General features: G+C 40.0%; 1 protein-coding gene across 1 annotated transcript; it reads left to right on the top strand.

Moving 5' to 3' along the window:
• The first annotated feature begins 15,583 nt into the window (after window positions 1–15,583).
• On the top strand, window positions 15,584–38,498 carry LOC133538963 (keratin, type I cytoskeletal 20-like). The gene is made up of 9 exons (XM_061880924.1): window positions 15,584–15,944; window positions 22,239–22,364; window positions 30,213–30,295; window positions 30,358–30,514; window positions 30,589–30,750; window positions 36,403–36,528; window positions 36,602–36,831; window positions 36,910–36,944; window positions 38,161–38,498. The coding sequence occupies exons 1-9, from the start codon at window positions 15,648–15,650 to the stop codon at window positions 38,256–38,258; spliced, it is 1,314 nt and encodes a 437-aa protein (XP_061736908.1). The 5' UTR covers window positions 15,584–15,647; the 3' UTR covers window positions 38,259–38,498.
• Window positions 38,499–72,089: the final 33,591 nt, after the last annotated feature.

Here is a 72,089-nt window from a genome sequence, read left to right on the forward strand (position 1 = left end):
AACAAAAAGTGCTATTCGGACCGAAAAAAAGACAATTAACCCATTAATTTGAGCGAGGATAAAAGATTTATGTTTGAGGATATTGATAGCGAAGGACTAGAAAAAAGAACAAAAAACAAAAAAACGCGATTGCATTGGGACAGATTCCGATGTTTTTAGACACATTTACTACGTTAATTCTGGGAAATCCCTTATCTTTCTATTGTGTTGCTAGTGCTTTAGTGAGTTAAATAGTACCTGATAGTTGGAAGGGTGTCTCCACGGGTGTCTTGACGCACAGTGTCTCAGGGGAGTCGACGGCAGCTATAGACGGCACAAGCTCAGCTTTTCTGCGGTAAGAACTGACTTTTTAACCACAATTTTCGCACCGAAACCTGCTGGTTGACATGTGGTAGGGATCCATGTTTGCTTAACCGCGCTCTGATCCATAGTAAAGTTTCACCTCCAGGAATTTTAAACAAGGAATCACCGTGTGTTTGTGTGGCTAAAGACTAAAGCTTTCCAACTCCATCTTTCTACTGTGACTTCTCCAACATTAATTGAACAAATAGCAAAAGATGTCTAAAAAACTGTATAATTATGCCGTTAAAGCAGACGACATTTAGCTGGGTGTGTGCAGCGCTCATACTTCGTAAAAACCCTTGACGTCTTGCGTACACGTCATCATTACACGACGTTTCGAAGACGAAACTCCTGGGAAATTTAAAATTGTAATTTAGTAAACTAAAAAGGCCGTATTGGCATGTGTTGCAATGTTAATATTTCATCACTGATATATAAACTATCAGACTGCGTGGTGGGTAGTAGTGGCTTTCAGTAGGCCTTTATTTTTTTAGAATGGCCTTCCCAAAGTCTTGACTTAAACGTGTGGACAATGCTGAAGAAACAAGTCCATGTCAGAAAACCAACACATTTAACTGAACTGCACCAATTTTGTCAAGAGGAGTGGTCAACAATTTATCCAGAAGCTTGTGGATGGCTACCAAAAGCACCTTATTGCAGTGAAACTTGCCAAGGGACATGTAACCAAATATTAACATTGCTGTATGTATACTTTTGACCCAGCAGATTTGCTCACATTTTCAGTAGACCCATAATAAATTCATAAAAGAACCAAACTTCATGAATGTTTTTTGTGACCAACAAGTATGTGCTCCAATCACTCTATCACAAAAAAATAAGAGTTTTAGAAATGATTGGAAACTCAAGACAGCCATGACATTATGTTCTTTACAAGTGTATGTAAACTTATGACCATGACTGTACGTGTGCAAAAGGTAGCTAAAAGGGTGGGACATGCGGTATGGACATTACAATATTCTCTATGCAGCAGCATGGTGATTAAGGGCTATATAAGTAAACTTTGAGGGATTGATTGATTGATTGATCAACTATGAAGTCAACTAACGTGCGAAAATGTAAAAATAGATATGTATTTTTGGTTAACAAGACATTTTTCAGCCTGCATGCAGAAAGGAGCAGGGTTAATCGCTGTGTGCAAAATGTATTTAAAGAGTGCAAAAATGGAGTATTGATATATTAATGTTTGCAGCATCAACTGTGACTGCAATTGCCATGAGCAAAAATGGAAAAAAGAGCTCATTTATTTTTGACAAACAAGATAAATGTATTATTTATTAATTTAGTATAGTACAAAAATTATTTTGAAGTGTTTGTGTAAGTGTTCCAAAAATTGCTTCATGTTGTTGTAGTTTGCATATAAGCTTCTGCTGTTGAAATAAATGACAGTTTGTAGTTGGAGTTATGGTTGCACACTATCCGTAATGGAATTTTAATTTGTATCTTCTCCAATTTTACACTTTCATCTTCTATGTTGCAAAAGGTTTTCAGTTCCACATTTTCCTGTTCAGCAATCTTGTCTGTTGCTTCAATAATGTCCGTAAGTGTAGATCAGGGGTCACCAACGCGGTGCGGTGCCCGTGCACTGCAAAAAGTCAGTGTTCAAAAACAAGAAAAAAAATACAAAAATGAAGGTTATTTTATTTGAATTAAGCCAAATTATCTTCCAATAGAACAAGAACATTTCGCTTGTCAAGACTTTCCAAAACAAGTAAAATTAGCTAACCTCACTGAACCCAAAAATAAGTATATTCTCACTAATAACAACTGTACTACTATATGAGTACGTATTTTCTATTGTTCCATTGAAAATAAAACAGCAAAGTCCATTTGGCTGTCATCTGTTTTAATATGAGACACAATTGTGTCAAAGTCGTTGTTTTTTTTTCATGCTTGAAATAAGAAATTATTACTTTAAAAAAGTAGTTTTATACTTGTGAGTGTTGATGACACAGCTTTGCAACAGTTGATATTCTAGTTTTAAGCATGTTTTACTCATTATAGGTCATCAAATCTCAGCAACAAGCTGTGATATCTTACTGAGATCATTTAGGACCAAAACACTTAAAACAAGTAAAACACTCCAACATAAAATCGGCTTAGTGAGACGAATGATCTTATCAGACTGATAATGAGCAAATATCACCCTTATTTGAGATATTTATTCTTACTTAGATTTCAGTTTTTGCAGTGTGGGCACCAGGTAGCCCATAAGGACCAGATGAGTAGCCCGCTGACCTGTTCTAGAAATAGCTCAAATAGCAGCACTTACCAGTGAGTTGCCTTTATTTTTTTTATTTTTTTTATTTACTAGCAAGCTGGTCTCGCTTTGCTCGACATTTTTAATTCTAAGAGAGACAAAACTCAAATAGAATTGGAAAATCCAAGAAAATCTTTTGAAGGTCTTCACTTGTTTAAATAAATTCATTTATTTTTTTTACTTTGCTTCTTATAACTTTCAGAAAGACAATTTTAGAGGAAAAATACAACCTTAAAAATGATTTTAGGATTTTTAAACACATTTACCTTTTTACCTTTTAAATTCCTTCCTCTTTTTTCCTGACAATTTAAATAAATGTTCAAGTAAATTAAATTTTTTTATTGTGAAGAATAATAAATACTTTTTTTATTTAATTCTTCATTTTAGCTTCTGTTTTTTCAATGAAGAATGTTTGTGAAATATTTCTTCAAACTTATTATGATTAAAATAAAATAAAAATATTCTGGCAAATCTAGAAAATCTGTAGAATCAAATTTAAATCTTATTTCAAAGTCTTTTGAATTTATTAAAAAATTTTTTTTTCTGGAGAATCTAGAAGAAATAACGATTTGCCTTTGTTAGAAATATAGCTTGGTCTAATTTGTTATATATTCTAACAAAGTGCAGATTGGATTTTAACCTATTTAAAATGTCAAAATTCTAAAATTAATCTTAATCAGGAAAAACTACTAATGATGTTCCATACATTTTTTTTTTTTTTTTCCAAAAAGATTCAAATTAGCTAGTTTTTCTCTTCTTTTTTTCGGTTGAATTTGGAATTTTAAAGAGTTGAAATTGAAGATAAACTATGTTTCAAAATTTACATTTTTATATTTTTGGTGTTTTCTCCTCTTTTAAACCATTAAATTAAGAGTTGTTTTCATCATTTATTTTCTACAAAAAAACTTCCTCAAAAGGAAAAAAAATGTACGACAGAATGACGGACAGAAATACCCATTTTTTTTATATATATAGATTTATTTATTAAAGGTAAATTGAGCAAATTGGCTATTTCTGGCAATTTATTTAAGTGTGTATCAAACTGGTACCCCTTCTCATTTTGATTGATTGATTGATTGATACTTTTATTAGTAGTTTGCACAGTACAGTACATATTCCGTACAATTGACCACTAAATGGTAACACCCGAATAAGTTTTTCAACTTGTTTAAGTCGGGGTCCACGTTAATCAATTCATGGTAAAATCATTAATCAGTACCCAAGAAGTAGCTCTTGGTTTCAAAAAGGTTGGTGACCCCTGGTGTAGATGAATGTGCTCCGATATCCAGGTATTCTTCTTCAGTAATCCCTCGAAATGTTGTAGTGTTGATGTTGAATATAGACAATGGTTTTCCGGCAAGACTCCGTTATTGTTGTTCTGCCAACATAACACAATATTTCCAATTGCCAAAACACTGTTTTCCTTGGCGAGACTAAGTGGAGTTCTGTTGGCTGATGCCTTTAAGAAAAAGTAATGAGGTATAATAATAATGATAATAATATGTGATTCGATTGAATTTAATTATTATGTGATTTATAACTCTGTATGATGATACAAGATACTTACACAATGAGAGAAATAACAGTTTTTTTCCTTTATCCTAAGAACAATATGAAGTGTTTCTTTTTCTTGTGGTATTTCATCAGCTGGCACTTGGTATTTCGGCAGGGAATTCTTATGGGATACACATTTAAATACACAACCCCGTGTGTGTGTACTCATTAATAAAACTTTGTTTTCCAGTACCTAGTCAGAAAATGATTGCTATACCAACTTAAATACATACCTACAGGTAATATGACATTACAAAGGAGTATTCCCAAGATACATTACTTCTACAAAGGACACATTTTCTCAACCAAAAAATATTGAGCTATATTGTATTCACCAGAAACAATGTTTAATTCAAAAAACAGTTACTTATTTATTTTCTGAAACTCAATACATATGTATATAATATATATATAAAATACAGTTTTGACATATTTTATGGGGCGTCGACAGGGAATTCAATTAAAAAGTGCAAAAATGGCAAGGTACAAGTTTTTGAATCACATATTTTATGTAGTGTGCATGTGGACTGCAGCAAGGGCCATAATTGGGTACAAAAGGTAGCCAAAACATAAACAATTCAGTATTTAGTGTCAACTGTTACTTAGTTTAGGTTAGTTTATTATTTTTCTTTGATCAGTGGTCAACAAAATAAACAAACAGTTTTACATAAACAGTTGTACATTCATAAATTAAAAATGTTGCAGACCGAAAGGGTTTAGGCTGAAGTTCATCAATCAATGTTTATTTGATTGATTTATTTGGCAAGATGGCGGCGCCCGGACGGGCTGCGACACTGCGGTGCTCTTGCTAAAGATGGAACATTTGGCGGAAATGCCGGACAGTTCTGCAGACTTCATGGCTGGCTCGCATCGTGGTCACTCCGTGATCACGTACGACCGCCAGACACTTCTGGATATGGACATATCGGGCCGTTTTGGACTGATAGACGCGGGCGTGCTAAACATGCTAACTAGCATGGGGATACGTCGGCGGCTACATCCAGCGGCCTGTGAAGCAGCGGAGTCTAGTAGCAGCGGGGGCCGTCTACGGAGCAGACGCCAGCGGTGTGATCGGAAACGCGGATGTCGAGCGGGGCTAAAAACAAAGCAAAAGGCTAATCCCCACAGAACACCACTTCCCTCCATCCTGAAGACGGATTTAAATAAAGGATGCGAGACTACTGGTCTGGGTAAGGAGTCAGTTAAATTAGAACAAGTTTTTTCTGCTTTGAGTGTTTCAGAGTTGGACATGTGTTTTACTGAGGTGGCTAACTATGATGCGTGCAGTTTATCAAAGCAACAAACAAACAATCGGAAAATCCCCGTTACTGAGGTGGCTAACCATGATGCGTGCAGTTTATCAAAGCAACAATCAAACAATCGGAACATTCCCGTCGTATCAATTCCTAGATATGGTCGTAATTATACTGAATGCACTGGGCATAATAAACACAACATTATTAATATTGCTACTACGGATAATTTGATCAAAAATTCCCTAAAACAGCCCACTACCTATAATATAGGTTTTTTAAACATAAGATCATTGTCTCCCAAAACGTTGTTAGTTAATGATATCATCAGAGACAACAATCTTAACGTCATCGGTCTCAGTGAAACCTGGCTTAAACCAAACGACTTTTTTGCGCTAAATGAGGCATGTCCTCCTAACTTTACACATGCGCATATTGCCCGTCCGCTTAAAAGGGGTGGGGGGGTCGCACTAATATACAACGAAAACTTTAACCTTAGTCCTAACATAAATAATAAATATAAATCGTTTGAGGTGCTTACTATGAGGTCTGTCACACCGCTGCCTCTACACCTGGCTGTTATCTACCGCCCCCCAGGGCCCTGTTCGGACTTTATCAATGAATTCTCAGAGTTCGTTGCTGATCTAGTGACACACGCCGATAATATAATCATAATGGGGGACTTTAATATCCATATGAATACCCCATCGGACCCACCGTGCGTAGCGCTCCAGACTATAATTGATAGCTGTGGTCTCACACAAATAATAAATGAACCCACGCATCGAAACGGTAATACGATAGACCTAGTGCTTGTCAGGGGTATCACCGCTTCCAAAGTTACGATACTCCCGTATACTAAAGTATTGTCCGATCATTACCTTATAAAATTCGAGGTTCAGACGCATGTTCGTCAAACTAATAATAATAATAACTGCTATAGCAGCCGCAACATTAATACGGCCACAACGACAACTCTTGCTGACCTACTGCCCTCGGTAATGGCACCATTCCCAAAGTATGTGGGCTCTATTGATAACCTCACTAACAACTTTAACGACGCCCTGCGCGAAACCATTGATAACATAGCACCGCTAAAGTTAAAAAAGGCTCCAAAAAAGCGCACCCCGTGGTTTACAGAAGAAACTAGAGCTCAGAAATTATTATGCAGAAAGCTGGAACGCAAATGGCGCACGACTAAACTTGAGGTGCACCATCAAGCATTTAGTGATGGTTTAATAACTTATAAACGCATGCTTACCTTAGCTAAAGCTAAATATTACTCAAATCTCATCCACCGTAATAAAAACAATCCTAAATTTTTGTTTAGTACGGTAGCATCACTAACCCAACAAGGGACTCCTTCCAGTAGCTCCACCCACTCAGCTGATGACTTTATGCAATTCTTTAGTAAGAAAATTGAAGTCATTAGAAAGGAGATTAAAGACAATGCGTCCCAGCTACAACGGGGTTCTATTAACACTGACACGATTGTATATACGGCGGATACTGCCCTCCAAAATAGTTTCTCTCGTTTTGAGGAAATAACATTAGAGGAATTGTTACAACGTGTAAATGGAATAAAACAAACAACATGTTTACTTGACCCTCTTCCTGGGAAACTGATCAAGGAGCTCTTTGTATTATTAGGTCCATCAGTGCTAAATATTATAAACTTATCACTTTCCTCGGGCACTGTTCCCCTAGCATTCAAAAAAGCGGTTATTCATCCTCTTCTTAAAAGACCTAACCTCGATCCTGACCTCATGGTAAACTACCGACCGGTGTCTCACCTTCCCTTTATTTCAAAAATCCTCGAAAAAATTGTTGCGGAGCAGTTAAATGAACACTTAGCGTCTAACAATCTATGTGAAACCTTTCAATCCGGTTTCAGGGCAAATCACTCGACGGAGACAGCCCTCGCAAAAATGACTAATGATCTATTGCTAACGATGGATTCTGATGCGTCATCTATGTTGCTGCTCCTCGATCTTAGCGCTGCTTTCGATACCGTCGATCATAATATTTTATTAGAACGTATCAAAACACGAATTGGTATGTCAGACTTAGCCCTGTCTTGGTTTAACTCTTATCTTACTGATAGGATGCAGTGTGTCTCCCATAACAATGTGACCTCGGACTACGTTAAGGTAACGTGTGGAGTTCCCCAGGGTTCGGTCCTTGGCCCTGCACTCTTCAGCATCTACATGCTGCCGCTAGGTGACATCATACGCAAATACGGTATTAGCTTTCACTGTTATGCTGATGACACCCAACTCTACATGCCCCTAAAGCTGACCAACACGCCGGATTGTAGTCAGCTGGAGGCGTGTCTCAATGAAATTAAACAATGGATGTCCGCTAACTTTTTGCAACTCAACGCCAAAAAAACGGAAATGCTGATTATTGGTCCTGCTAGACACCGACCTCTATTTAATAATACAACTCTAACATTTGACAACCAAACAATTAAACAAGGCGACACGGTAAAGAATCTGGGTATTATCTTCGACTCAACTCTCTCCTTTGAGGCACACATTAAAAGCGTTAATAAAACGGCCTTCTTTCATCTCCGTAATATCGCTAAAATTCGCTCCATTCTGTCCACTAAAGACGCTGAGATCATTATCCATGCGTTTGTTACGTCTCGCCTCGACTACTGTAACGTATTATTTTCGGGTCTCCCCATGTCTAGCATTAAAAGATTACAGTTGGTACAGAATGCGGCTGCTAGACTTTTGACAAGAACAAGAAAGTTTGATCACATTACGCCTGTACTGGCTCACCTGCACTGGCTTCCTGTGCACTTAAGATGTGACTTTAAGGTTTTACTACTTACGTATAAAATACTACACGGTCTAGCTCCATCCTATCTTGCCGATTGTATTGTACCATATGTCCCGGCAAGAAATCTGCGTTCAAAGGACTCCGGCTTGTTAGTGATTCCCAAAGCCCAAAAAAAGTCTGCGGGCTATAGAGCGTTTTCCGTTCGGGCTCCAGTACTCTGGAATGCCCTCCCGGTAACAGTTCGAGATGCCACCTCAGTAGAAGCATTTAAGTCTCACCTTAAAACTCATTTGTATACTGTAGCCTTTAAATAGACTCCCTTTTTAGACCAGTTGATCTGCTGTTTCTTTTCTTTTTCTTCTATGTCCCACTCTCCCCTGTGGAGGGGGTCCGGTCCGATCCGGTGGCCATGTACTGCTTGCCTGTGTATCGGCTGGGGACATCTCTGCGCTGCTGATTCGCCTCGACATCTCTGCGCTGCTGAGCCGCCTCCGCTTGGGATGGTTTCCTGCTGGCTCCGCTGTGAACGGGACTCTCGCTGCTGTGTTGGATCCGCTTTGGACTGGACTCTCGCGACTGTGTTGGATCCATTGTGGATTGAACTTTCACAGTATCATGTTAGACCCGCTCGACATCCATTGCTTTCCTCCTCTCTAAGGTTCTCATAATCAGTATTGTCACCGACGTCCCACTGGATCATTGTCACCGATGTCCCACTGGGTGTGAGTTTTCCTTGCCCTTATGTGGGCCTACCGAGGATGTCGTGGTGGTTTGTGCAGCCCTTTGAGACACTAGTGATTTAGGGCTATATAAGTAAACATTGATTGATTGATTGATTTATGTAGCCCTAAATCACAAGTGTCTCAAAGGGCTGCACAAGTCACGACATCCGCGGTACAGAGCCCACATAAGCGCAAGGAAAAACTCAACCCAGTGGGACGTTGATATGAATGACTATGAGAAACTTTGGAGAGGACCCCATATGTGGGCAACCTCCCCCCTCTAGGGGAGACCAAAAGCAATGGACGTCGAGTGGGTCTAACATAATATTGTGAAAGTCCAGTCCATAGTGGATCTAACATAATAGTGTGACTCCAGTCCATAGTGGAGCTAGCAGGAGACCATCCCGAGCGGAGACGGGTCAGCAGCGCAGAGATGTCCACAACTGATGAACAGATGAGCGGTCCACCCCGGGTCCCGACTCTGGACAGCCAGCACTTCATCCATGGCCACCAGACCTGTGTCTCCCCCCGCCCCCGCTCCACAAAGGACAGGGGAGCAGAGGAGAAAAGAAAAGAAACGGCAGATCAACTGGTTTAAAAAGGGGGTCTATTTAAAGGCTAGAGTATACAAATGAGTTTTAAGATGGGACTTAAATGCTTCTATTGAGGTAGCATCTCTAACTATTACCGGGAGGGCATTCCAGAGTACTGGAGCCCCAAAAGAAAACGCTCTATAGCCTGCAGAGATTTTTTGGGCTATGGTAATCACTAATAAGCCAGAGTTCTTTGAACGCAGATTTCTTGCCGGGACATATGGTACAATACAATCGGCAAGATATGATGGAGCTAAACTGTGAAGTATTTTGTACATAAGTAGTAAAAACTTAAGTCAAAAGTTAAAGTTGAACACTTATTGCGCCTAACCCTATAAACAATGTCAAATACAAGGTGAGCTTCCAGAATTTATGAAATTGTCAGAGTTATTTGTTGTTGAACCCCAAGATGCAGAGACGGAGGCAGGCATAGAATATGAAAACATGATTTAAGTAAAACTAGACAAGAACAAACAAAAAGCACGCACGTGGGCGGAATAACAAACTAAGGGAGCTAGCACTGGAAGCTAGAAACAAAAAGGAACTTTAGCATGGAAGCTAGTGGATAGCAAACAGAAAAACTGGAAATAACTTATGGCTAACAAGAACAGCTTACCGCTACGACGACCAGGACAAAATGTAGCACGACAGGTAATAGCTGGAAAGAATCACATCGACACGACAAGAGCAACATATGGCAACGACAAGTCCAAATGACAATACAATGATCCAGCAACTGACACAAGACAAAGCAGGTACAAATAGGAGCGGGCTGATTGGCGAAAGGTGTGGCCAGGTGCCAATCAGCCGCAGCTGAGGAGGAACACAGCACTCAGGGAACAAGACAGGAAGCTGACAAAATAAGAGCACTAGACAGGAACTAAAGACAGGAGATACTAAACACAGAGGAAACAGACAAATGCAGAGGAAAAAACTAAAACATAGACAAACTGTCAGGGGAAAGCCTGACAGAAATTTCCTTTGCACAGCATATTATAAATACACCTTGTCCACAACATAAACACTGTTCAATTATAGAAACAGTAAAGACATGTGAAATATCTTTGTACACATTTTAGTTAAACATTTGTACCAATTATATACTATATACAAAGAATTATACTTCCATTATTATTTATATCCTACATTCAGTTAGTAATTAACATCGATCATAGTATTAACTACTGTGTTGATTCAAGATTGATATATTTTTCCAAGACATTGGTCTTAAAGTATTTTTTTAGATGTGTGAATGGAACTGGAACATTTTAAGGAATATTCCAAGCTGTTCCACAGATGAACCCCCCTGACAGAAACACATTTACTTTTTAAGCTCGTTCTTATGTTTGCTTTCTGAAAGACAGCTGAACCTCTGAGGTCATAGGGACTCTCCCTAGGTTTGAACCTCTCCTGTAGACACTTAGGCAGCATGTGGTCATGAGCTCTACATGTCACAATAGCAGTGTTGAGGTCAAGAAGATCGTGCAGTTTGTCATTTCATAAACAGTATCTTTCTGTCTTACCTCTGGTGAGGGCACTTGCATTTTTCTCCGCTCCCTCCTTTCCCAGCTTGCTCTCTTTGTTTTTGTCTTGTCTGAACTATTTTTAAAGCAATTGACTATGTCTTTTTGACGAGGAAAAGAGATTCGGGGGAGCCTGACTGCCCTTATGGTAGCATTGCTGCGGGGTACGTGAGAGACTCCTGGGATGATTGGAGAATCATGTGCCTCTCAGTCCTTTCCATCGAGGACGTGGAAGACATCTACCTATTTGGAACCGTGATCGCGGTGCACCTGCTGATTGGGCTGGGCATTGCTCTGGTGTATCGTAAAATTCGTCATAGACGATAGCAGCCACTCAATGAGCCCAAAGGCTGTTCGTCACAATGGAAGGTTGGGGCAGGGCTGTGGGAACACAGACTGTGGCGATTTCTGAACTAAATCGCAAGATGGATCACATCATGGAGAAGTTTGCTGAAAAGGAAGATTGAATTGAATTTGAGAGAGCCGGCATGGACTAAGAACAGACAAGCCATTGTTTTGTTTGTTCGCGAAGAACAAACATCCTAAACAACGATTTGAAGTGAAGTGAAGTGAATTATATTTATATAGCGCTTTTCTCTGGTGACTCAAAGCGCTTTACATAGTGAAACCCAATACCTAAGTTACATTTAAACCAGTGTGGATGGAACTGGGAGCAGGTGGGTAAAGTGTCTTGCCCAAGGACACAACGGCAGTGACTAGGATGGCGGAAGCGGGAATCGAACCTACAACCCTCAAGTTGCTGGCACGGCCACTCTACCAACCGAGCTATACCGCCCCGATTTGACTCCCTCGAATGGCCTTGACGCCAGGCTGCTCTGAAAAACACCCCCGAGGACACCTCAATGATGGACGCTTTTGACCTCCCTCCCTTCTCAACGACACATGGAGTCAAACTTTTTCTGATCGGCCTCAGTCGACAAAAACATTACACCATCACACCCAAGACAATTGGGCACACACGCACACACCTCCCCTACCCCACCCCACGCCTTCACCACCGCCTGTTTTACCCCTCGGGGCCTTCCAAGACTCCAACCCCCCCTCCCCCCCTCCCTTCTGTGCGAGCTGTTGTGATTAAATATAATGTGTTTATGTGTGCATTGCAAATTAGGTTTTTTTCACTTAGACTCAGCCTTTGACTGATATTTTTTTACTCTTCCCCCCCCCATTTCCCAATATCACCTTTTTCCCACCTTTTTTAAGGAGCGCCGTAAAAATGGCTGATCTGTTGGCGGTCCCATCTTGTCTTCCTGTAACATATGTCTGCTCTTAGTGGGACTGTGCCGAAAATGTACTTTTCAGTTCTTATGTGTCATGTGCATGTTAAGAATTGACAATAAATCATTTCCATTTCCATTGGTATGGTCATGATAAACCGCATAATTTACAATTCTAATAGCTTTCTTTTGAAGTAAGAACATAGAGTTGATGTTTGATTTGTAATTGTTACCCCAGATTTTAACACAATAATTAAGATATGGACTTTTACTGCAAATGCAAAAAAGGAAATTAAGGATCATGTATTTTTGACTGACGGGATAATTTTTCAGATACTGCAGTATCGACATGTTAATCAATGCCTCGACAACTGTGACTCCAACTTACAAATGCTTGCTTGTTGACGTCGCATAAGTGGTTTAAATTAAAATGTTACAACTGCTTGTTCACACCTTTTTAGATGCCTTTTGCACACAGCGGTCTGCATGCACGCTGAAAATTGTACTTGTGAGTTCATAATTGTGTGCAAAGGCTTGCTAAAAAGGCACATGGCAGACGGATTAGTGCATGTACCTCACAATACGAAGATCCTGGGTTCAATCCTTTCTGTGTGGAGTTTGCATGTTCTCACCCTGACTGCGTGGGTTCCCTGCAGGTACTCTGGCTTCCTCCCACTTCCAAAGACATGCACCTGGTTGATTGGCAACACTAAATTGGCCCTAGTGTGTGAATGTGAGTGTGAATGTTGTCTGTCTATCTGTGTCGGCGACTTGTCCAGGGTGTACGCCGCCTTCTGCCCAAATGCAGCTGGGATAGGCTCCCGAAAGGGACATGCGGTAGAAATGGATGGATGTATGGGTTATTAAAAAGGTGTAAAATGTAGCATCAACTGTGATTTCAAGTAACAAGTGCAAAAATGGGGAAATAAAGGCATCTAACATTTTTGACTGGCACTTTTTCAGTGTCTGTGACGAAGTGGTGACTTGTCCAGGGTGTACAGTGCCTTCCGCCCAAATGCAGCTGAGATAGGCTCCAGCACCCCCCACGACTCCAAAAAGGGACAAGTGGTAGAAAATGGATGGATGGATAGACTTCTTCAGTGTGCATGCAGACTGAACTAAACAAGTGCAAAAAAAGCATCATTGACATATTGTGAGCAGCTTCAAGTGTGACCTCAATGTACAAACCCTGTTTCCATATGAGTTGGGAAGTTGTGTTAGATGTAAATATAAACGGAATACAAGGATTTGCAAATCCTTTTCAACCCATATTCAGTTGAATATGCTACAAAGACAACATATTTGATGTTCAAACTGATAAACATTTTTTGTTTGCAAATAATCATTAACTTTAGAATTTGTTGCCAGCAACACGTGACAAAGAAGTTGGGAAAGGTGGCAATAAATACTGATAAAGTTGCAGAATGCTCATCAAACACTTATTTGGAACATCCCACAGGTGTGCAGGGTAATTGGGAACAGGTGGGTGCCATGATTGGGTGTAAAAACAGCTTCCCAAAAAATGCTCAGTCTTTCACAAGAAAGGATGTTGAAATTTAGGGATTTCAACATCTATGGTCTATAATATCATCAAAAGGTTTGGAGAATCTGGAGAAATCACTCCATGTAAGCGGCATGGCCGGAAACCAACATTGAATGACCGTGACCTTTGATCCCATAGACGCATCAAAAACCGACATTAATCTCTAAAGGATATCACCACATGGGCTCAGGAACACTTCAGAAAACCACTGTCACTAAATAGTTTGTCGCTACATTTGTAAGTGCATGTTAAAGCTCTACTATATAAAGCGAAAGCCATGTATCAACAACATTCAGAAACGCCGCCAGCTTCTCTGGGCCCGAGATCATCCAAGATGGACTGACGCAAAGTGTAAAAGTGTTCTGTGGTCTGACGAGTCCACATTTTAAATTGTTTTTGGAAATATTCGACATCGTGTCATCTGGACTAAAGGGGAAGTGAACCATACAGACTGTTATCGACGCAAAGTTCAAAAGCCAGCATCTGTGATGGTATGGGGGTGCATTAGTGCCCAAGGCTTGGGTAACTTACACATCTGTGAATGCACCATTAATGCTGAAAGGTACATACAGGTTTTGGAACAACATACGCTGCGATTTAAGCGCCGACTTTTACATGGACGCCCCTGCTTATTTTCAGCATGACAATGCCAAGCCACATTCAGCACGTGTTACAACAGTGTGGCTTTGTAAAAAAAGAGTGTGGGTACTTTCCTGGCCTGCCTGCAGTCCAGACATGTCTCCCATCGAAAATGTGTGGCGCATTATGAAGCGTAAAATACGACAGCGGAGACCCCGGACTGTTGAACGACTGAAGCTCTACATAAAACAAGAATGGGAAAGAATTCCACTTTCAAAGCTTCAACAATTAGTTTCCTAAGTTCCCAAACGTTTATTGAGTGTTGTTAAAAGAAAATGTGATGTAACACAGTGATGAACATGCCCTTTCCCAACTACTTTGGCATGTGTTGCAGCCATGAAATTCTAACTTAATTATTATTTGCAAAATAAAATAAAGTTTATGAGTTTGAACATCAAATATTTTGTCTGTGTAGTGCATTCAATTGAATATGGGTTGAAAAAGATTTGCAAATCCTTCTATTCCGTTTATATTTACATCTAACACAATTTCCCAACTCATATGGAAACGGGGTTTGTACAAGTGCCATTCATCCATCCATCCATTTTCTACCGCTTGTCCCGTTCAGGGTGGTGAGGGTGCTGGAGTGTGCATGCACACTGTAGCGAGTCCGTGTACAAAATGTAGGTGCAGAAATTTGCATATAATCTCCCTGCAGCACCAACCGTGACTTCAACTTACAAAAGTTGAAGAATAGTTGTCCAACATTTTTTATTTTAAAAGGTGCTTTAACTAGTTGTGTTTTTTTAGGTTATCACAGGTATATAAAGTTAATGACAAAAAAATCAAGAGCAATATTTTAGTTGGTGGTGCTTAGAAAAGAAGCATCTTGATAAGCCAAATCAATTTTGAAAGGAAGTCATGTAAATATTTGTCGTCCAACCAGCCAGACTACACGTTCAACGTGAACTCAAATACACATTAATCTTTTTAAAAAATTCTGGGTTTGGTTATCGGAGGCAGCCATCAGGCCGCTCAACTTGATATTCAACTTTTCAAAGGCCGTGCCATACCGTTGTACACACCTGCTATGTGGGGGGGGGGAAACCCCGATTATAAGCGTGCCAAACATTGCTGTGGTGCCTGGAGGGACACTTGCAGGCTGCTATAAAAATATCCACTTGAGTGAGCCGCAATCACTCCTCGCTGACAATCTTCAGCCTCCACGTCTCATCATGTCTCTCATCCTCGGCCGCCACGGCAGCAGCGCCCGCAGCATGTCCTCCGCCAGCGCTATGAGCATGAGCGGAGGCCTGCAGCTGATCGGGGGCAGCCAGTCTCGTGTGGCCAACGTCTACCAGAGCGGCCGCGCGCCCAGCGTGTACGCCGGCGCCGGGGGAAGTGGAACCCGCATCTCCCAGGCCAGCAACTTCAGCAGCTATGGCGGGGGCCAATACGGTGACTTCATGGCGGTCAGCGAGAAGTCCACCATGCAGAACCTCAACGACCGCTTGGCCACCTACCTGGAAAAAGTAAGAGGATGCAACTGTCATTTTTCTTCTGTCTTTATACCTAATAGCTTCTCACCTTATTTTACTATTTATTGTGGTTATAGACACAAAGGGGCTTGATCAGCATTGTTAAATCAATATTTCCCTGTATTGTGTACCCCGGGGTCCCCAAAATCTGTCCTGCGGGAAGTCCCAAGAAAATGTTTTTTTTGTCTTATTATTTAAAAAAAATCTGTCCTCTTTAATCTTTTTTCTACCGCATGTTGCTCTCAGGGTCTCTTAATTACTCAGGCAAATCCTGCATGCATTTCCCCATCGATAACGAATAATGTACACGCTCTTTCAGTCAATTAGTGTATATATATATATATATATATATATATATATGTATGTATGTATGTATGTATATATATATATAATATATATACATACATATGTATATGTATACATATATATGTATACATTATGTATATGTATACATATGTATATGTATATATATATACATATGTATATATGTATATATGTATATATATACATATGTGTATATATACTGTATATATAAGTTTGTATATGTATATGTGTATATATATATATATATATATATATATATATATATATATATATATATATATCGCTTTGACGCCTTCTACAGCAGGTACGATCTACATGTCAGTCCAGTCACATGTGTTTGGCTTCCGCAGACACACGCACTCGACTGCAAGGAATACTGGGTGACACAGAGTACACTAATGGTTGTGATATAAAAACCTCTAACGCTCTTACTAATATGCACAACACTGCGAACCCACACCAAACAAGAATGACAAACACATTTCAGGAGAACATCCTCACAGTAACACAACATAAACGCAACACAACAAATATCCAAAATCCTTTGCATCCATGACAATTCCTGACTATACACCCCGCTAGCAGCAAAACCCGCCCCCCGGAAGCTGCATACATCATGTTGCTGGACTAACAGTCGTTTTGTACATGTTGTTGAAGGTGTCAAAGGCAATGGCTTTACAGCATGCCCTTATTCTTGTCATCAGTATGAACAACATTGGATATTCGCGATAACGTTAGCGGCTTCCATTGTCTTCTTTACTCTGTGCAACGGGTTTAAATAGCTCTTTGAGTGGTAAAGGTGGCCGACCTCTGATGTATTTCAACGGGCGGGTGGCGGGCAGTTGCGGTTCTGATAAAATTATGGTTCGGGTGTATGGTGGGTGGATGACGACTTTGGTGATGCAGTTGCAGATGATATAATTGCCTATCCGCGCATCTCTAATATATATCTATATATATATATATATATCTACATATATATATAGATAGATATATCTATCTATATATATATGTATGTATATATATCTATATATATATATATCTATCTATATATATATATATATGTCTTGATTGGATTATCCAGAGAATAGTGCTCGATACCGTGGTAGAGCGCAATATGTAGGTGTGGGAAAAAAAATCACAAGACTACTTCATCTCTACAGATCTGTTTCATGAGGGGTTCCCTCAATCATCAGGAGATGACCGCTGATGATTGAGGGAACCCCTCATGAAACAGATCTGTAGAGATGAAGTAGTCTTGTGATTTTTTTCCCACACCTACACATATATATATATATATATATATATATATATGTGGTTATATATATATATATATATATATATATATGTGGTTATATGTATATATATATATAAATATTTTATCTATGTGTACAAACCCCGTTTCCATATGTGTTGGGAAATTGTGTTAGATGTAAATATAAATAGAATACAATGATTTGCAAATCATTTTCAACCCATATTCAGTTGAATATGCTACAAAGACAACATATTTGATGTTCAAACTGATAAACATTTTTTTTTGTGCAAATAATCATTAACTTTAGAATTTGATGCCAGCAACACTTGACAAAGAAGTTGGGAAAGGGGGCAATAAATACTGATAAAGTTTAGGAATGCTCATCAAACACTTATTTGGAACATCCCACAGGTGTGCAGGCTAATTAGGAACAGGTGGGTGCCATAATTGGGTATAAAAGTAGCTTCCATGAAATGCTAAGTAATTCACAAACAAAGATGGGCCGAGGGTCACCAGTTTTTAAGCAAATTGTCGAACAGTTTTAAAACAACCTTTCTCAACGAGCTATTGCAAGGAATTTAGGGATTTTACCATCTAAGGTCCGTAAAATCATCAAAAAGTTCAGAGAATCTGGAGAAATCACTGCACGTAAGCGATATTACAGACTTTTGACCCCTCAGGCGGTACTGCATTAAAACCCGACATCAGTGTGTAAAGGACATCACCACATAGGCTCAGGAACACTTCATAAAAGCACTGTCAGTAACTACAGTTGGTTGCTACATCTGTAAGTGCAAGTTAAAACTCTACTATGCAAAGCAAAACCCATTTATCAACAATATCCTGAAACGCCGCCGGCTTGGCTGGGCCCGAGCTCACCTAAGATGGACTGATGCAAAGTGGAAAGCTGTACTGTGGTCTGACGAGTCCACATTTCAAATTATATTTGGAAACAGACAACGTGGTGTCCTCCGGAACAAAGAGGAAAATAACCATTCGGATTGTTTTAGGCGCAAAGTTCAAAAGCCAGCATCTGTGATGGTATGGGGGTGTATTAGTGCCCAAGGCATGGGTAACTTACACATCTGTGAAGGCACCGTTAATGCTGAAAGTTCCATCAGAGCAACGTTATCATGGACGCCCCTGCTTATTTTAGCAAGACAAGTGTTACAACAGCGTGGCTTCTTAAAAAAAGAGGGCAGGTACTTTCCTGGCCCGCCTGAAGTCCAGACCTGTCTCCCATCGAAAATGTGTGGCGCATTATGAAGCGTAAAATACGACAGCGGAGACCCCGGACTGTTGAACGACTAAAGTTGTACATAAAACAAGAATGGGAAAGAATTCCACTTTCATAGCTTCAACAATTAGTTTCCTCAGTTCCCAAACATTTATTGAGTGTTGTTAAAAGAAAAGGTGATGTAACACAGTGGTGAACATGCCCTTTCCCAACTACTCTGGCACGTGTTGCAGCCATCAAATTCTAAACTTAATGATTATTTGCAAACAATTTTTTTTTTTTCAGTTTGAACATCAAATATGTTGTCTTTGTAGCATATTCAACAGAATATGGGTTGAAAAGGATTTGCAAATCATTGTTTCCCGTTTATATTTACATCCAACACAATTTCCAAACTCATAAAAAACAGGGTTTGTATATATGTATACGTACTGTATGTGTATATATATGTATGTATATATCTGTATATATGCATATATATGTATAGGTATGTGTATATACAGTGGGGCAAAACAGTATTTAGTCAGCCACCAATTGTGCAAGTTTTCCCACTTAAAATGATGACAGAGGTTTGTAATTTTCGTCGTAGGTACACTTTAACTGTGAGAGACAGAATGTGAAAAAAAAAAATCCGGAATTCACATTGTAGGAATTTTAAAGAATTGATTTGTAAGTTATGGTGGAAAATAAGTATTTGGTCATTTCAAACGAGGAAGATCTCTGGCTCTCACAGAACTGTAACTTTTTAAGAAGCTCTTTTGTCCTCCACTCGTTAGCTGTATTGATGGAACCTGTTTGAACTTGTTATCTGTATAAAAGACACCTGTCCACAGCCTCAAACAGTCAGATTCCAAACTCCACTATGGCCAAGACCAAAGAGCTGTCAAAGGACACCAGGAAAAGAATTGTAGACCTGCACCAGACTGGGAAGAGTGAATCTACAATAGGCAAGCAGCTTGGTGTGAAAAAATCAACTGTGGGAGCAATTATCAGAAAATGGAAGACATACAAAACCACTGATAATCTCCCTCAATCTGGGGCTCCACGCAAGATGTCATCCCAGAACCACACGGGGGGACCTGGTGAATGACCTGCAGAGAGCTGGGACCAAAGTAACAAATGTTACCATCAGTAACACACTACGCCGACAGGGAATCAAACCCTGCAGTGCCAGATGTGTCCCCATGCTTAAGCCAGTGCATGTCCAGGCCCGTCTGAAGTTTGCCAGAGAGCACATGGATGATACAGCAGAGGATTGGGAGAATGTCATGTAGTCAGATTAAACCAAAATAGAACTTTTTGCTATAAACTCAATTTGTCGTGTTTGGAGGAAGAAGAATACTGAGTTGCATCCGAAGAACACCAAACCTACTGTGAAGCATGGGGGTGGGAACATCATGCTTTGGAGCTGTTTTTCTGCTAAGGGGACAGGACGATTGATCCGTGTTAAGGAAAGTGAGATCTTTGAAGATGAAACCTGTCTGGGTCTTCCAGCATGACAATGATCCCAAACACATCGCCCGGGCAACGAAGGAGTGGCTCCGTAAGAATCATTTGAAAGTCCTGGAGTGGCCTAGCCAGTCTCCAGACCTCAACCCCATAGAAAATCTGTGGAAGGAGTTAAAAGTCTGTGTTGCTCGGCGACACCCCAAAACATCACTGCTCTAGAGAAGATCTGCATAGAGGAATGGGCCAAAATACCAGCTACTGTGTGTGCAAACCTGGTAAAGACCCATAGTAATCGTTTGACCTCTGTTATTGCCGACAAAGGTTATATTACAAAGTATTGAGTTGAATTTTTGTTATTGACCAAATACTTATTTTCCACCATAATTTACAAATAAATTCTTTAAAATTCCTAAAATGTGAATTCCTGGATTTTTTTTCACATTCTGTCTCTCACAGTTGAAGTGTACCTATGATGAAAATTACAGACTTCTGTCATCATTTTAAGTGGGAGAACTTGCACAATCGGTGGCTGACTAAATACTTTTTTGCCCCACTGTGTGTGTGTATATATAGGCATGTATAGATATATGCATATATATGTGTATATATGTATGTATATATGTATATACACGTATATAAATATATATCTGTGTGTGTATATATATGTATATATGTGTGTATATATGTATACGTATATATGTACATGTGTATATATGTGTGTACATGTGTATATATGTATATGTATATATATATAGTATATATATATATATACATATACAGTATATATATATCCATATATGTATATTTATGTATGTATATATACGTATATACATATATATATATATGTGTGTGTGTATATATGTGTATATATGTATTCGTATATATGTATGTGTGTATATGTGTATATATGTATATGTGTATGTATGTATATACATATACATGTGTGTGTGTGTATATATATATATATATATATACATATACATATATATATATATATATATATATATACATATACATATATATATATATATATATATATATATATATATATACATATACATATATATATATATATATATATATATATATATATATATCTTTGTATACACACACATTTATAGATGGATAGATAGTCCTTTATTGATTCCTTCAGGAGAGTTCCTTCAGGACAATTAAAAATTCCAGCTGCAGTGAACAGAGTTGAGATCAATTAAACAGCAAAAAGTAAATAATGGGGTTTTAATGGAAACAAAATAGAAAAAAAAAAATATATATATATATATATATACATATATATATATACATATATATGTATGTATGTATATGTGTATATATACACATATATATATATATATATATATATATATATATATATATATAATTGTATGTATATACACACATATATATATATGTATGTATATATATACACACACACACACATATATATATATATATATATATATATATATATATATATATATATATGCATCTATTTGTATAGTAAAGGTTTCTGTGGTTTATCCGTTATACAGTGCTTAAAACCAGGGTAGAGCGGAGTATAAGATATAAGTTAGGTCAGGAAAAAAACACGGAGTCTATTTCATCCCTACGTGCCTGTTTCGCTAGTTTTACTGCTCTTCAGGGGATCCCCTGAAGTCCCAAATCCGGCCAATTTTTTTTAACCTGATGTGGCCCCCTTAGTCAAATAGTTTGGGGACCCCTGGTTTACTCCATGTTTGGCTGAGATACATAGTACACTTTTGTTGACGGAAATAGTGTTTATATATGAATATATGATATATATATATATATATATATATATATATATATATATATATATATATATATATATATATATAATAAGAATATGTCAGCAAACATTGTGTTCGTGCAGCTAATTGTTTTGCAGACTCTGCTCAGCGCGAAATTCGGTTTGACAAGGCACGCATGAAAGGAGGCGCCGGGACTACTGACCCGATGACTGGGCTGGCATGAGTTGACATTGTCTTTGTGTGTGCAGGTGCGCTCTTTGGAGGCTGCCAACAGGAAGTTGGAGATGCAGATCAGAGAGTTCTACGATAGGATGTCTCCCACCACCAGAGACTGGTCCGCCTACTTCGCCACCATCGCCGACCTGCGAGCTCAGGTGTGGCTCGATCACGCCTAACATGTCCAAGTATTCCCGCAATGCAGTAAACAAGGATCAAAGGCAGAGTCTATACTAATTACACTCCATTACAACTCATTAAGAACCGGTTGCCTTTGGGAGTGGCCTTTGCATATTTAACCGGCCTACTTTCACACGAGTGTCTCTTTAAAGCACCAGCAGGACAAATAGTCTGCCAATGTAAATCACATGACATGCTGTAACTATGGCGGACTCATATGACCTTCTCCACCGAGGAGAAACATCCTGAAAAATGAAAGGAGGCAGGTGCCATTTAAAAAATAATATCATTAACTCCAAAAGCCATATATGGTGCTTAAAGGGGAACATTATCACAATTTCAGAAGGGTTAAACCCAATAAAAATCAGTTCCCAGTGGCTTATTTTATTTTTCGAAGTTTTTTTCAAAACTTTACCTGTCCCGGAATATCCCTAAAAAATGCTTTAAAGTGCTTGATTTTCGCCATCTGCGAAGCCACTGTCCATTTCCCTGTGACGTCACATAGCGATTCCAAATCAAACAATGGCGAATAGCACAGCAAGATATAGCGACATTAGCTCGGATTCAGACTCGGATTTCAGCGGTTTAAGCGATTCAACAGATTACGCATGTATTGAAACAGATAGTTGGAGTATTGAGGCAAGTAGTGAAAACGAAATTGAAGAAGAAACTGAAGCTATTGAGCGAATAGCTATTGATGCTATTTGGCCATGTCTGCCTTAGCATCGCCGGTAAAACGTGCAGACCAAACGATCAGGACTTTCACATTGAGACTGGATCAACTTAAATCCGTCGATTGGTAAGTGTTTGTTTCGCATTAAATGTAGGTGGAAGGAAACGCTGGATGCAAATATAGCTACAAATGTACACACAGCTATCCTAAATAGCATGTTAGCATCAATTAGCTGGCAGTCATGCTGCGACCAAATATGTCTGATTAGCACATAAGTCAATAAAATCAACAACACTCCCCTTTGTGATTTCGTTGACTTTATCGTTGAGAATGCATCTGCTTTGAGTGTCGCAAGATATCCAGACATTTTTGCCATCTCTGTCATAGCATCGCCGGTAAAAACCAAATGAGAGACTTTCGCATCTCCTTACAATGGAGCAACTTAAATCCGTCGATTGGTAAGTGTTTGTTTGGCATTAAATGGGGATGGAGGGAAAGGCTGGATGTAAATATAGCTACAAATGAAGCATAATGCTGCAATATGTACACAGCTAGCCTAAATAGCATGTTAGCATTGACTAGCATGCCGTGCTAATCGATGCACATTCTACGTAAATCAACTTGAATGCGTCCCTGATCGTGTTGTTACACCCTCTGACAGCACACCGACGAGGCATGATGTTTCCAAGGTATCGAAAAATAGTCGAAAAAACGCAAAATAACAGAGCTGATTTGACTCGATGCGTGTGATGTGGTAGGGAAAAATGGTGTTGAGTACCGATGTGACGTCACTTTCTGACGTCGTCGCTCAGAAAGGGATAAACAGAAAGGCGTTTAATTCGCCAAAATTCACTCATTTAGAGTTCGGAAATCGGTTGAAAAAATATATGGTCTTTTTTCTGCAACATCAAGTTATATATTGACGCTTACATGGATCTGGTGATAATGTTCCCCTTTAACACATGTAAAACGAGTAAATATCCAGGCAAACTTATCCATGCAAACTGTTTTTATTCAATGTAGTTTGTAATTGTGACACATATTCAAATATTGTTGTTCAATGCCAATGTGGTTTTAGTTTATCTGGAAGATGTAGCAATGCAATATATCACCTGTTGACAGTTTCACCATTCAAAATGTACGAAAAGGAAGAAACAGAGCTTATTTGTACCGCCCTCTGTCTCACAGCAATAACTAACAATTTTGCTTATTTCCTTTGTTCAATCTGTAACATAGGTAAATGTAAATAAACATAAATATTTATTTTACCAAATATATATATATATATGTATATATATATATATATATATATATATATATATATATATATATATATACATATATATATTAGGGGTGTGGGAAAAAATCGATTCAAATACGAATCGAATCGCATACGTTGTGAGTTTCAGAATCGATTCTCATTTTTTAAAATTCCAATTTTTTTTATTTTTTCAATCAATCCAACAAACCACTACACCGCAATACCATAACAATGCAATCCAATTCCAAAACCAAACCTGACCCAGCAACACTCAGAACTGCAATAAACAGAACAATTGAGAGGAGACACAAACACGACACAGAACAAACCAAAAGTAGTGAAACAAAAATGAATATTATCAACAACAGTATCAATATTGGTTATAATTTCAGCATAGCAGTGATTAAAAATCCCTCATTGACATTATCATTAGACATTTATAAAAATAAAAAATAAAAAATATTGTCACAGTGGCTTACACTTGCATTGCATCTCATAAGCTTGACAACACACTGTGTCCAATGTTTTCACAAAGATAAAATAAGACATATTTTTGGTTCGTTTAATAGTTAAAACAAATTTACATTATTGCAATCAGTTGATAAAACATTGTCCTTTACAATTATAAAAGCTTTTTTTTTTTTTTAAATCTACTACTCTGCTAGGATATCAGCAGACTGGGGTAGATCCTGCTGAAATCCTATGTATTGAATGAATACAGAATCGTTTTGAATCGGAAAAACATCGTTTTTGAATCGAGAATCGAATCGAATCCGAAAAATCGATATATTATCGAATCGTGACCCCAAGAATCGATACTGAATCGAATCGTGGGACACCCAAAGATTCACAGCCCTAATATATATATATATATATATATATATATATATATATATATATATATATATATATATATATATATATATATATATATATATATATATATATATATATATGTATATATATATATGTATATATATACATGTATATATACGCACAAATATGTAATTTATAAAGATTCAATTAAATCTTGAATTTTCCTGAGCTCTCTGCAAACTGCATCATTGATATATTTTCATGCAAACTCATGTTTATGTTCAGGAATACATCCTGATAAAAAAAAAAAAAGAATGAAACTATTAATGCTGGCACAATGTCGCATCACACGTTGACAGTTGCACAATTCCACATATTGGAAAAGGAGTCGCAAAAAGCAGGTCTTATTTTATCCTAGCCCTTCTCTGTTTAACAGCAATAAGACTTTTCTTCACTTGCCGTGTTCAATCTGTAACATACAAAAATGTAAATAAACATAAATAATGTTTATCTTACCAAATATACAGTCGTAGTCAAACGTTTACATACATTTGTAAAGAACATAATGTCATGGCTGTCTTGAGTTTCCAATAATTTCTACACCCGTCTTCCGCCCGCGACCCCAAAGGGAATAAGCGGTAGTAAATGGATGGATGGATAATTTCTACAACTCTTATTTTTTTGTGATAGAGTGATTTGAGCACATACTTGTTAGTCCCAAAAAACATTCATGAAGTTTGGTTCTTTTATGAATTTATTATGGGTCTACTGAACATGTGAGCAAATCTGCTGGGTCAAAAGTATACATACAGCAATGTTAATATTTGGTTACATGTCCCTTGGTAAGTTTCACTGCAATAAGGCGCTTTTGGTAGCCATCCACAAGCTTCTGGTTGAATTGTTGACCACTCCTCTTCACAAAATGGGTGCCGTTCAGCTAAATTTGTTGGTTTCCCGAAATAAACTTATTTCTTCATCATTGTCCACACGTTTAAGTCAGGACTTTGTGAAGGCCATTCTAAATCCTTAATTATAGCCTGATTTAACCATTCCTTTAACACTTTTGGCGTGTGTTTGGGATCATTGTCCTGTTGTATCACCGAACTGCGCCCAAGACCCAACCTCCGGGGTGATGATTTTAGGTTGTCCTGAAGAATTTGGAGGTAATCCTCATAAAAGAACCAAACTTCATGAATGTTTTTTGTGACCAACAAGTATGTGCTCTAATCATTTATCAGTCCATCCATTTTCTACCACTTATTCCCTTTTTTTGGGGGGTCGCGGGGGGCACTGGCGCCTACCTCAGCTACAATCGGGCGGAAGGCGGGGTACACCCTGGACAAGTCGCCACCTCATCACAGGGCCAACACAGATAGACAGACAACATTCACACTCACATTCACACTCTAGGGCCCATTTAGTGTTGCCAATCAACCTATCCCCAGGTGCATGTCTTTGGAAGTGGGAGGAAACCGGAGTACCCGGAGGGAACCCACGCATTCACGGGGAGAACATGCAAACTCCACACAGAAAGATTGGGATTGAACTCAGGACTGCCGGACCTTCGTATTGTGAGGCAGACGCACTAACCCCTCTGCCACCGTGAAGCCCAATCACTGTATCACAAAAAACTAAGAGTTGTAGAAATGTTTGGAAACTCAAGACAGCCATGACATTATGTTCTTTACAAGTGTATGTAAACTTTTATATTCGAATATGTAATTTATAAAGATTCAATTAAATCTTGAATAGAATGAACACGGACCTAAGATATTGCTTCCATTTCAACTTGTCATTACACAGATAAACATGCATTTTTGCATTTTGGATGAACATATATTCGATTTTTGGGTTTATCTGGAAAAATTAAAATCCATAAAAGTAAAACAGCACAAAATTCAATTTGATGGCAATATACCTTGAAGGTAGAAAAGCGCTGTACAAGTACAACCCATTTATCATTTATCATTTATAACGCTTAAACCAAAAAGAAACAAAAGCCGAGTGCCGCTAAGAAAAGGCCTAGGGATGGCTGTGCAAAAGAAAACTAAAACTGAACTGGCTGCAGAAAAACCAAAAACAGAATGCTGGACGACAGCAAAGACTTACAGCGTGTGGAGCAGATGGCGTCCACAAAGTACGTCCGTACATGACAATCAACAATGTCCCCACAAAGAATAGAATAGAATAGAGTTGTATTGTCATTATTGCAGTGAACAGGTCCAAAGAACAACGGAATTGGAGCAGATCCCCTAAGGTGCATATACAATATAATAATATAAATAGTAAAAAAAATAGAAATAAGAGATGTAACTATATATATGTATATATATCCACACACATGTATATATGCATGCATATGAATATATATACACACATACATATAACATTATTGCACATTATAGTCCGAAAAAAATTAAAAGACATGACACATGAGGACATGATGGACATATTGTGCTCACTCAGTGCCTGTTTAATGCTACTATGGCTCTTGGGTAAAAGCTGTATTTTAGTCTATTTGTGCCAGCTTTTAGCACCCTATAGCGTCTTCCCGAGGGTAACAGTAGCAAAGGAGGATAGTATCAAGTTAAATAATCTGGATTGCAAAGTAGATGCGGGGAATAGCATTCAAGGAAGACATGAAACTGCTACAGGAAAATACCAACAAAACAGGAAAAGCCACCAAAATAGGAGCGCAAGACAAGAACTAAAACATGACACACGGGAAAACACCAAAACAATTCTAAATAAGTTACGGCGACGGTTGGTTACGGTGTGAATTCATATCCAATAATTTTGAGAATAACTTTTTGTTGTCAATATCGGCTGCTGAGTTTCTTTTTTTTTAATGTTTTCTGCTGGTGGTGTGCTTCAGAATTTTGTCAATGAAAAAAAAAAAGTGCCTTGGCTCAGAAAAGTTTGAAAAACACTGAAATAGACATTGAAAAGAGAATCAGACACGAATACAAATAGATGGAATAGATATCGAAAGGGTAAAAGAAACCAGATTTTTGGGAGTATTAATAGATGATAAAATGAACTGGAAATCTCATATACAAGACATACAACATAAGGTGGCAAAAAATATTTAAATAATGAATAAATCAAAATACGTCCTGGGCCAAAAATCACTTTATATTCTCTACTGCTCGCTAGTGTTTAACATATCTGAGTTATTGTGCAGAAATATGGGGAAACAACTACAAATGTGCGCTACATTCGTTAACTGTGCTACAAAAAAGATCGATTAGAATAATACACAATGTTGGACATAGAGAACGTACAAACCCTTTATTTATTGAGTCAGAAATATTAAAGCCTGCAATGAGGTGGCGACTTGTCCAGGGTGTACCCCGCCTTCCGCCCGATTGTAGCTGAGATAGGCGCCAGCGCCCCCCGCGACCCCAAAAAGGAATAAGCGGTAGAAATGGATGGATATTAAAGCTTGATGACTTGATACAATTGCAAACAGCTAAATTGATGTACAAAGTAAATTATAACCTGCTACCAAAGAATGTACAACAATTATTCTCAACTAAAGGGGCGGTATAGCTCGGTTGGCAGAGTGGCAGTGCCAGCAACTTGAGGGTTCCCGGTTCGATCCCCGCTTCCGCCATCTTAGTCACTGCCGTTGTGTCCTTGGGCAATACACTTTACCCACCTACTCCCAGTGCCACCCACACTGGTTTAAATGGAACTTAGATATTGGGTTTCACTATGTAAAGCGCTTTGAGTCACTAGAGAAAAGCGCTATATAAATATAATTCACTTCACTAAAGAGGAGAAATATAATCTTGGAGGAAAATCTAACTTAAAACATTTTTATGCCCGTACAACACTTAAAACTTTTAGCATATCAGTATGTGGAATTAAATTATGGAATGGATTAAGTAAAGAAGTTAAACATTGTACTGATATGATCCAGTTTAAGAGGATGTTCAAATTAATAGTGCTTACAAAGTACAAAGAATAAGTATTATGAGAAACACTTTCAAACTTATTGAAAATAAGATATTCTTCATCTTAGTATGTTAATAAATGGTAAATGGGTTGTACTTGTATAGCGCTTTTCTACCTTCAAGGTACTCAAAGCGCTTTGACACTATTTCCACATTCACCCATTTACACACTGATGGCGGGAGCTGCAATGCAAGGCCCGAACCACGACACATCAGGAGCAAGGGTGAAGTGTCTTGCTCAAGGACACAACGGACGTCATTTGGTTGGTGGAAAGTGGGGATCAAACCAGAAAACCCTCAGGTTGCTGGCACGGCCACTCTCACAACGCCATTAGTGCTCTGCCCCTCCCTCACATTTGTTTTGTTTTTAACCCGTTCTTGACCCTGGACGTATATTGAAAATACACGCAACCCTAACTCAAAATGACGGACATTTGAGGCATTTAAGAAACCCTGCCCGGACAGCCCCGCAACATTTTTTTTGTAATAATTTACTAATTAAAAGTGTTCTCCTTTACATCAGAATGTCATTTTCTTCTCCAAAAAAGCCAATTTATGAAAATTTTTTTGTCGTAATAAAGACATTTAATTTTACATTTTGAAGTCAGAATCCTTTTTAAGAAAAAAAATGCTAAATTATTATGTTTTTAATATATATTGTTTATAACCGTATACTAATAATGACTGAAATAATTAAGTACATGTTACAAAACTGCTGTGTTACTCACTCACAGATGTCATTTTGCTATTTTGCTGTAAAGAAGGTCAAAGAATGTATATTTTTGTGGGCGCTCTGAAGTGGAAAAGGGGTAGGATTAAATAAGCTTTGCTTCTTCCTACTCCTTTTCGCACATGATGTATTGTGTATTGCGAAATGATGAAATTACCTGATGTATAATGTTGTATGTACGTCATGTTCGAAATAAACTAAGAAAAGAAAAAGAAGAAAAATGAAAACACAACAGGAAAAACCGCTCTACTTCTACGCATGCGTCCATTTCTGTCCCCCTCAAAAAGTACATAAACAGTGCCATCTAGTGGCGAGTTCTAGTGCTTGCGAGCAAAGCATACTGCCATCTGCTGGACAAAGTGCGCATTGAAGCTCGTGTGTGTGCAGATCGCGCGGAGATACGCGGAGAACCAGAGCATCATCCTGCAGATCGACAACGCTCAGCTGGCTGCGGACGACTTCAAGATGAAGTAAGTCGAGGAGTGATGGCGGCGTGAGTGAAGCACATCTTCACGACGCTCCTTGGCTGCAGATATGAGATGGAGATGAACACGCGTGGAATGGTGGAGTCTGACTTGATTCGTCTCCGAGGGGTCCGGGACAACATCGTGTCCGGCATCAGTGACCTCAACATGCTGATCGAGAGCCTGCAGGACCAACTGAACCAGCTGAAGATCAACCACGAGGAGGTCAGCACACCTCAGGAGAAGACTTCACAAGTTCGTTGTATGGAGATAACAACTTTGTTTATTTTTATGTCCAGGAGATGAAGGCGATGAGGTTGCAATACACGGGCAACGTGAACGTGGAAGTGGACAGCGCGTCTTCTGTGGATCTCTCCAAGATCCTGCAAGACGTGAGGGAGCAGTACGAGTCCCTGGCGCTGAGGAACAAGCAGGAACTGGAGAGATGGTATCAAGCTAAGGTGAGGTCAAGGCTGTCTCAATTGTTACCTATGTTTTACTCCGCCTAAGAGTGATTTTTTTTAGCTAGATTAATCACATTTTTTAATTAATCATGATGAATAAACTGGGAAGCACGGTGGGAGAGGGGTTGCTTTCGGTCCCCTAGAGCAGTGGTTCTCAAATGGGGGTACGCGTACTCCTGGGGGTACTTGAAGGTATGACAAGGGGTACGTGAGATTTTTTTTTAATATTCTAAAAATACCAACAATTCAAAAATCCTTTATAAATATATTTATTGAATAATACTTCAACAAAACATGAATGTAAGTTCATAAACTGTGAAAAGAAATGCAACAATGCAATATTCAGTGTTGACAGCTACATTTTTGGTGGACATGTTCCATAATGTTAAATATTTCCTTTTCTGTGAAGAAATGTTTAGAATTAAGTTGCTGAATCCAGATGGATCTCTATTACAATCCCCAAAGAGGGCACTTTAAGTTGATGATTACTTCTATGTGTAGACATATTTATTTATAATTAAATCACTTGTTTATTTTTCAACACGTTTTTAGTTATTTGTAATGCCTTTTTTTCCAAATAGTTCAAGAAAGACCACTACAAATGAGCAATATTTTGCACTGTTATACAATTTAATAAATCAGAAACTGATGACATAGTGCTGTATTTTACTTCTTTAACTTTTTTTTCCAACCAAAAATGCTTTGCTCTGATTAGGAGGTACTTAGATTAAAAAAATGTTTTCACTGAAAAAACGTTGAGAACCACTGCCCTAGAGCATACTTGCAAATCTATAGGTGGGGGGTGGAGGTGTTAGGGGGTTGAGGTGGGCGGGGCTGGGGAGGGGTGGTGTTTGGTAGTAGCAGGGGTGTATAATGTAGCGTCCAGGAAGAGTTAGTGCTGCAAGGATTTCTGGGTATTTCTTCTGTTGTGTTTATGTTGTGTTACAGTGTGGATGTTCTCCCAAAATGTGTTTGTCATTCTTGTTGTGTGACAGCCGCAAATATTATGTGACTGGTCCCTTCACTATTCTTAATTTGTATGTTTTGGAGAAACATTGTACAATAGACCAGTGGTTCTCAACCTTTTTTCAGTGATGTACCCCCTGTGAACATTTTTTTTAATTTAAGTACCCCCTAAGCAGAGCAAAGCCTTTTTGGTTGAAAAAAAAAAGAGATAAAGAAGTAGAATACAGCACTATGTCATCAGTTTCTGGTTTATTAAATTGTATAACAGTGCAAAATATTGCTCACTTGTAATGGTCTATCTTGAACTATTTGGAAAAAAAGATATAAAAATAACAAAAAACTTGTTGAAAAATAAACAAGTGATTCAATTAAAAATAAAGATTTCTACGCATAGAAGTAATCATCAACTTAAAGTGCCCTCTTTGGGGATTGTAATAGAGATCCATCTGGATTCATGAACTTAATTCCAAACATTTCTTCACACAAAAGTAAACCTTTAACATCAATATTTATGGAACATGTCCACAGAAAATCTGTCTGTCAACACTGAATATTGCATTGTTGTATTTTTCTCCCCACAGTGTATGAACTTACATTCATATTTTGTTGAATTACTATTCAGTAAATATATTTATAAAATATTTTTAAATTGTTGCTATTTTTAGAATATTGTTAAAAAATCTTACGTACCCCTTGGCATACCTTCAAGTACCCCCAGGAGTATGCGTACCCCCATTTGAGAACCACTGCCCACATATGTGGTCCTCTCCAAGGTTCTCATAGTCATCATTGTCACCGACGTCCCACTGGGTGTGAGTTTTCCTTGCCCTTATATGGGCCTACCGAGGATGTCGTAGTGGTTTGTGTTGTGATTTGTGCAGCCCTTTGAGACACTAGTGATTTAAGGCTATATAAATGAACATTGATTGGTTGATTGATAGTGCATTTGCCTCACAATACGAAGGTCCTGAGTAATCCTGAGTTCAATCCCGGACTACTCGGAGTTTGCATGTTCTCCCCGTGACTGCGTGGGTTCTCTCCGGGTACTCCGGCTTCCTCCCACTTCCAAAGACATGCACCTGGGGATAGGTTGATTGGCAACACTAAATGGTCCCTAGTGTGTGAATGTGAGTGTGAATGTTGTCTGTCTATCTGTGTTGGCCCTGCGATGAAGTGGTGACTTGTCCAGGGTGTACACCGCCTTTCGCCCAAATGCAGCTGACCCCAAAAGGGACAATACTGACTCACAGTTGCTGTTATATAGACTAGAATATAATAGAAATAGAATAGAATAGAAAGGACTTTATTAAACCCTGGGGGAAAATTCAGCACCACAGTTTGCGCACTATAGACCGGGGGTCACCAACCTTTTTGAAACCAAGAGCTACTTCTTGGGTACTGATTAATGCGAAGGGCTACCAGTTTGATACACACTTAAATAAATTGCCAGAAATAGCCAATTTGCTCAATTTACCTTTAATATATATATAAAAATGGGTATTTCTGTCTGTCATTCCGTCGTACATTTTTTTTCCTTTTACGGAAGGTTTTTTGTAGAGAATAAATGATGAAAAAAACACTTAATTGAACGGTTTAAAAGAGGAGAAAACAGGAAAAAAATGAAAATTAAATTTTGAAACATCGTTTATCTTCAATTTCGACTCTTTAAAAATCAAAATTCAACCGAAAAAAATGAAGAGAAAAACTAGATAATTTGAATCTTTTTGAAAAATTTAAAAAAAGAATTTATGGAACATCATTAGTAACTTTTCCTGATTAATATTCATTTAAAAAAATTGATGACATGTTTTAAATTGCTTAAAATCCAATCTGCACTTTGTAAGAATATATAACAAATTGGACCAAGCTATATTTCTAACAAAGACAAATCATTATTTCTTCTTGATTTTCCAGAACAAAAATTTTTAAAGAAATTCAAAAGACTTTGAAATAAGATTTAAATTTGATTGTACAGATTTTCTAGATTTACCAGAATAATATTTTTTTATTTTAATCATAATAAGTTTGAAGAAATATTTCACAAATATTCTTCGTGGAAAAAACAGAAGCTAAAATGAAGAATTAAATGATAATGTATTTATTATTCTTTACAATAAAAAAAAAATACTTGAACATTGATTTAAATTGTCCGGAAAGAAGAGGAAGGAATTCAATATGGAAAAAGGTATATGTGTTTAAAAATCCTAAAATCATTTTTAAGGTTGGATTTTTTCTCTAAAATTGTCTTTCTGAAAGTTATAAGACGCAAAGTAAAAAAAATAAATTAACTTATTTAAACAAGTGAAGACCAAGTCTTTAAAATATTTTCTTAGATTTTTAAATTCTATTTGAGTTTTCTCTCTCGTAGAATTAAAAATGTCGAGCAAAGCGAGACCAGCTTGCTAGTAAATAAATACAATTTAAAAAATAGAGGCAGCTCACTAGTAAGTGCTGCTATTTGAGCTATTTTTAGAACAGGCCAGCGGGCTACTCATCTGGTCCTTACGGGCTACCTGGTGCCCGGGGGCACCGTGTTGGTGACCCCTGCTATAGACAATAAATACTATACAGCATTATTCACATGTGAATAATATAAATATATTCTACATTTAAGTGCAGTCAAGGAACATATGCATTACACAGTCTGATGGCTGTCGGTACGAAGGACCCCCTGTGTCGTCCCGTGTTGCATTTTGGGAGTCTGAACCTTCCCCCGAACGTCTGAATGTAGTAGGTGGGAGGTGTTGTCCATAATAGCTGAGAGCTTTGCTAGAAAGCTCCTCTCTGACACCACCGCCAGAGAGTCCAGCTCCACTCCCACCACGTCACTGGCCTTCCTCACCAGCTTGTCCAGTCTGTTTGCGTCCCTCGCTCTCAGCCCACAGCCTCAGCAAGCCACGGCGTACAAGAAGGCGCCCGCCACCACCGACTTGTAGAACATCTTCATCATCTTTGTGCAGACGTTGAAGGATCTCAGCTTCCCTTTATTTTTTTGTGTCCCTCTTATATTATCTTCCTCTTTAAATTCTTATTAATCTGCTTGTTGATTTCATTTTACAAACCCCATTTCCGTATGAGTTGGGAAATTGTGTTAGATGTAAATATAAACGGAATACAATGATTTGCAAATCATTTCAACCCATATTCAGTTAAATGCACTACAAAGACAAGATATTTGATGTTCAAACTAATAAACATTTATTTCTTTTGCAAATAATAATTAACTTAGAATTTCATGGCTGCAACACGTGCCAAAGTAGTTGGGAAAGGGCATGTTCACCACTGTGTTACATCACCTTTTCTTTTAACAACACTCAATAAACGTTTGGGAACTAAGGAAAGTAATTGTTTTATGTAGAGCTTTAGTCTTTCAACAGTCCGGGGTCTCTGCTGTCGTATTTTACGCTTCATAATTCGCCACACATTTTCGATGGGAGACAGGTCTGGACTGCAGGCGGGCCAGGAAAATACCCGCATTCTTTTTTTTTTTATGAAGCCACGCTTTTGTAACACGTGCTGAATGTGGCTTGGCATTGTGTTGCTGAAATAAGCAGGGGTGTCCATAAAAAAGACAGCGCTTAGATAGCAGCACATGTTGTTCCAAAACATGTATGTACCCTTCAGCATTATTGGTGCCTTCACAGATGTGTAAGTTACCCAAGCCTTGGGCACTAATGCACCCCCATACCATCACAGATGCTGGCTTTTGAACTTTGCGTCGATAACAGTCTGGATGGTTCACTTCCCCTTTGACACAATGTCGAATATTTCCAAAAACAATTTGAAATGTGGACTCGTGAGACCACAGAACACTTTTCCACTTTGCATCAGTCCATCTTAGATGATCTCGGGCCCAGAGAAGCCGGCGGCGTTTCTGGATGTTGTTGATAAATGGCTTTCGCTTTGAATAGCATAGCTTTAACTTGCACTTACAGATGTAGCGACGAACTGTACTTAGTGACAGTGGTTTTCTGAAGTGTTCCTGAGCCCATGTGGTGATATCTTTTAGAGATTGATGTCGTTTTTTTGATACAGTGCCGTCTGAGGGATCGAAGGTCACCGTCATTCAATGTTGGTTTCCGGCCATGCCGCTTACGTTCAGTGATTTCTCCAGATTCTCTGAACCTTTTGATGATATTATGGACCGTAGATGTTGAAATCCTTAAATTTCTTGCAATTGCACTTTGAGAAACGTTGTTCTTAAACTGTTTGACTATTTGCTCACGCAGTTGTGGACAAAGGGGTGTACCTCGCCCCATCCTTTCTTGTGAAAGACTGAGCATTTTTTGGGAAGCTGCTTTTATACCCAATCATGGCACCCACCTGTTCCCAATTAGCCTGCACACCTGTGGGATGTTCCAAATAAGTGAGCATTCCTCAACTTTATCAGTATTTACAACCACCTTTCCTAACTTCTTTGTCACATTTTGCTGGCATCAAATTCTAAAGTTAATGATTATTTGCAAAAAAAAGAAGAAAAAAGTTTATCAGTTTGAACATCCAATATGTTGTCTTTGTAGCATATTCAACTGAATATGGGTTGAAAATGATTTGCAAATCATTGTATTCCGTTTATATTTACATCTAACATAATTTTCCAACTCATATGGAAACGGGGTTTGTATTTGGAGCGGCCCATTGACAAAGAGATGAAAAGTTGTGTGTCTGTGTGTGTTTGCATAGATGGAATCCCTCCAGTCAGAAATCAAAAGTTTCACCACAGAAGTAAAGAACTTCTCCTCCCAACTGTCCGAGCTGAAGCGCACCTACCAGAGTTTGGAGATCACATACCAAGGCCTGCTTTCCGAGGTAGGGCCACCCGACTGTCAGTCTGTTTGCTGTAAAGACACGGTTGCCGACGCGTTCTTCTTCCTCGGCGCAGATCGAATGCCTGCGTCAGAACCTGGCCGACACCAATTCGCGCTACAGCTCTCAGCTCAACCAGCTGCAGATGATCATCAACGGGCTTGAGGTGGAGCTGCAGCAGCTGAAGGTGTCCATCGAGCAGCAGAAGACGGAATACACGCTGCTGCTGGACCTCAAGATGCGGCTGGAGAGGGAGATCGCCGAGTACCGCCGGCTGCTGGACGGCGAAGCCTACGAGCAGAAAAAGTGAGACGTGCTCCTCGACGTGGGCCAGGGTCCACGCACGACCTCTCGTCTCTCATTCTTTCCCCTTTCTCTTTCCAGGCCTCTGGTCATCAGCAAGGTGGTGCACGTGGAAGGTAAGGAAGGCGCCAACTGGCATCGATCGCTGACTCGGCATGTGCTCACGTCCTCTTTGTAGCACACTTCTAAAGTGCTAAATATATCCTGTGGTGTACCTCAGGGATCAATACTAGGACCTAAAGCAGGGGTCACCAACGCGGTGCCCGCGGGCACAAGGTAGCCCGTAAGGACCAGATGAGTCGCCCGCTGGCCTGTTCTAAAAATAGCTCAAATAGCAGCACTTACCAGTGAGCTGCCTCTATTTTTTAAATGGTATTTATTTACTAGCAAGCTGGTCTCGCTTTGCTCGACATTTTTGATTCTAAGAGAGACAAAACTCAAATAGAATTTGATAATCCAAGAAAATATTTTAAAGACTTTGTCTTCACTTATTGCTCGGTTGGTAAAGTGGCCGTGCCAGCAACTTGAGGGTTGCAGGTTCAATTCCCGCTTCCGCCATCCTAGTCACTGACGTTGTGTCCTTGGGCAAGACACTTTACCCACCTGCTCCCAGTGCCACCCACACTGGTTTAAATGTAACTTAGATATTGGGTTTCACTATGTAATGTCACTCGAGAAAAGCGCTATATAAATAGAATTCATTTCAATTCAATTGTTTAAATAAATTCATTTATTTTTTTACTTTGCTTCTTATAACTTTCAGAAAGGCAATTTTAGAGAAAAAATACAACCTTAAAAATGATTTTAGGAATTTTGAACACATATACCTTTTTATTTTTTAGATTCCTTCCTCTTCTTTCCTGACAATTTAAATCAATGTTCCAAGTAATTTTTTTTTTTTTGTAAAGAATAATAAATACATTTTAATTTAATTCTTCATTTTAGCTTCTGTTTTTTCGACGAAGAATATTTATGAAATATTTCTTCAAACTTATTATAATTAAAATAAAATAAAAATTTTCTGGCAAATCTAGAAAATTTTTAGAATCAAATATAAATCTTATTTCAAGTACTTTTGAATTTCTTTAAAAAAAATTGTTCTGGAAAATCGAGAAGAAATAATGATTTGTCTTCGTTAGAAATATAGCTTGGTCCAATTTGTTATACATTATAACAAAGTGCAGATTGGATTTTAAAATAAGCTCTGCTTCTTCCTACTCCTTTTCGAACATGTTGAAAAGAGAAACTGGAAATTGTGATGTATCATGTTGTATGGATGCATGTTCCAAATAAACTCAAACTCAACACATCTCAACTCTTTGTCCCCTGCAGAGCACAAGCCTGTGGTGGAGAGGAGGGTGAAGACGATCGTGGAGGAGATCATAGACGGGAAGGTGGTGGCCACCAGTGTGGACACTCAAGTGCGCTAAGGCCGCGTTAAAATGTTCCCAACCAACAATCGGCTTCCCTTTAACAGGGTGTCCCCTCTGAAAAGAGTTCACCGTCAGTTCACTACAATTACGACACAGCTGTTACAACAATGATACATTATTGGTTGCTATAAGTAACACTGCATGAACACACCGTAAAATGTGTGTTTTTGTTTGAAAAGTACCATTTGGACCCAAAATTAAGAAAAACAACAATAAATGTCTTGCTGCAGGTTGAAAGGCTGTGTTGTGTGGTTTATACTTGGGAAGAAACAAGACAATCAGGCAGCACGGTGGTACAGGGGTTAGTTAGTGCGTCTGCCTCACAATACAAAAGTCCTGGGTTCGATCCTGCGCTCGGGGTCTTTCTGTGTGGAGTTTACAAATAAATTCTTTAAAATTCCTACAATGTGAATTCCTGGATTTTTTTTCACATTCTGTCTCTCACAGTTGAAGTGTACCTATGATGAAAATTACAGACCTCTGTCATCATTTTAAGTGGGAGAACTTGCACAATCGGTGGCTGACTAAATACTTTTTTGCCCCACTGTATCTGTGTTGGCCCTGTGATGAGGTGGCGACTTGTCCAGGGTGTTCCCCGCCTTCCGCCCGATTGTAGCTGAGATAGGCTCCAGCACTCCCCGCGACCCCGAAAGGGATAAGCGGTAGAAAATGGATGATTTTATTTGGGGGGATATTTTTTTATTTTTTTATTAAGAATCTCCATTAACTGGTTGCCATAGCAACCCACTGGTCTTCCTGTGGTCCACAAACTCAATACGATTCCAAGTAAAAGCATATAATTAAACTGTGATGAGGTGGCGACTTGTCCAGGGTGTACGCCGCCTTCCGCCTGAATGTAGCTGAGACAGGCTCCAGCCCCACCCGCGACCCCAAAAGGAACAAGCGGTAGGAAATGGATGGATGGATGGAATACAGAAACAAATAAAAGCATCAACTAGAAAACAATTTACAGTCACATAATATTAATTACCATATACATATAAATACACAATACAAAACCAAATAAAAATCATCAACAAGCAAACTAATTTACAGATTCAGATAAAATATTACAACACAATGGACCACCACACAATTATACTTTTACAACCAATAACCTTTTTGCCTGCGATTCTTTCTAAGACCACTAGATGGCATCCTTGTTCCTGGCTAAAAGATGGAAGGCGGCTCAAACTAGGAAAAAAACTGCACCACATGAATAACATTTTCATGCAATGGAATTAAACTTTTCCATCCATCCATTTTCTACCGCTTATTCCCATTTGTGATCGCGGAGGGGGCTGGCGCCTATCTCAGCTACAATCGGGCGGAAGGCGGTGTACACCCTGGACAAGTCTCCACCTCATCGCAGGGCCAACACAGATAGACAGACAACATTCACACTCACATTCACACACTAGGGACCATTTAGTGTTGACAATCAACCTATCCCCAGGTGCATTAAACTTTTCATGCAATAAAATATATAAATCATTCTTAATGGGGTGAACATGAATAAATGTGAGGCAGAACTCCCAGCGTGCACCTTTGAACCCTGTCAGGTAAAGTTTGTATGAGCTCATAGAGCTTGCCGACTTCCTCCCACAGTAGAAAAAAAGGTATTTTATATCAATAAAAAACTGTTAATCGCCTTTTTTTTTTTTTACAATGTGCAAGGCAGGTGAGGCACTTTGTGGAGTTTTACATTTTTTAAAATGTCATATGCACTCATCAATAGTAATTCAAGCTGTTCATCCATCCAGCCATCTTCTTCCGCTTATTCAAAGTCGGGTTGATGGGGGCAGCAGCCTAAGCAGAGAAGCCCAGACTTTCCTCTCCCCAGGGAGTTTGACTATCATTTCCTGGGGGATCCAGAGGCGTTCCCAGGCCAGCTCTCCACCGTCTCTTGAGTCTTCCCCGTGTTTAGGGCACGTCTGACGTGCCCTAAACACCTCCCCATGGAGGAGTTCGGGGGGCATTCTGACCACCTCCTCTGGCTTGTCTCGATGCGGAGGAGCAGCAGCTTTACTTTGAGCTTCTCACCCTATCTCTAAGGGAGACGGAGGAAACTCATTTCGGCCGCTTGTACCCGTGATCTTGTCCTTTCAGTCATAACCCAAAGCTCAAGACCATAGGTAAGGATAGGGCTGCAGATCGACCGGTGAATTGAGAGCTTTGCCTTCCGGCTCACGAGGAATCAAGATGGGGTCTGCATCACTGCAGACGCTGCACCAATCCACCTGTTGATTTCGCCATCCACACTTCCCTCACTTGTGAACAAGACCCCAAGGTACTCAAACTCCTCCACTTGGGGCAGGATATCCTCCCCAACCCTGAGATGACACTCCAACCTTTTCCGGGCGAGAACCATGGACCCGGAACGGGGAAATGCGGATTTTCATCCCGGTTGTTTCACACTCGGCTGCGAATCGATCCAGTGAAAGCTGAAAAGCCTTCCCAGATGAAGCCAGCAGGACCACCTCATTCTCAATCCTGCAGCCACCAACCTGGATCCCCTCAACAACTGCGCTTAGAAATGATGTCCAATAAAAGTTGTAAACGGAATCGGTTGCAAAGGGAAGCCTGAACGGAGTCCAACCCTCACTGGAAACAGGTCCGACTTACTGCCGGCAGTGCAGACCAAGCTCTGACAGTGAACATACAGGAAACGAACTGCCACGATCAGACAGTCCCATACTCTCTGAGCACTCCCAACAACACTACTCGAGGGACACGGTGGAATGCCTTTTCCAGTCCACAAAGCACATGTGGACTGGTTGGGCAAACTCCTATGCACCCTCAAGGGTCCCACCAAGGGTATAGAGTTGGTCTAGAGTTTCATACCAAGACGAAAACCACACTTCTCCTCCTGTATCTGAGGTCCCACTATCTGGCGTAGCCTCCTCTCCAGTACACCTGAAAAGACCTTACTTTGAAGGCTGAGAAGTGTGATCCCACGATAGTTGGAACACACTCTCTGGTTCCTCTCTTTAAATAGAGGAAAAACCACCCCAGTCTGCCAATCCGGAAGCACCGACCACAACGTCCATGCAATGCTGCAGAGTCTTGTAAACCACAACAGCCCCACAGCATCCAGAGCCTTAAGGAACTCCAAGCAGATCTCATCCAACCCCAGGGCCCTGCCACCGAGGAGCTTCTTAACTACCTCGACAACCTAAGCCCCAGAAATAGGAGAGCCCCACGCAGAGTCCCCAGGCACTGCTTCCTCATTGGAAGACTTGTAGGTGTGATTGAGAAGGTCTTCAAATGATTCCTTCTACCAATTCCAAACATTCCCAGTCAATGTCAGTAGCAAACCATCCCCACTATACACGGTGTTGACAGTGCACTGCCTTCCCCATCTGAGACGGCGGATGGTGGTGCAGAGTTGCTTTGAAGCCTTCCGGAAGTCCATCTCTAAGGCCTTTTCCAAACTCTTCCCATGTCCGAGTTTTTGCTTCTGCACCCGCCAAAACCGCACACCACTTGGTGTGCCTGTCCGCTCCCTCTGGAGCCCAGTGAGCCAAAAGGACCCGATAGGACTCTTTCTTCAGCTTGACGGCATCCTTCACCACTGGTGGACACCAGCGGGTTCTGGGGATACCCCCATAGCAGGCACCGACCACCTTGCGGCCACAGCTCTGATCGGCTGCCTTGACAACAGAGGCAAGGATTCCTTCGAAACATGTTCGAAGGAGGGGGGAATTTAAACTCACTTTCATGGGAGACTCTGCCAGACATTCCCAGCAGACCGTCACTATGCGTACCTTCCCCCAGCATCGAAGCTGACTCACCACCCGGTGGTGATGGGTTGAAAACTCCGCCTCTCACTTCAACCGAATGTCCAAAACATGAGACCGCAAATCCGATGGTACCACCCCAAAGTCCATCATCGAACTGTTGGCAAAGGTGTTCTAGTACCAAGTGCACATATGGACACCCTTATGTTTGAACACTGTGTTTTTTTTATAAAGAATCTGTGATAAGCACAAAGGTCCAATAACAAAACACCACTCTGGTTCAGATCAGGACGGCCGTTTCTCCCAATCACACTCGTCCAGGTCTCACTGTTGCTGCAATCGTGACAATAAGAAGGTCCTGGGCTGGGGGGTCTTTCTGTGTGGAGTTTGCGTGTTCTACCTGTAACTGCGTCGGTTATCTCCGGATTCTGCGGCTTCCTCCCACCTCTTTTTTGTGTATTGTCCAGCCACTCAGGCAAATCATGTTGTTGATGTAGAAACCCATAAAGAGAAGTGTGGGATACTTCTCTTGTTATATTTATTACATTTGTATTTATTTGACTTTATTAAATGTATTGTTTTAGGAAGACAGAGTTGGATATTGTGGGGACAAGAGAAGGATAGAACGGACAACAACAACAACAGCAGATAGGATATGTACAATTATGATACAAAAAGTGATAGCAAAGAAAGAGTTAATGAAGTAAATATTAATAACACGGAATTGACAATGAACATAATTGCAGTACAAATGGAGCAATACAAATACCAACAAAAATAGCACTATTAAAAATGAATAATAATAATATTTACCTCTATTGTCAACTATACAATTGTTTCAAAGGCAACAGTACATAAATGTAATGCTAACTTGAATTACAAAAAAACCAAACAAAAAAAACAGATCAATGGAAGGGAAGAAAGAGAATGGAACTGTATTAACCTTGTAGATTGTTATAGTGACAATAGGTTAAGCTTCCTCAGTGTGCCGTGTTTTACCCAGTTTTCACTTGGAGAAAGTTAAAGTACCACTGATAGTCACACACACACTAGGTGTGGTGAAATTATCCTCTGCTTTTGACCCATCCCCTTGTTCCAACCCCTGGAAGGTGAGGGGAGCAGTGAGCACCAGCGGCGGCCACGCTCGGGAATCATTTTGGATGATTCAACCCCCAATTCCAACTCTTGATGCCGAGTGCCAAGCAGGGAGGTAAAATGTCCCATTTTTGTAGTATTTGGTATGACTTGACCGGGGTTTGAACTCATGACTCATGTCAGGGCGGACACTCTAACCACGAGGCCACTGAGCAGGACAACATTAATATATGTTTGAGGAAACGTGATTATATGAGTTTATGTACACATATGTGCTTGCATATGTACAGTATGTGTATGTTTGTACAGTGAATGTGACGTGCGTATGTGCTGTATGTTCTGTGAGTGTGTATGAATGTACTGTATTTGTGTATGTATCTGGGAGCGGATGTGCCTATGTCATGTGGGTGGGTATCAATGTGTACGTGTACGTATGTATGTATGTATGTATGAATGAATGACTTAATGTATGTGTGTATATATGTATAAATAAATGTGTGTATGTGAGTATGTATGTTCTTTTGTACAATATGTAGATGTGTACAATATATTTGTACATACAAACAGCTACCTAGAGAACCCAACCCAAAACAGCAGGTGCAGTTCCCAGGGAACCAGGGACCTCGTAGCAAGCAACAGGAACCCCAGAGTTGGGGCCACTGTGCCTCCGGGCAGGGCCAACGGCAGGCCATAGACGGACGCGCCCCCAAGCCAGTGAGAGACGCAGGCAAAAAGGAGTGGAATCCCCGCCCCAAGAGGCCCAGAGACTCCCCGCAGCCGGACGGGAAGACCGCTCTGCCCCACCAGCAACCGGGCCCCCACGGGCCCAACCCCAACCCCAACCCCGGAGCACAGCGGGGCCCGCCCCACCTACGTTGTCCAACGCAGGACCCCCCAGCGCGGGGCCACGGTAACCACCCAACCCACCTGCAGGGACCTCAACAATGGAGATGGAATATCCAGAAGCTACTCTGGCGGATCACGCCCTTGAGGAAAGAGTGAGGAAAAAAAACACAAAACAAAGAGATCACAGCGATTGCCACGGTAGAGGTGGGGACTAAACACAGCAGCCCCCAACCATGACGGGCATTCGGAATTGGTGGACAGCGGGACCCAGAGGGTCCGGGCCTTACCTGGCCCGGACACGGAAAGGATTGACAGATTGATGGCTCTTTTTTCGACTGTGATATTCAAGCAGGCCCTGAGAACTCCCTGAAAAAAAAAATAATAATAATAATAATAATTAATAAAATATATATACAGTATACATACATCGGGGCTGCGAATCTTTGGGTGTCCCACGATTAGATTCAATATCAATTCTTGGGGTCGCGATTCGAATATTAATCGATTTTTTCGATTCAACGCGATTCTCGATTCAAAAACGATATTTTTCCGATACAAAAGGATTCTGTATTCATTCAATACATAAGATTTCAGCAGGATCTACCCCAGTCTGCTGATATGCTAGCAGAGTAGTAGATTTAAAAAAAAAAGCTTTTATAATTGCAAAGGACAATGTTTTATCAACTTATTGCAATAATGTAAATTTGTTTGAACTATTCAACGAACCAAAAATAAGACTTATTTTATCCTTGTGAAAATATTGGACACAGTGTTTAGTCAAGCTTATGAGATGCGATGCAAGTTGTAGCCACTGTGACACTATTGTTTTTTATTTTTTATTTTTTTAAAATGTCTAATGATAATGTCAGTGAGGGATTTTTAATCACTGCTATGCTGAAATTATAACTAATATTGATACTGTTGTTGATGATATTCATTTTTGTTTCACTACTTTTGGTTTGTTCTGTGTCGTGTTTGTGTCTCCTCTCAATTGCTCTGTTTATTGCAGTTCTGAGTGTTGCTGGGTCAGGTTTGGTTTTGGAATTGGATTACATTGATATGGTATTGCTGTGTATTGTTTTGTTGGATCGCGACCCCAAGAATCGATATTGAATCGAATCGTGGGACACCCATAAATTCGCAGCCCTAATATATACTAATGTACATTTATTTATATGTACACACATACACATTTACAGTATAGATATATATTTATATACACACACACACACACACACACACACACACACACACACACACACACACACACACACACACACACACACACACACACACACATATATATATATATATATATACATAAATGTATATATACATATACATATATGTATATATATATATATATATATATATATATATATATATATATATATATATATATATATGTCTTGATTGGATTATCCAGAGAATAGTGCTCGATACCGTGGTAGAGCGCAATATGTTGAGCACTGTACGACGATCTTTTTCCCACACCTACATATTGCGCTCTACCACGGTATCGAGCACTATTCTCTGGATAATCCAATCAAGACATATTCCGCTCCAAATTGACATTTGTTGAGCACTGTACGACAATCTTTTTCCCACACCTACATATATATATATATATATATATATATATATATATATATATATATATATATATATATATATATGTATATATATATATATATATATATATATATATATATATATATATATATATATATATATATATATATATATATATATATACCGTATTTTCGGACTATAAGTCAGTCGCAGTTTTTTTCATAGTTTGGCCGGGGGTGCGACATATACTCCGGAGCGACTTATGTGTGAAATTATTAACACATTACCGTAAAATATTAAAAATATTAAAATATTAGATATAAAATATTAATATCAATATTAAAATATTAAATAATATTATTTGGGACGGCGCAACCCGTAGGTCCCTGGTTCAATCCCCATCGAGTACCAACCTCGTCACGTCCGTTGTGTCCTGAGCAAGACACTTCACCCTTGCTCCTGATGGGTGCTGGTTAGCGCCTTGCATGGCAGCTCCCTCCATCAGTGTGTGAATGTGTGTGTGAATGAGTAAATGTGGAAGTAGTGTCAAAGCGCTTTCGCTTTGAGTACCTTGAAGATAGAAAAGCGCTATACAAGTACAACCTATTTATCATTTATTTATTTATTTATTTATCTCATTCGCGGAAGAGACGAAGAAAATGTCAGCAATCATCACACACACGTCAACCAATAAGAATTCGGCATTGTGGGTCATGGAATACTAACTGCTATATGCCATATGCTACTGCCGCAGCTATTAAAATGGATCATTTCATCGTTGGCAGTAACTTATAAAAACTGAGAAGGGCTGAACAAAAAATCGGACTGAAAAGGAAATTATGTACTGCAGATTACAAGCTGGACGTAGTGAAATATGCAGCAGAAAACGACAAGAGGAAGCGGCGCTTACTTTTGGAATTGGCAGAGTTGTTTAGAAGCGACATTGAGGAAGAAGATTTCATGGGATTTATCGATTAGGAGTGACAGATTGTTTGGTAAACGTATAGCATGTTCTATATGTTATAGTTATTTGAATGACTCTTACCATAATATGTTACGTTAACATACCAGGCACCTTCTCAGTTGGTTATTTATGCCTCATATAACTTACACTTATTCAGCCTGTTGTTCACTATTCTTTATTTATTTTAAATTGCCTTTCAAATGTCTATTCTTGGTGTTGGATTCGATCAAATAAATTTCCCCCAAAAATGCGTCTTATACTCCAGTGTGACGTGTATATGTTTTTTCCCTTCTTTATTATGCATTTTTGGCTGGTGCGACGTATACTCCGGAGCGATTTATAATCCGAAAAATACGGTACATACACGTACACAAATACATACCACCATTCATGCATCATTACATACACGAATACATACGTACACATATATAAATAACAATAATAATTACATACATACACACACAGATGCACATACACACACATATATATATATATATATATATATATATATATATATATATATATTAATATATATATATATATATATATATATAAATATATATATATATATATATATATATATATATATATATATGTATATATATATATATATATGTATATATATATATATATATATATATATATATATATATAGCAGAGGGTCCGGTCACAGCCCTCAAAGTTCCACACCAGGCCAACACGACGCCACGCGAATCCACCCTCTGCCAAACAAAGCCAGCGCCCGCCCATCCCTACCTGACTCTGCGGAGTCCGCACCAGCAACCCCTCGCAAACCCCACCCCCAAAGACATGCACTAATCAACCATTCAACACTAACCCTGGTGTGTGAATGTGAGCATGAATGTTATCCATCTATCTGTGTTGGCCATTTGATGAGGTGGCGACTTGTCCACGGTGTACCCCGCTTTCCACCCGAGTGCAGCTGGGAAAGGCCCCAGCCCCCCATGCAACCCCAAAAAAGGGACAAGCGGTTGTAAATGCACACTAATACTCATTTTAAATATGAACTTTTTGGCTTTTTTAACACTAACATAATTGGTAGTCAGGAACAGTTTCATTTTTAGATCAAGCTGAGTAAAAAAATAAATACGGAAACACTTAATTCTAAGGGAAAATCAGAATAAATCTGTTCATTAGTCGCCTTAGAAAAGGAGTTCTCAAACCTTGGAGAGCTGTTGCACCAGATGGATTAACATGAATCATTGCTCCAATACAAGAGATGTCAACTAAAACAAAGGAGAGGATTATACAAATTTTCAAAGAAGGTACAACATCACGCAATGTTGCAAAACATGTTGATTGTTCACAGTCGTCTGTGTCTAAAATCTGGACCAAGTACAAACCACATGGGAAAGTTGTAAAAGGCAAGCTGTCACGGCTGCTTACACCAGGCCGTCCGTGCCTTTTGTTGCGTTTTTTCAGTGTCCTCCGGTGTTTTGTGTTAGTTCCTGTCCCGTGCTTTTATTTTGGCGGCTTTATTGGTGTTTTCCCCTGGCTGCCTCACTTCTGTCCTGGAGCATTTCCCCTCACCTGTTTTCTGTTTGCTATCCAGACTATTTAAGTTGATCCTTTTCCCTACCTTCCTTGTCGGGACATTGTCTACACAGTGGCCTAGAGGTTAGAGTGTCCGCCCTGAGAATGGTAGGTTGTGAGTTCAAACCCCGGCTGAGTCATACCAAAGACTATAAAAATGGGGCCCATTACCTCCCTGCTTGGCACTCAGCATCAAGGCTTGGAATTGGGGGTTTAATCACCAAAAACGATTCCCGGGCACGGCCACCGCTGCTGCTCACTGCTCCCCTCACCTCGCAGAGGGTGATGGGTCAAATGCAGAAAATAATTTCGCCACACCTAGTGTGTGTGTGACAATCATTGGTACTTTAAATTTAACTTGATCTATTCTCTGTTGTACTGGTGACTAATGACGATCCTTTGATGCCAAGCTCTTGTACGCTCAAACTTTGTGGACGCCATCTGCTCCACAAATCCTGTGAGTGTTTTGCTGGGTTTCAGCAGTTTTTTTTTAGTTTTCTTTCATAGCAGATCACTTTCCGTTGCTCTCACTTTTTCTTAATTTATCAATAAATATCCATTTTTTACTGCCTGCTGCTACCTCGTTTGTCTGGAGTCACTGTCTGTGACCAAACTGTAAAAAAATGCCTAAAAAAAAATGGGATTTGAATACAGAAATACCGTCATTAACACCTCACCATAAAATCAAGATTCCAATGAGTTTAGGAAACCGATGAGTACCAATGAGTAAAGGAAAAGCAATCATTGACAATGGATGACTGGATGAAAGTCATATTCAGGGATGAATCGCAAATCTGCATTGGGCAAGGCGATGATGCCGTAACCTTTGTTTGGTGCCGCTCCAATGAGATAAATGAGGACGACTGCCTGAAGAAAACATGTACACGACATTTTGAACACTCTTCTTATTCTATCAATCAAAAGGATGTGTGGGGAAAATGACATTTTTGGACATTACTGCTCCCTGGTGTCAGTTGCCGGCACCTTCCCATTATCAAAACTACAACAGGGGACACTGTGATGAGGTGGCGACTTGTCCAGGGTGTACCCCGCCTTCCGCCCGATTGTAGCTGAGATAGGCGCCAGCGCCCCCCGCGACCCCAAAAAGGGAATAAGCGGTAGAAAATGGATGGATGGATGGACAACAGGGTACAAGTGGTGTCGCTCACCACCTTCTCTGTTCAGGGATGGTTTTTCAACCTTGACATAGATGGCTTCCCTCACTCCTCTTGTATACCATCCATCCTCTATGTCCAGAATCTGTACATTTTTGTTCTCTTGTTCAGGGAGGAACATCACTCCTTTGACAACAAAAATGCATGTATTGTCTTTACATTCCAGCGAGTTAATCCGTTTTGGGATTGGGGGGTTATTTTGATGCGTTCAAGAATCTGATAGCCTGAGGGAAGAAGCTGTTACAGAACCTGGAAGTTCTGCTACGGAGGCTGCGGAACTTCTTTCTAGAGTCCAGCAGTGAAAACAGTCCTTGGTGGGCGTGGGAGGAGTCTCTACAGATTTTCTGAGCCCTGGTCAGGCAGCGGCTTTTTGCAATTTTCTGGATAGGAGGAAGAAGAGTCCTGATATTGTTTTCCGCCGTCCTCACCACTCTTTGCAGAGACTTCCAGCCTGAGGCACTGCAGGCTCCAGACCAGACAGAGGTGCAGTTGGTCAGTAGGCTCTCTATAGTGCCTGTGTAGATTGTGGTGAGAATGGGGGGAGGGAGCTGTGCTCTTTTCATCCGACGCAAAAAGTGCATGCGCTGCTGAGCTCTTTTAACAAGAGCTCTGGTGTGTAGGGACCAGGTCATATTGTCAGTTATCTGCACCCCCAGGACCTTGGTGCTGCGTATCATCTCTACTGCTGTGCCGTTGATGATCTCTGTGGTCTTGTTGACAATCAGGACCAGGTTGTTGGTTCTGCACCAGTCAACCAGATGTTTCACCTCCTCCCTGCTACCTGGAACAGCTATGCGCTTTATCCCTGCAGTATGTACTTTTCCACTCTTCTTTTTAAGCATAAATACACAAATCAGTGCTGGGCTTGCTTTTAAAGCCAACTTGGTTGTCTGCGGTGAAAATAGGATCTATTATCAAGGGCGGCAAGGAGGCAAATCTATTCACGTGGTCCAGACGGTCAACATCACGGCATAATAACCTAAAAATAACACTACGACAACTTCAGATTTTTTTCTTTGTTTTACTTCGGCTCAAAATAGAACAAGCGCATTCGGAAAATGTACATATCACAAATAATCCTCTTGACAAAACACTTTGGTGCTGAATTTCCCCCAGGGATCAATAAAGTTTATTCTATTCTATTCTATTCTATTCTATTCTATTCTATTCTATTCTATTCTATTCTACTCAAGTTATTTGAAAATTCTTAGGAAAAACTTGGTGCAGTTTCAAATACACCATGAAGAACACAATGAATTTAGACGTAGTCTCAGTCTATCTGCAAAGCAAATTAACTTTAAGTCACAGCCCATCTAGGATTCCCATCGAGGATTGACCAAAAACACAAAATAAAGCATAAATAAAAACTCTCCCATTTAATCAACTACCTCATTTGTCATTTCCACACATTAATCCTGTGCTAACTCAACAAACCATACAAACTGAGGTGGGAACTATTCAAGAGGGTTGAGTTACTCCCTGCCTTCCAGGCATCGCTGTGTATGGATGGAAAAATAAAAGCTGTGCAACGTGTGAACAATTTCAACAAACCAACAATAAAAACTTAAGAGACTGACAGTATTGTTGTAAATCACACGCTGTTCGCTTTTTTTTAAATTTGCACAGAAGACAATAATCTTCTAAATTGGGTCACCAGTTGTTTATTTTACTTCTGTTTGTTTTACAAACGTACGTTGGGTCTAAAGCATGGGTGTCAAACTCTGGCCCACGGGCCAAATTTGGCCCGCCGTGTAATTTCATTTGGCCCTTGAGGCAATAATAAATTAACATTAGAGCTGGCCCGCCGGTATTATTCAGTGGCGGTGCCGCTGTATCACCGTATTCAACGCTTATTTTCATACTTGCCAACCCTCTCGATTTTTCCAGGAGATTCCCGAATGTCAGTGCCTCCAACGAAAATCTCCCGGGGCAACCATTCTCCTGAATTTCCACCCGGAAAACAATATTGGGAGCGTGCCTTAAAGGTACTGCTTTTAGCATCCTCTACAACCTGTCGTCACGTACGCTTTTCCTCCATACAAACAGCGTGTCGGCCCAGTCTAGTAATATATGCGGCTTCTACACACACACAAATGAATGCACTTCATACTTGGTCAACAGCCATACAGGTCACACTGAGGGTCGCCGTATAAACAACTTTAACACTGTCATACCACACTGTGAACCCACACCAAACAAGAATGACAAACACATTTTGGGAGAACATCCGCACCGTAACACAACACAAACACAACAGAACAAATACCCAGAAGCCCTTGCAGCACTAGCTCTTCCGGGACGCTACAATATACACTCCCGCTACCAACAAAACTCGATTTTGCATGTCACTATAAAGTTATATAAGCCTTGCTTGTTCAATATTCAATGCAACACTTGTTTGGGTCCCTATTAAAATGTTAAGTTGTTCAACTTTGGCCCGCGGCTTTGTTCAGTTTAGAATTTTGGCCCACTCTGTATTTGAGTTTGACACCATTGGTCTAAAGGGAGGAGTCACAGCCCGGCTTTACCATGTACCTCTTGCTTGCTGTACTTCCTCGCCCCTGTATAAACTACAAACCCAAAACCAGTGATGTTGGCACGTTGTGTAATTTGTAAATAAAAACAGAATACGATGATTTGTAAATCCTTTTCAACTTATATTCAATTGAATAGACTGCAAATATATTAATTGTTCAAACTGCAAATAATCCTTAATTTAGAATTTAATGGCAGCAACACTTTGCAAAAAAGTTGGCACAGCGGCATTTTTACCACTGTATTACATGGCCTTTCCTTTTAACAACACTCAGTAAACGTTTGGGAACTGAGGAGACCAATTTTTGAAGCTTTTCAGGTGGAATTATTTCCCATTTTTGCTTAATGTACAGCTTAAGTTGTTCAACAACTATTCTAGGATTCATAATGCACCACCCATTTTCAATGGGGGACAGGTCTGGGCTAAAAGCAGGCCAGTCTCGTACCCGCATTCTTTTACTATAAAGTTACGCTGTTGGCGCCAGCGCACCCCGCGACCCCTAAAATGGAATAAGCGGTAGAACATGGATGGATGGATGGATGTTGTAACACGTGGCTTGGCATTGTCTTGCTGAAATAAGCAGGGGCGCCCATGATAACGTTGCTTGGATGACAACATATGTTGCTCCAAAACCTGTATGCACCTTTCGGCATTAATGTTGCCTTCAGAAATATGTAATTTACCCATGCCTTGGGCACTGATACACCCCCGTACCATCACAGATGCTGGATTTTTTAACTTTGCGCTGAGAACAATCCGGATGGTTCTTTTCCTCTTTGTTCTGGACAACACAACGTCCACAGTTTCCAAAAATAATTTGAAATGTGAACTCGTCAGAACACTTTTCCACTTTGCATCAGTCCATCTTAGATGAGCTCGGGCCCAGCGGAGCCGGCGGCATTTCTGGGTGTTGTTGATAAATAGCTTTCGCTTTGCATAGTAGAATTTTAACTTGCACTTACAGTTGAAGCAACAAACTGTAGTTACTGACAGTGGTTTTCTGAAATGTTCCTGAGCCCATGTGGTGATATCCTTTACACACTGATGTTGCATTTTGATGCAGTATCGGCTTACGTGCAGTGATTTCTCCAGATTCTCTTAACCTATTGATGGTGAAATCCCTAAATTCCTTGCAATAGCTGGTTCAGAAATGTTGTTCTTAAACAATTTGCTCCAGTATTTGTTCACAAAGTGGTGACCCTCGCCCCATCCTTTTTTGTGAATGACTGAGCATTTCATGGAAGCTGCTTTTATTCCCAATCATGGCACCCACCTGTTCCCAATTAGCCCATTCACCTGTGAGATGTTACAAATAAGCATTTAATGAGCATTCCTCAACTTCCTTAGTCTTTTTTGCCACCTGTGCCAGCTTTTTTGAAACATGTTGCTGGCATTAAAGGCCTACTGAAATAAGATTTTCTTATTCAAACGGGGATAGCAGGTCCATTCTATGTGTCATACTTGATCATTTCGCGATATTGCCATATTTTTGCCACCGGTTGTGGAGTGGTTGCGGTTGTGAAATAAAAAAGTCTTGCCTGTACCGGAAATAGCAGACGCTTTGCGCGTGACGTCACTGGTTGTGGAGCTCCTCACATTGTTTACAATCATGGCCACCAGCAGTGAGAGCGATTTGGACCGAGAAAGCAACGATTTCCCCGTTAATTTGAGCGAGGATGAAATATTTGTGGATGAGGAAAGTTAGAGTGAAGGACTAGAAAAAAAAAAGGTGAGGGCAGTTGGAGCAATTCAGATGTTATTAGACACATTTACTAGGATAATTCTGGAAAATCCCTTATCTGCTTATTGTGTTACTTGTGTTTTAGTGAGATTATATAGTCATACCTCAAAGACAGAGAGGCGTGGCCACGGGTGTGGTGACCGCCAGTGTCTTTGAGGGGAGCCACGTTTCTCGACGAGGCGAAGCGAAGGCAGCCAGTCGGGCCGGGCAGAGCTTTTTTCCCCCTCTTCCTCGATGGAAGCATCCCACATTGGAGGGCGGCCGGTGGGAGGAGGCAAGAGAGTGCACAGCTGCCTCTTTGACAGGTGCAGAGGAACGACGAAAGCTCTCGGCTCATGTCTACGGTAAGAGCCGACTTATTACCACCATTTTCTCACTAAAATCTGCCGGTTGACATGTGGTAGGGAACCATGTTCGCCTAACCGCTCTGTTCCATAGTAAAGCTTCACCGTCATCTTTAGGGAATGTAAACAATCAAACACCTGCTGTGTTTGTGTTGCTAAAGGCAGCCGCAATACACCGCTTCCCACCTACATCTTTCTTCTTTGACGTCTCCATTATTAATTGAACAAATTGCAAAAGATTCAGCAACACAGATGTCCAGAATACTGTGTAATTATGCGGTTAAAACAGACGACTTATAGCTGGGATCGGTGCTGGAACAAAATGTCCGCTACAACCCGTGACGTCACGCCAAGTATCCTGTTTTCAACAGGATACTTGGCGCGAAATTTAGTAAACTAAACAGGCTGTATTGGCATGTGTTGCAATGTTAATATTTCATCATTGATATATAAACTATCAGACTGCGTGGTGGGTAGTAGTGGGTTTCAGTAGGCCTTTAAGTTCCAAATGAGCTAATAATTTGCTAAAAATAACAAATTTTTCCAGTTCGAACATTAAATATCTGGTCTTGGCAGTCTATTCAATTGAATACATATTAAAAAGGATTTGCAAATCATTGTATTCTGTTTTTATTTACCATTTACACAAATGGTTTTGGGTTATGTACATTGACACTACCTTTTTTTTTTGCCCCCCCCCCTTTTTTTTTTTTTTTTACCGCTGAAGGTGCATGTGAATGAGGCTACACTTATGTGGTCAAAACGCAAAAAATGCATACATCAAAATGTATATATTTTTTTGTCACAAAGGATATATATTTGTGTTATATATTATATGTGTAAAAACAAACGCCTTTAAAAAAATATTAAATGATACCAAAATGCATCATTTGAGTTTGTTTTAATTAGCTCCTTGAGTCATCCACCAGCTATGAAATTATAAAAGGATGTTGCTGATTAAATGGCGTGTCTAATATTTTTTTATTTTATTTCTGAGCATCCAAATATGTTAAAAAGGAGGATTTTCTGTGCTTCATGTGTTTTTTTTGCAGCGTGAGCTCTGATCTTGTGTGGAACTGTGTCAGTTTGCGCGTCCTTTTCAAACGTGCTAAATAAAACACAAACTAGTGCTTTTGGACAATCGGGAACAAAATAGGTGTTAATTCTCTCAAAACCACGATGCGTGCTGATAAATCACATTGCACGTGCTGTTTATCATATTTTAATTTTCTCCAGTTTTGTTGGCGTTTTGATGATCAGCATATATCCTGCATATTTATGTACACAGAGACACAAAATGGATTGCATGCCTGATTCTGCTCACTTAACATTTTGCAAACTTTTTTTTAATATTCTTGTAATCAGAAAATATTTTCGGTACATCAGATGGAATCTTTACCTCTACATCTATCCATCCATTTTCTACCGCTTGTCCCTTTTCAGGTCGCGGGGGGTGTTGGAGCCTATCTCTGCTGCATTCGTGCGGAAGGCTGGGTACACCCTGGACAAGTCGCCACCTCATCACAGGGCCAACACAAATAGACAACATTCACACTCACATTCACACACTAGTGACCATTTAGTGTTGCCAATCAACCTATCCCCAGGTGCATGTCTTTGGAGGTGGGAGGAAGCCGGAGTACCCGGAGGGAACCCACGCATTCACGGGGAGAACATGCAAACTCCACACAGAAAAATGCCGAGCCCAGGATTGAACTCAGGACTACTCAAGACCTTCGTATTGTGAGGCACATGCACAAACCCCTGTTCCACCGTGCACTTTACGTCTCATATACCAAAAATATGGTCTGATTACAAGAACATTTGAAAAAGTATATGAATAAGAAGACATAATGAACCTTTTTGAGCAACTTTGCACACACTGAGTAGATCAATTTTGCGTTTGCTATCAGGTTTGCACATGTTTTAGTACACACAATCCTTTATTAAACCAGGCCCAAAGTACTTTATTGATGCACATTATTATTTTAGGCTTTTGTGGGCCACATAGAACGACGTGGCAGGCCAGAACTGGTCCCCCGGGCCTTGAGTTTGACACCCGTGGCCCAGCTAATGACAACCCCCACCCAGCTTTGCAGCATTTCTCTCGTGCAATTCTTTATAGGAGTTTGTGTGCGTTTCTTGCCATTTGCACCAATTTTACTTTGCGTTCGCAGCGTTTGTGTGACTGCAGCATTTTTTTTAATCGACAGCATTTCCCTCGCCTTGTTCTGCTTTTGGATCGCTGCACGTTGCAGTCTATCACTTTACAGATTCTCTGTGCCCACATTCCGAAAACACGCACATCACTTTAATTGCAGAATGTGATCTGTCCAAAGGTGTCAATGCCTGCTTGTTCGTATGTGTCAGCTGGGATAGGCTGCAGCTTACGCCTCCCTCCAATGCAGTGTTTTTCAACCACTGTGCCGTGGCACACTAGTGTGCCGTGGGAGATCATGTAATTTCACTTTATTGGGTTAAAAATATTTTTTGCAAAGCAGTAATTATAACCCGCAAATGTGCCGTTGTTGAGTGTTTGTACCTTCTATGGCTCGGCAGAGTAACCGTGTAATACTCTTCCATATCAGTAGGTGACAGCAGGTAGCTAATTGCTTTGTAGATGTCGGGAACATGGTTTGGCGTGATCACAATATGCGGGAGGCAGGGTTGAGGTAAAAAGTTGAGTTGAGTTGAGTTTGAGTTTATTTCGAACATGCAAGCATACAACATGATACATCACAATTTCCAGTTTTGTCTTTTCAACATGTTCGAAAAGGAGTAGGAAGAAGCAGTGCTTAGTTAATCCTACCCCTTTTCTTTTACATAAAAGTTGCTAAAACTTTTGTTCACTTTGTGTTCTCAATGTATTCACAATATACTCCATAAGTAATCACAATAAAAATAAATAAATAAATGATTTAAAGATATCTATCACTTAAACCAAAAATAAACAAAAGGCGAGTGAAAGGGCATTGAAGCTTAGGGATGGCTATACGAAACAAAACTAAAACCGAACTGGCTACAAAGTAAAAAAACACAGGATGCTGTGCGCCAGCAAAGACTTGCAGCGTGTGGAGCAGATGGCGTCCACAAAGTACATCCGTACATGACAAGACAATCAACAACGTCCCTGCAAAGAAGGATAAAAACAACTGAAATATTCTTGAGTGCTAAAACAAAGCAGGTGCAAGAAATAGCGTTCAAGGAAGATATGAAACTGCTACAGGAAAATACCAAGAAAAAAGAGAAAAAGCCACCAAAATAGGAGCGCAAGACAATAACTAAAACGCTACAAACAGGAAAGCACCAAAAAGCTAAAAATAAGTCACGCTGTGATGTGACAGGTGGTGACAGTACACCTACTTTGAGACAAGAGCTATAGTGATGCATGCTTGGTTATGGTTTGAATTCATATCCAACAATTGCGACTTTTTATTGTCAATATCGGCTGCTGAGTTTATTTTTTTTTCTGTTTTCTGCTGGTGATGTGCCTTTGGATTTTTTCAAAGAAAAAAATGTGCCTTGGCTCAGAAAAGGTTGAAAAACACTGCCCTAATGTACAGAAAATTGATTTTAGCTACATTAGAAATAGCAAAGGCTTTTTTGTGCAAGAGTGGCGTGCATGCAACCAGAGTGTGGCGTTCAAGATTTAGGGTTATTAGACCTGCCTGGACAAGATGAGGCAGCTCTTACCTAACCTAAAAAAACCACAGACACTCACTGATTACTCAAAGAATGCACACGGCTGCACAACTTGTGACAAGTCTCTGCAAAACAAACAGCATGCAAGTCGCGCTACTTATTCACCTTTATTTTTGGACTGAATAAACGCGTTGAAAACTTTGTGGACAAAGTGAAAAAATGCATTAAACATTTGGTACAATTGGAAACAAAATAGCTGTTAATTCTCTCATTTTTTATGAAGATGCAACGCAATGCATAGAAACCGCACGCCTGAAAAGCCATGTTCTGGAGACACAAGTGACTTTTTAAGACTGTTCTTGTGCAGCGTTGGAAATTTCCAGAGCCCTGAGTGTCAGCGAATAATCCCTAGGAGGAGCCAGCTGCTGCAGGCGATGTTACTCTACCGCTCAAACCTGCCCCAACCTGAATTGCAATACATCCAAAAAGGAGCTTGCACGTCAACAAGCTACTGTTTCTGCACTCCACTGCTGGAATTTGCTCTTCAAATAGAGGATGAACATGTTGTTTCTGTCTCTCAGTGCAAGCATTCATCAAAAAAATCCTGTTTGGATTTTCATTAACGCTGCTCTGCTGGATTGGAGGATGCATGCGTCAAAGGAGATTAAGAGCAAATGAAAAGGTAGATTATACGTGCGCCTTCCTGTTTTCTCCTCCGCTTGGGTTTGGTATGAGAGTTTCCCACCTATCTGAAAACACCGGAGGCTCTTCTGCAGGTTTGAGCAGAAATGGCATTTCTGACATGATCCGGCTGCTCCTTTCACAAGCTGCAATTAGATCCAGCCTATATATTTTTTGTCTATTCAGCACTTCATTCTTACCCCAAAATTGCATTTCTTTGTAGGAAAAGGAGACACGCATATGTATACGTACAGCGTATGTAATGATTTTGTCTTCTGCAGGTACAAAACTGATATATATATATATATATATATATATATATATATATATATATATATATATATATATATATGTCTTGATTGGATTATCCAGAGAATAGTGCTCGATACCGTGGTAGAGCGCAATATGTAGGTGTGGGAAAAAATCACAAGACTACTTCATCTCTACAGAACTGTTTCATGAGGGGTTCCCTCAATCATCAGGAGATTTCCTGATGATTGAGGGAACCCCTCATGAAACAGTTCTGTAGAGATGAAGTAGTCTTGTGATTTTTTCCCACACCTACATATATATATATATATATATATATATATATATATATATATATATATATATATATATATATATATATATATATATTAGAGATGCACGGTTTGCGGTCACAACCGCGGAGTCCGCGGATAAACCGCGGTCGGGCGGGTGACATGACGAAAAAATAGATTTTAAATAGATTCGGGCGGGTGGCGGTTGAACCAATTCGGAAATATATATTGTAATAATCCCAGGAATGTAGGCTCATAAAACGTCTTTGTTCTTCTTATCTTTATTGCACAAGATGTAATACAACCACACAACAGCTCTCATGTCACTAACGCTTTTCCCGGGACAACTCGAACTCTCACTTCCCGTCAATAACGTCATTTCCCTATCTCTCCCGGAAGTCCCGCCCCCCCCCAGCCAAAGTCATTGGCTAACACCCCGTAGCCAGCCGCTACATTATACATAGTTAAATGTTATGTTGAAGAGGTTCATTTAGCCTACTGACGTGTATTTATAAATGGTTGATTTATATAGGCTAGTAGGTAAAGCGTTGTACCTGACAACTCTTGATGGTACAATTCATACATCACGTCACAGACAACGTCACGCTAACATCACGTGACACATCTGATGAAGGCTGCAGAAGCAAGGTAGCCCAAACTTGTCAGGTACAACACTTTACCTTACTAGCCTATAGAAATCAACCATTTATAAATAGTTAAATGTTGTTACCCACATATGAAAAACGAGCAGCATTCTTTGAAACAGTATGTGGGCATACTTTTATTTTGAAGTGTCTCGTTTGGTCTGTCGACGGATGTAAGGAAGGTACTTCTGGGTATGGCCAACGAGGTATTTGTCATTTGTTGGTATTTTACTTGGTAAAATGTTTGATCCACATGCTGTGCATGTTATTATTTTTACGTTTGTAACGTGCTTTATTTATTACAGTTTTCACTGTGAATTTGAAGGGAAAGGAAGCCTTCAAATAAATCATTTCAAGAAAGCCATTGTGTCTGTGCTATTTGGAGGGAGTTACACTTTCTAACCTCACTAATGCCTTGCATTGTCTATATTAGATATATAACAACGGGCGGGTGTGGCCTTGATGAAATGTTGGTTCGGGTGGATTGCGGGTGGATGATGACTTTAGTGATGCGGTTGCGGATGATAAAATTGCCTGTCCGCATATCTCTAACACATATATATATATATATATATATATATATATATATATATATATATATATGTATATATGCAAAAAACACCACCGACAAGTTTATTTTACCATCACTGTTTTAATAGTACCTGTACATATATATGTTTTTCAAATGTCTCTTTTAAAATGTTATTTTTGAAATGGTATCAAATTAAATCACATTACCGTATTATTCGGATTATATGTCGCTCCGGAGTATAAGTCACACCGACCGAAAATGCATAATAAAGAAGGAAAAAAACATATTTAAGTCGCACTGGAGTACAAGTCGCATTTTTGGGGGAAATTTATTTGATAAAATCCAACACCAAGAATAGACATTTGAAAGGAAATTTAAAATAAATAAAGAATAGTGAACAACAGGCTGAATAAGTGTACGTCATATGAGGCATAAATAACCAAATGAGAAGGTGCCTGGTATGTTAACCTAACATATTATGGTAAGAGTCATTCAAATAACTACAAACCCCGTTTCCATATGAGTTGGGAAATTCTGTTAGATGTAAATATAAACAGAATACAATGATTTGCAAATCGTTTTCAAGCCATATTCAGTTGAATAAGCTACAAAGACAACATATTGGATGTTAAAACTGATAAACATTTTATTTTTTGCAAATAATCATTAACTTTAGAATTTGATGCCAGCAACACGTGACAAAGAAGTTGGGAAAGGTGGCAATAAATACTGATAAAGTTGAGGAATGCTCATCAAACACTTATTTGGAACATCCCACAGGTGTGCAGGCTAATTGGGAACAGGTGGGTGCCATGATTGGGTATAAAAGCAGCTTCCATGAAATGCTAAGTAATTCACAAACAAGAACGGGGCGAGGGTCACCAATTTGTAAGCAAATTGTCGAACAGTTTTAGAACAACATTTCTCAACGAGCTATTGCAAGGAATTTAGGGATTTTACCATCTACGGTCCGTAAAATCATCAAAAGGTTCAGAGAATCTGGAGAAATCATTGCACGTAAGCGATGATATTACGGACCTTTGATCCCTCAGGCGGTACTGCATCAAAAACCGACATCAGTGTGTAAAGGATATCACGTCATGGGCTCAGGAATACCTCATAAAACCACTGTCAGTAACTACAGTTGGTTGCTACATCTCTGTAAGTGCAATTTAAACTCTACTATGCAAAGAGAAAGCCATTTATCAACAACACCAAGGAACAACGCCGGCTTCGCTGGGCCCGAGCTCATTTAAGATGGACTGATGCAAAGTGGAAAAGTGTTCTGTGGACTAACGAGTCCACATTTCAAATTATATTTGGAAACTTTGGACGTGGTGTCCTCCAGAACAAAGAGGAAAATAACCATCCAGATTGTTATAGGCGCAAAATTCAAAAGCCAGCATCTGTGATGGTATGGGGGTGTATTAGTGCCCAAGGCATGAGTCACTTACACATCTGTGAAGGTACCATTAATGCTGAAATGTCCATACAGGTTTTGGAGCAACATATGTTGTCATCCAAGCAACGTTATCATGGACGCCCCTGCTTATTTCAGCAAAACAATGCCAAACCATGTGTTACAACAGCGTGGCTTCGTAGTAAAAGAGTGCGGGTACTTTCCTGGCCCGCCTGCAGTCCAGACATGTCTCCCATTTAAAAAATGTGTGGCGCATTAAGAAGCGTAAAATACGACAACAAGACCCTGGACTGTTGAACGACTTAAGCTGTACATCAAGCAAGAATGGGAAAGAATTCCCCTTTCAAAGCTTAAACAAATAGTTTCCATCCATCCATTTTCTACCGCTTATTCCCTTTTGGGGTCGCGGGGGGCGCTGGCGCCTATCTCAGCTACAATCGGGCGGGAGGCGGGGTACACCAAATAGTTTCAATCAATCAATCAATGTTTACTTATATAGCCCTAAATCACTAGTGTCTCAAAGGGCTGCACAAACCACTACGACATCCTCGGTAGGCCCACATAAGGGCAAGGAAAACTCACACCCAGTGGGACGTCGGTGACAATAATGACTATGAGAACCTTGGAGAGGAGGAAAGCAATGGATGTCGAGCGGGTCCAACATGATACTGTGAAAGTTCAATCCATAATGGATCCAACACAGTCGCGAGAGTCCAGTCCAAAGCGGATCCAACACAGCAGCGAGAGTCCCGTTCACAGCGGAGCCAGCAGGAAACCATTCCAAGCGGAGGCGGATCAGCAGCGCAGAGGTGTCCCCAGCCGATACACAGGCAAGCAGTACATGGCCACCGGATCGGACCGGACCCCCTCCACAAGGGCGAGTGGGACATAGAAGAAAAAGAAAAGAAACGGCAGATCAACTGGTCTAAAAAGGGAGTCTATTTAAAGGCTAGAGTATACAAATGAGTTTTAAGGTGAGACTTAAATGCTTCTTCTGAGGTGGCATCTCGAACTGTTACCAGGAAGGCATTCCAGAGTACTGGAGCCCGAACGGAAAACGCTCTATAGCCCGCAGACTTTTTTTGGGCTTTGGGAATCACTAATAAGCCGGAGTCCTTTGAACGCAGATTTCTTGCCGAGACATATGGTACAATACAATCGGCAAGATAGGATGGAGCTAGACCGTGTAGTATTTTATACGTAAGTAGTAAAACCTTAAAGTCACATCTTAAGTGCACAGGAAGCCAGTGCAGGTGAGCCAGTACAGGCGTAATGTGATCAAACTTTCTTGTTCTTGTCAAAAGTCTAGCAGCCGCATTTTGTACCAACTGTAATCTTTTAATGCTAGACATGGGGAGACCCGAAAATAATATGTTGCAGTAGTCGAGGCGAGACGTAACAAACGCATGGATAATGATCTCAGCATCTTTAGTGGACAGAATGGAGCGAATTTTAGCGATATTACAGAGATGAAAGAAGGCCGTTTTAGTAACGCTTTTAATGTGTGCCTCAAAGGAGAGAGTTGGGTCAAAGATAATACCCAGATTCTTTACCGTGTCGCCTTGTTTAATTGTTTGGTTGTCAAATGTTAGAGTTGTATTATTAAATAGAGTTCGGTGTCTAGCAGGACCGATAATCAGCATTTCCGTTTTTTTGGCGTTGAGTTGCAAAAAGTTAGCGGACATCCATTGTTTAATTTCATTAAGACACGCCTCCAGCTGACTACAATCCGGCGTGTTGGTCAGCTTTAGGGGCATGTAGAGTTGGGTGTCATCAGCATAACAGTGAAAGCTAACACCGTATTTGCGTATGATGTCACCTAGCGGCAGCATGTAGATGCTGAAGAGTGGAGGGCCAAGGACCGAACCCTGGGGAACTCCACACGTTACCTTAACGTAGTCCGAGGTCACATTGTTATGGGAGACACACTGCATCCTATCAGTAAGATAAGAGTTAAACCAAGACAGGGCTAAGTCTGACATACCAATTCGTGTTTTGATACGTTCTAATAAAATATTATGATCGACGGTATCGAAAGCAGCGCTAAGATCGAGGAGCAGCAACATAGATGACGCATCAGAATCTATCGTTAGCAATAGATCATTAGTCATTTTTGCGAGGGCTGTCTCCGTGGAGTGATTTGCCCTGAAACCGGATTGAAAGGTTTCACATACATTGTTAGACGCTAAATGTTAATTTAACTGCTCCGCAACAATTTTTTCGAGGATTTTTGAAATAAAGAGAAGGTGAGACACCGGTCGGTAGTTTACCATGAGGTCAGGATCGAGGTTAGGTCTTTTAAGGAGAGGATGAATAACCGCTTTTTTGAATGCTAGGGGAACAGTGCCAGAGGAAAGTGATAAGTTTATAATATTTAGCACTGATGGACCTAATAATACAAAGAGCTCCTTGATCAGTTTCCCAGGAAGAGGGTCAAGTAAACATGTTGTTTGTTTTATTCCATGTACACGTTGTAACAATTCCTCTAATGTTATTTCCTCAAAACGAGAGAAACTATTTTGGAGGGCAGTATCCGCCGTATATACAACCGTGTCAGTGTTAATAGAACCCCGTTGTAGCTGGGACGCATTGTCTTTAATCTCCTTTCTAATGACTTCAATTTTCTTACTAAAGAATTGCATAAAGTCATCAGCTGAGTGGGTGGAGCTACTGGAAGGAGTCCCTTGTTGGGTTAGCGATGCTACCGTACTAAACAAAAATTTAGGATCGTTTTTATTACGGTGGATGAGATTTGAGTAATATTTAGCTTTAGCTAAGGTAAGCATGCATTTATAAGTTATTAAACCATCACTCCATGCTTGATGGTGCACCTCAAGTTTAGTCGTGCACCATTTGCGTTCCAGCTTTCTACATAATAATTTCTGAGCTCTAGTTTCTTCTGTAAACCACGGGGTACGCTTTTTTGGAGCCTTTTTTAACTTTAGCGGTGCTATGTTATCAATGGTTTCGCGCAGGGCGTCGTTAAAGTTGTTAGTGAGGTCATCAATAGAGCCCACAAACTTTGGGAATGGTGCCATTACTGAGGGCAGTAGGTCGGTAAGAGTTGTCGTTGTGGCCGTATTAATGTTGCGGCTGCTATAGTAGTTATTATTATTATTAGTTTGACGAACATGCGTCTGACCCTCGAATTTTATAAGGTAATGATCGGACAATGCTTTAGTTTCCTCATATCCTAAACATTTATTGAGTGTTGTTAAAAGAAAATGTGATGTAACACAGTGGTGAACATGCCCGTTCCCAACTACTTTAGCACGTGTTGCAGCCATGAAATTCTAAGTTAATTATTATTTGCAAAAAAAAGTATAACATATAGAACATGCTACACGTTTACCAAACAATCTGTCACTCCTAATCGCTAAATCCGATGAAATGTTCTTCCTCGATGTCGCTTCTAAACAAGTCTGCCAACTCCGAAGGTATGCGCCGTTTCCTTTTGTCGTTTTCTGCAGCATATTTCACTACGTCCAGCTTGTAATCTGCAGTACATGATTTCCTTTTCGGTGCCATTTTTGTTCAGCCCTTCTCAGTTTTTATAAGTTGCTGCCAACGATGAAATGATCAATTTTAATAGCTACAGCAGTAGCATATAGCAGTTAGCAGTTAGCATTCCATGACCCACCATGCACTTCTGCCACGACCCTCCCCCGCCAAATTCTTATTGGTTGACGTGTGTGTGACGATTGCTGACATTTTCTTCGTCTCTTCCGCGAATGAGATAAATATTATTTGATATTTTACGGTAATGTGTTAATAAATTCACACATAATTTGCCTTAGAATCCAGTGCGCCCTATAGTAAATGGTAAATGGATAATACTTGTACAGTGCTTTTCTACCTTCAAGGTGCTCAAAGCACTTTGACATTATTTCCACATTCACCCATTCACACATATTCACACACCCACGGCAGGAGCTGCCATGCAAGGCCCTAACCACCACCCATCAGGAGCAAGGGTAAACTGTCTTGCTAAAGAACGTGACGAGGTTGGTAGAAGGTGGGCATCGAACCAGGAACGCCACCTGAATAGTTTTTTCCCCTTTGGCCATCAGGCACATGAACAATAACAAGCTCTGATAGCTCAACTCAGTTACAGCTCATTTTAATACCTATTATGTGTTATATGTGTTTTATGTTGCACGATTGCAACATAAAACAAGAACAATTCCTAGTTTGTGAACCCGTACTCAAACAATGGCAATAAGAACTATTCTTATTCTCATTCTGATTCTTATACTGAACCCTCAGGTTGCAGACACGGCCACTCTCCCAATCGCTCCAAAAGCTTGACCAAGCAAAAAGTCCGGAAAATACGGTATTTTTGAACCAAATAATTGCAAGAACTGATTTTAATCAAAAACTGTGCTAAATCAAGAATTGATTTTTAATTGGTTCGAAATCAAAATCATACCTTGTTGTAAGATTTACGTCCTACAAGCTTTCTGCTGACCAGTCACTACTCATTTACTATACTGGGGCGGTATAGCTCGGTTGGTAGAGTGGCTTTAGCAACATCTTGAGGGTTCCAGGTTCGATCCCTGCTTCCGCCTTCCTAGTCACTTTCCGTTGTGTCCTTGGGCAAGACACTTTACCCACCTGCTCTCAGTGCCAAACACACTGGTTTGAATGTAACTTAGATGTTGGGTTTCACTATGTATGTCACACCCCGCCTCGGGTGAAAGTAATGTAACCTTTGCAAACCAGACTTTCAAACCAAGGATGGCAAAGTACGCAGTTGGTAACAGTTTACAAACATTTATTGAAATCCCAAAAGTAGCAAGAGGTGAACAACAACAGGAAGACACAAAGCACCCACAATCTCAGTAGATGTTTGGCATTTTCCCACTTAAATAGCCCATAGCCCCGCCCACTAGCTGGGACCAATTTGACAGGGGGAATTAAGAAAACAGTTATTTTGTAAATTACATCATAAATAACCGTCACATGTCTAAAAAGTATTCATAGTACTTTTGTACTTGTAAAGCAGTCATTTTTGTACACAGTGTATTCAGGCTTAGACAACACAACTTTCAAATGTCCAGTGTCCTTCCGTAAAACCCAGCTACTGACAATCAAGGTTCGGCCCAAATTAGGCCTAATTAGTCAAAGCAGGTGTGCTCACCTACATAAAGCCCTCAGCCCCACCCTGACTCTTTTAGCTACACGTTCAGAGCCATGGTGAGTGAGAGCAGTGGGTCTCAAATGGAGGTACGCGTACCCCTGGGGGTACTTGAAGGTATGCCAAGGGGTACGTGAGATTTTTAAAAAATATTCTAAAAATAGCAACAATTCAATCAATCAATCAATCAATGTTTATTTATATAGCCCTAAATCACAGGTGTCTCAAATGGCTGCACAAACCACAACGACATCCTCGGTACAGAGCCCACATAAGGGCAAGGAAAAACTCACACCCAGTGGGATGTCGGTGACAGTGACAATGATGACTATGACAAACCTTGGAGAGGACCGCATATGTGGGCAACCCGACCCCCAGGGGACCAAAAGCAATGGATGTCAAGCAGGTCTAACATAATTGTCAAAGTTATTTGGTGTCGAACCCCAAGATGCAGAGAAGGAGGCAGGCATTTGGTAAGTAAACATGATTTAATTAAATACTAAGACAAAACCAAAACCAAAAGGGTACAAACAAAAAGTGCGCACATGGGCGGATAACAAACTAAGGGTCTTTAGCATAGAAGCTAGCAAGAAACAAAAAAGGACCTAGCGTGGAAGCTAACGGGTAGCAAACAGGAAAAACTGGAAATGGCTAATGCTAACAGAAACAGCTTACCGCTACGACGACCAGGACAAAATGTGGCACGACAGGTAGTAGCTGTAACAAAACGACGTGACACGATAGCAGCGACATGTGGCAACGACAATACAAGTCCGAATGGCGACACAATACAATGATCTAGCCACTGACACAAGACAAAGCAGGTACAAATAGGAGCGGGCTGATTGGCAACAGGTGTGGCCAGGTGCCAATCAGCCGCAGCTGAGGAGGAACACAGCACTCAGGGAACAAGACAGGAAGCTGACAAAATAAGAGCACTAGACAGGAACTAAGGACAGGAGATACTAAACACAGAGGAAACAGACAAGTGCAGAGGAAAAAAACTAAAACATAGACAAACTGTCAGGGGAAAGCCTGACAATAATATTGTGAAAGTCCAATCCATAGCGGATCCAACATAACGGTGAGAGTCCAGGCAATTCAAAAATCCTTTATAAATAACAACAATGCAATATTCAGTGTTGACAGATAGATTTTTTTTGTGGACATATTCCATAAATATTGATGTTAAAGATTTCTTTTTTTGTGTTTCGAATTAAGTTCATGAATCCAGATGGATCTCTATTACAAACCCCAAAGAGGGAACTTTAAGTACCCGGGCGGTATAGCTCGGTTGGTAGAGTGGCCGTGCCAGCAACTTGAGGGTTCCAGGTTCGATCCCCGCTTCTGCCATCCTAGTACTGCTGTTGTGTCCTTGGACAAGACACCTTACCCACCTGCTCCCAGTGCCACCCACACTGGTTTAAATGTAACTTAGATAATGGGTTTCACTATGTAAAGCGCTTTGAGTCACTAGAGAAAAGCGCTATATAAATATAATTCACTTCACTACTTCTACGTGTAGAAATCTTTATTTATAATTGATTCACTTGTTTATTTTTCAACAAGTTTTTAGTTATTTTTATATCTTTTTTCCCAAAAAGTTCAAGAAAGACCACTACAAATGAGCAATATTTTGCACTGTTATACAATTTTTCTGCTTGCATCACGCAAGTGATCTCAATGTTCGGCCCTCGAGAGCCACATAGCCCACCGTGATTGGGCAGATTCCTTTAGCTTCCCACACAACGCTGTCAAGCGCCATTCATACAAAACTCGCTTGCCGCACTAACATTAAACTTTCATATTAAGGTGGGGGGCGCAAAATAACGTCTCGCAGGCCGCAAAATAACGTCTCGCGGGCAGCAATTGGGCCGCGTGTCTGATACCCCTGCTCTACATTGTGTCATTTCTTCAGTGTTGTCCCATAAAATCATGTACACCCCTTGCCAGAAAATTATGGAACAGCCAGATGCAAAATAAGTTAATTCAGTTGTTTGGTTTCGTAGAAAAAACGCAGATAACAGACATGCCACAAAAGTCTAATCATTTCAAACGACAACTTTATAGTTTCAGGAATCACTAAAAGAAATCAAGAATATGAGTTGTAGCAGTCACTAATGATGGAACCATTGAAATTTTGGGGAAAAAAAAGATGGAATATCCCTCAATAACTTTCCGTTTCCAAAGCTAACACCTGTATCAGAGTGGATATGTTCATTAGTCTGCAGTTATAAGGGTGTGTTCACACCTTGGATAGCTGTTGCACCAGGTGGATTAACATAAATCATGGCTCCAACACAAAATGTTGACTGAAACAAAGGAGAGGATTATCAAACATCTTTAAGAAGGCTAATCATCACGCAATGTTGCACAACATGTGGATTGTTCACAGTCAGTTGCGCCTGAAATCTTGACCAAGTACAAACAACATGGGAAAGTTGTGAAAGACAGGCATCCTGGTAAGCAAGGAAAACATCAACGTGTCAAGACAGAAAAAATAAAGGCCTACTGAAAACCACTACTACCGACCACGCAGTCTGATAGTTTATATATCAATGATGAAATATTAACATTGCAACACATGCCAATACGGCCTTTTTAGTTTACTAAATTGCAATTTTAAATTTCCCGCGAAGTGTCCTGTTGAAAACGTCGCGGAATGCTAACGTGTACGCGTGACGTCACGGACTGTTAGGAAATATTAGCGCTGTGCACACACATAGCTAAAAGTCGTCTGCTTTAACGGCATAATTACACAGTATTTTGGACATCTGTGTTGCTGAATCTTTTGCAATTTGTTCAATTAATATTGGAGAAGTCAAAGTAGAAAGATGGAGTTGGGAAGCTTTAGCCTTTAGCCACACAAACACACGGTGATTCCTTGTTTAAAATTCACAGAGGTGAAACTTTACTATGGATCAGAGTGGTCAAGCCAACATGGATCCCGACCACTTGTCAACCAGCAGTTTTCGGTGAGAAAATTGTGGCAAAAAGTCGCCACTTACCTGAGATCAGCTGAGCTTGTGCCGTCTGTACAGCTGCCGTCGACTTCCATCAGACACTAGCCTCAACACACCCGTGGACACACCCTTCTGACTATCAGGTACTATTTAACTCACTAAAACACTAGCAACACAATAGAAAGATAAGGGATTTCCCAAAATTAACCCAGTAAATGTGTCTAAAAACATCTGAATCCGTCCCAATGCAATCGCGTTTTTTTTTTGTTTTTTTCTAGTCCGTTGCTATCAATAACCTCAAACACGAAACTTTCATCCTCGCTCAAATTAATTGGGAAATTGTCGTTTTCTCGGTCCGAATATCTCTTTTTGTTGGAGGCTCCCGTTAAAAACAATGTGAGGACATGAGGAGCCATCAAACATGTGACGTCATCGTCTGCGACTTCCGGTAAAGGCAGGGCTTTTCTGTTAGCGACCACAAGTTGCGAACTTTATCGTGGATGTTCTCTACTAAATCCTTTCAGCAAAAATATGGCAATATCGCAAAATGATCAAGTATGACACATAGAATGGACCTGCTATCCCCGTTTGAATAAGAAAATCTCCTTTCAGTAGGCCTTTAAAGAAATATGTCTTGGAAAGAGAAATGCACGGAAAAGTAAATGAAGAAGAAATGGGCGGAAACTCGCATCACAGTCTGTGATTGAATTGTCTGAAAATGACTTTAAAAATTAATTTAAAACAGAAAATCAAAATATCCAAAAAGCAAACTAAACAAGGTTCCAATGGGCTAAGGAAAAGCAATCGTGGACTGTTAATGACTGGATGAAAGTGATGTGTATTTCTGGTCTTGTCTGGGCAGAGGGATGGATCAAAAGAGACGTCGGAGACGTCTTACTGAACTAAAATTTGTTTTATTACAAGCGAGGGTCATTATACAGGACTGCAGTTCACGGAGGAGGTCAGGTCAAAAATTAGGCACTTCTAACTTGGAGAAGCCAAACCATCAGTTTTATATTCCTACCTCTTGTCTCTGTGTGTGTGTGTGTGTGCTGAGTCAGGAGAGCACATCTTGACCATAAAGGGGGTATTTGTGTGTAAGTGCCTGAAAAACAACAGAGATAATAATAATAACTTAGATGTTGACATTAAGCTAAACATGTAGTCTCTTCTCACGGATAGGGCTATCACCTTTGCATACCAAAGTCCAATTTTATTGCGTTTTCTTCCACGAGAACTAACCCAATCCAAAAACAAATGTCGAAACTAAAGGGCCCTATGTTATTATGTGCCCAAACTGAAATACCCATTAGTTAAGCTGGTGGTTTGCTTTCTCTAAGATCAATATAAACAGTCACCATTTGCAAAACATAATATGAGTTAATTATTTCACCTCAAACGCCATATTCAGTATATAACTAATAATATAACAAATCTGCATTGGGCAAAGTGATGATGCTGGAAGTTTTGTTTGATGCGGTTCTAATGAGATTTATGAAGACGACTGCCTGAAGAAAAACATGCACATTTCCATAGTCATTGATCAATCAATCAATGTTTAATTATATAGCCCTAAATCATGAGTGTCTCAAAGGCCTGCACAAGCCACAAAAACATCCTTGGCTCAGATCCCATATCAGGGCAAGAAAAAACTCAACCCAATGGGATGACAATGAGAAACCTTGTAAGGGACAGCACTAGCCACTGTACTCTTTTCGTGATTTGAACGGGTCGTCCAACTGAAAACAACACAGCCATAGGACATTTTTTTCTTTGAGAAAGGCTAAATGGCACCTGGTACCCATTGAAAACAGAGCTAGCTTGACCACCACCAGTTGTCATTGGGCTGGACGTGAGCCGGACGTGACGTCAGTGACATCCCCACAAGTTTACATTGACATTTTGGGCACTTTTCTTATTCAATCAATCGTAAATACAACTTAAATGTTGACATTAAGCTTACCATGTAGTCTTTTCTCACGGATAGGGCTATCACCTTTACATACCAAGGTCCAATTTTATTGCTTTTCTTCCGCGAGAACTAATCCAATACAAACACAAATGTCAATACTAAAGAGCCCTATGTTATTATGTGCCAAAACTGGTTGGGGATGGTGACATCATTTTTAGGAACGATGATTAAGGTCAATGTCATCACGGCCTGCAAATAGTCCAGATCTCAATCCAATTGAAATTCTGAGGTGGAAATTAAAGAAAATGGTCCTTGACAAGAGTGCAACCTGCAAAGCTGATCTGACAACAGCAATCAGAGAAAGTTGGAGCAAGATTGATGAAGAGTACTCTGTCACTCGTTAATTCCATGCCTCAGGACAGCAGGCTGTTACAAAAGCCAGAGGTGTGCAACAAAGTACCAGTGGAGTGTTGTCGGGTTTTTTTGGTTGTTTGTTTTTCATGATTGTATATATTTTTTTGTAATATTAGCTCTTAATCTGTGGGTGTGGAGGTGTGTTGCCTAAAGACAATTAGACACTCAAAACTTGTCACTGCACTTGCGAGTTTGACAAAGAATGGAATAGTTTCTTACACCAAGCCATGTGGTCTGTTGGAAAACACCTATATCTCTTTGTTTGTGTCTTTCATCATTTCGCTATGCTCCTACTTCATGACTGTGCCACATATGAACATTACATTGCTGTAAATGACGTGATCACTGTCACGTAAGTTTTTAGCACAGCCAAC

This window comes from Nerophis ophidion, linkage group LG20, assembly GCF_033978795.1.
Source record: "Nerophis ophidion isolate RoL-2023_Sa linkage group LG20, RoL_Noph_v1.0, whole genome shotgun sequence".
In the NCBI taxonomy this organism is placed as follows: Eukaryota; Metazoa; Chordata; class Actinopteri; order Syngnathiformes; family Syngnathidae; genus Nerophis; species Nerophis ophidion.

Bases quoted from the DNA above. Each gene is read 5' to 3' on its own strand.
- LOC133538963 (XM_061880924.1), top strand. From the start codon at position 15,648: ATGTCTCTCATCCTCGGCCGCCACGGCAGCAGCGCCCGCAGCATGTCC. The intron at 36,529-36,601 runs GTAGGGCCACCC...TCCTCGGCGCAG, and splicing joins ACCAAGGCCTGCTTTCCGAG to ATCGAATGCCTGCGTCAGAA. The intron at 36,832-36,909 runs GTGAGACGTGCT...TTCTCTTTCCAG, and splicing joins GAAGCCTACGAGCAGAAAAA to GCCTCTGGTCATCAGCAAGG.